The 72,089-nt window shown below is 33.6% G+C and overlaps 2 protein-coding genes across 2 annotated transcripts; both read right to left on the reverse strand.

Annotated features, from left to right (window-relative positions):
• Positions 1 to 21,491: 21,491 nt before the first annotated feature.
• Positions 21,492 to 25,910, reverse strand: LOC115965640 (homeobox-leucine zipper protein HDG11-like). Its single transcript, XM_031084903.1, has 10 exons — positions 25,080 to 25,910; positions 24,776 to 24,893; positions 24,483 to 24,671; positions 23,857 to 24,327; positions 23,639 to 23,740; positions 23,334 to 23,543; positions 23,053 to 23,236; positions 22,699 to 22,967; positions 22,511 to 22,600; positions 21,492 to 22,388 (listed from the first exon to the last, which is right to left on the reverse strand). Exons 1-10 carry the CDS (start codon positions 25,190 to 25,192, stop codon positions 22,002 to 22,004), a joined length of 2,133 nt encoding a protein of 710 aa, XP_030940763.1. The 5' UTR covers positions 25,193 to 25,910; the 3' UTR covers positions 21,492 to 22,001.
• A 27,718-nt stretch (positions 25,911 to 53,628) lies between these two features.
• LOC115964649 lies at positions 53,629 to 54,237 on the reverse strand. The gene has a single exon (XM_031083916.1). It carries the CDS (start codon positions 54,235 to 54,237, stop codon positions 53,629 to 53,631), a length of 609 nt encoding a protein of 202 aa, XP_030939776.1.
• Between the last annotated feature and the right edge of the window lie 17,852 nt (positions 54,238 to 72,089).

Below are 72,089 nucleotides of genomic sequence, written 5' to 3' on the forward strand. Positions count from 1 at the left end.
TCAATTGGTTGCTCCATCAGTGTACACCTCCCAAGTGGGAACAACAGAGACCAAGATTGTCATAGTCTCCACTATTCCCTTTCCCTTATTGTCTACATTTTATGTAAACTCCACCATAAACTCTGCTAAGACCTGTCCTTTTATTACAGTACGAGGCATATATTTGGCATCATAGGCACCCAGCATGGTCCCCCATTTAGCGATTCTACCCGTGTAATCCAATTTTCGTAAGAGTGCTTGCAAAGGAAGCTAGGTGAGCACCGCCACAACATGCACCAAAAAATACTATGGGAGCTTCCTCGTGGCGTGCATAATGGCCAACAACGCCTTCTCCAGGGGTAAATAGCATGTCTCAGCTTCATGCAAGAACTTGCTAACATGGTAAACAGGTCTTTGCACCCCACTCTTATTTCTGACCAAAACTAGACTAACTGCATAATCTGTGACTGCCAAGTACGCATATAAAACTTCCTCTTTCTCGGGTCTAGAAAGGACTGGAGGGCATGACAAATATTTCTTGAGCTCCTCAAAGGCCAACACACACTCGTCAGTCCATTGAAAGTCTTTCAACTTGTGGAGGAGTTGGAAAAATAGACGACACCTATTCGCTGATCGGGAGATAAACCTATTCAAAGCTGTTGCCATCCCTGTTAATTTCTATACCTCCTTAGGATTCCAAGGAGGATGCAAGCTATTAATGGCCTTAATCTGATCAAGATTGACCTCAATTCCTCGGTGTGTAATCATATAGTCTAGAAACTTTCCCGAGCTAACCCCAAAAGAACACTTAGATGCATTTAAGCGCAGCCTATGTTCCCTCAACACTGAGAACACCTCCCCCAAATTTGCTAAGTGCTCTACAACCTACCTCTTCTTTACCACCATATCATCAATATACACCTCCACATTTCTCACAATCTATAACTCAAACATCCATGTCACCATTCTTTGATATGTGGATCCCGCAATCTTAAGGTCGAGGGGCATAACTCGATAATGGTAATTTCCATTAGGTGCACAGAGAGCAGTTTTTTCTTGATCAGCTAATGCTAAAGGTATTTGGTGGTACCCTTGGAAGGCATCCAAGAAACTCTACCCTTACTACCTCAACATGCTCTTTTGATGAACGCCGAGGTCGCTGCCTTCATAGGGTCTCCTCTGGATTCACATTCAACTGATGACATATAAACTCAAGGTCAATCCCAGGTACGTCATAGATACTCCAGGCAAACACATCCATGTTGTCCTCCAAGAACTTCACCAAGGCTGCCTTTTCCAAGGACGGCAACTGAGACCCCACTTGAAAGAACTTTTCTTCATCTTTTCCAATCATATTCTTCTCCAAATCCTCAGACAGCACCTCTAAGACTCGATACCAAGTCCTACGTCGGGACACTTTGATTGCTATAGGATTCACTCCTTTTCCGCCACGGCTTAACCTGTGGGTTGCCGTGTAATGGCTGCTATTAGACATTGCCTAGCCATTGCTTGACTTCCTAGTAATTCCCCAACTCTTCCATGTGTGGGGTACTTAACTTTTAAGTGTAAGGTTGACGAGACTACTCCCATAGCATTAAGTGATGGTCTGGCCAAGATAACTGTGTAAGGGGAATAGGCCTCCACAACAATGAAACTGACTACATTATCATCCTCATCCCCAACCTGCATAGGTAACCTTATCATCCTGCGGGTGACTACCATCCTCCCATCAAAGCCTATCAACAGTAAGTCATACCTCTCCAGGTCCTTGGGCTTTAAATTCAACCTTTTATACAGGTCAGGGTACATGATCTCCGCTCCACTCCCCTGGTCTACTAGGACCCTTTTTACATCATAGCCACCAATCCCTCCTTATCCTTCTCTGAAAAGCCCAAAATGGGTGTGGCCGTCACCTTGGCCTTTTTGAGTGTCTAATCCCTATCTCCTAAATCAGGGCCCACAGCCACAGACATGACCCCTGAACAGGTCCCAGCATCACCCTTGGGCTTAGCAAAAATCACATTAATTATGCTCAATGTTGGCCGAGGAGCTCCATCGCTCTAATACCCAGCTCCTGAATGTCCAAACTAACCTACAGGCCGATGCAAGAACTGACTTAGCTTCCCTACCTTCACCAGTTGACCTAAGTGATCCCGTAAAGTCTTGCTGTCCTCTGTGGTATGCACTTTTTCTTGATGATAATGGCAATAAAGGCTTTGGTTCCTTTTGGAAGGATCCCCACCCATCTTATTGGGCCATCTAAACTATAGTTCATTCTTTATCTTTTCCAATATCTGATAGACTAGCTCTTTAAATAATGAATTAATCATTGAGCCCCCGCAGATGATGTCTGATTGGAGAAGCCTCTCCTAAGGCGATTATTATGATACCCTCCTCCCCAAGGATCTCTTTTCTCTAGGAAAACCTTAGCTTTGCCCTTTCCCTAGGTCTGATCTTCCTCTACTCTCTTATACTTACCAATGCAATCCATAAGCTAGCGCATACTAAGGGCAGGCTTCATTGTCAATGATTTTCGCAATTTATGTTCCGTCAAAAGCCCCACCTTAAATGTTCTCACTGCTACATCTTCAAAATCTCCATCTATTTCATTGTATGTTTCCCAATATCTATTCAAGTAGGTCTTGAGAGTTACACCCTCCCTCATGGCCATGGGCAAAAGAGAGTCCAGGAGCTTAAAGACTCTACTGCACATTACAAATCTTGCTCCAAATGCCTTGTCAGCTCCTCAAAAGAGTTTATTGACCCCTCCTCTAAAGCATTAAACCACCACATAGCCATATGCAAGAGGCTGGAGGGGAAAACCTTGCACATAAGAGCTTCATTGCCAGAATGAACTACCATCTTCTGATTGAAATGGCTCATATGCTCCACAGGGTCAGATCTTCCGTTGTAAATGGTAAAGGTTAGCTGTGAAAACTGGTGGGGAAGTCTGGCCTTATTGATTCTTCTAACAAAGGGTGATTTAGAAATTTGCATAAGTGCTTTACTTATCGCATCATTCCCCGTGCTGTGGTGGGATGACCCTTGCCCGCACATGTACTTGCCCTTTTCCAGTTTATCCTGGCGTGACGATGCTGAGGACTCATTGGATGAAGTTCTTGACCTATGGCAATATGAGCAATCCCTACTTCCCCCTGATCCATCACTTGATAGGGGTGAAGAACTCTTTCTATCAAGCTCCTTTCACCGTAGTTTCCTGCGCAAGCAATCTATCTCAAGCTGCAACTTTTGAGTCTCCTGGTCATGCGAAATATGACTTCTTGTCCTTAAGTGACTCCTTTTTGTATGTTCAGTATGATAAGACTCTACCATGACACTCGGTGTATGGTGCTTGTCTCTCCTTCACTCCAAATTTACAAACTAATTTTCCCTTTGTGAACTAACAGACTCCTCTCTATCTTGCCCCAAGTTTTCCATGACTACTCAGGATAAACCCATGACAACACTTCTTCCCACAGACGGCACCAATTGTAAGGACATAAAAATCAAATAGCCCAGTCCCACTTAGAATAATGAGGATTATGCAACTCAACTAGGCCTAAATCAATAGATATTTGTAAGAGAGTGTGATAAACAAAAAAAGAGAGGGCCTTACCACAAATCAAAGTTTAAGTATATATAAGGCTTATAACAAGCTTGCCCGAAGAGGTAATTCTTACACAGAATGATATACTGTTCACTTTCTTCTCTCAATACTCTTGTTCTGGTTTCTCTCTCTTTCCCTTATTTTTTTCTCGATCTCTTTCACCTGGAAGTTCCTTTACCTTATATACTTCTCAGCCCTTTACATCTTGGCCCTCCATCTCCACCTACCCAGGTTTTCACTATGACACTTATACCCTTAAACTTATGTTGAAGGTGGTAGAAGGAGCTGCTTAGCTATGAACTCCACTATTCAGGTCACTTCCTCATTAATGCAGCTGATAAAGCTGTTGCCAGTCATTTAATTCGGAGGCAATAGGATAAGTCTCAATGGAGACTTCCCCTACTTTCCACGATTATCTCTCTACACCTCATTCTACTCATCTGGACTTCCTAGAAGTCTCTTGTCTCTTCCCCTCCCATTCTTAGGTGGATCCCCTTTTCGGGCTTATGGTGCCTTAATAATGACAATAACAGCTCATCAAACCCTTCCTCGATCCTCGGGCCCCCACAATACCTTTTTTAATTTTATTTTAACATAAACATTCTAGGGGAAAAAACAAATTAAATACTTGGCATTTGATTTTGCATTTTTTTTTTGTACAAACAATATATAACATGTGAAAGAATATACTACATTGCAAAAAAAATAATACATATAGTTTAACATGTGAGTACTTATTTATTATGTATCTTACAAGTGAATATATACATAAAATGGAAAGAGGGGAGAGGAAAGATATCACCTTTTAGCACTTTATTCTCCAAATTTGCATTCTCATGCACAAACACAATGAACCAAAACATTAGTGCAAAGGTGAGGGGGAGTATATTAGCTTGATAGGGGTCTATTGGTTCAATGGAAATGAACCATAGGCACAAACCTCAAAAAAATGCATTTTTAAAAGGTTCAAAAATAATGGGTATGAAAAGAGGCCTGAAATATTACCTTTGGAAAGATGAGCAATTTCTTTTAGGAAAACTCACGACTTTTTAGGGAAAAGGTTATTTTAAAACTAAGGCTTAAACTTTGTTGGAAAAAGACCTAAAAATGTTTATCTTGGTTTTACATGAAAATAGTTTTTCTTTAATGAGAAAACATAAAGAATGTGCTAATTTTAAGAAGGTGAATTTTGGAAAGTAAAATCATTTTTATGAGCAAAACATTAAGGAAATCAAATTTTAAGGTTTAAAAACCTTTTTGGAAACTTGCCTTTTTAAGAAGAAAATTTCTCAAACCTTTTAGAAAGAACATACCCAACACTAGATTTTAGGCCATTTGAAAAAATGGTTGCTTTTGAAAAAGGGCTTTCATAAAAGTGAGAATCCAAACTTATTTTAGGAAAAGAATTTATAGATCCCCAAATTGCAACCAAAGTCATTTATGAAAAAGAGTTTTTTTTTTTTTTTTTTTCCTTTTTAAGAATAGGGTTTCCATGGTTTTAGTGAAAACCATGGTTTTTATTCATTTATGTAAGGTAGAAAAGATTGGTTTTTAGAAAAATATTTTTGAAAGAATTAAAAGTTTTGAGATTGAAGCTACGTTTTTAGAAAAAGGGGATTTCCAAGCGTTTAAAAAATGGAAGCCCAAAACTTGAGTAGAAATCATTTTAAAGCAAAGAATGGTTTTAAGAAAAGGGTTTCCATGGTTTTGAAGAAAAAAAAACCATGGTTTTTCCATCTTTTTAGGGTAGAACACTTAAATTCCTTGGTTTGAATGAGGGAAGGTTTTGAAAATGGTGGGTTTGAAAAATGCCCATTTAGAAGGTTTTTAAGAAATTAAAGAGAAACTTTCTTCAAAAAAAGATTCATTTTTAAAAAAAGTGTTGTCCATTGGAGCCTTTTTTATCTTTTGAAATCACATTTTTTTAGAGGTTTATTTACCCAAACTATTTCTATTTTGGCAATCTAGGGTTTATAGTGCTAGCTAAAAGAGCTAGCACCCTTAAACCCTTTTACACATGAGAAAGGAAATATGGAAAATAAAGCAAGCTCAAAGGTAAAATTCCTAAGTTAAAGCAAAGGAGAACAATATTTAAAAGACTTGAAAGTAAAGGAATATAAAGCAAAGGAACAATTGAAAGACTTGAATATAAAGGAATTTAAGAGAAAGACATATTTTAAAGACTTGAATGTAAAGGAATTTAAAAGCAATGACATAATTGAAAGATTTGAATGTAAAGGAATTTAAAACCAAAGACATAATTTAAAGGGTTGTGTTAAAATTATTTTTTAGGAAATTTCTCTTAAATAAACCCTAACTCTTGTCACATCCAAGCTTATGGATTCTCTTCCATGTTGGAAAAATGGAGTCTTGGGGAACTCTACCATTTTCCCAGAAGCATACCCATATTGTGCTTAGGAATAAGTTTAAGATCCATTTAAGAGAAACCCATCCATGGTAAATCTTCATTTTTCCACTAAGGTTGGCCTTGCATGAGACTACTCCTCCATGAGCCTTCTAGTTAGGAAGATGAAGACTTATCAAAGATGTTGAGTTTTTTTTCTCTTTAAACCCAAGCAATTTAAAGAGAGTAGACAACAAAGAAAAATGGTAGAAAACATTTTTGGAAAATATGAAGTTCTTTAAAGAGTAAGATGCATAAACAATAAATATACACATATAGAGAGATATAGAACAATATGTAAGATAAATAAAGAAGAAAAAGAACAAGATAAAAGAGTATTGCAATATATTAAACAATGTATTTTACACACACACACAGAATGGTGTAGCTATGGAAGAAGTTTCACCATCTCTCTTTTACCTATGAACTTTTGAGGGGTGAAAATGGAGGAAAATGGGTGTAGAGTTTCTGTTTAGGGGGGGGTTTTCCAAGGGGAAAAGAAAGAGAAATTATATCTAAAGAAATTCCTAGAGAGAGAGGGGGGAATATTTGGGATTTTTATGCATGAATTTCCAAGAGGGGGAGGGGGTCTATTTATAGGGATTGGGAGATGATTTGGGAGCATCTCCCCCCTAGCCGCCCCTTTCAATGGGCTGCTGGGGCGAGATGTTTCCGAAACATCTCACAAATCTTGCCCATTTGCTCCCTTAATTTCAATTTTCAGCTTTTTCCTCTTTTCAACCTTATTTTTTGGGCTACTGTTTGGAGGTCTTTAGGAGCTCATATTTCTTCAAACTTGGTGTCCTTAAAAAGGTATGGATGTCTAGTTTCCATTGGTTCTAACCTCACATAATTTGGAGTTATAGTTGTTGAGATATTGTGTCTAAAAGAGAGGTGACACAATGGAGGAAATTTAATAGCACTATTCTCCCAATCCGGAGAATATATTGTCAAGCCCTTTTTATGGAAGGAAGCAAACCCATCATGCTTCAATCTGGTTTAGGAAGCTTACACCATTTGTGGCTGGATTGGTATAGTTTATTGCGTGAAAACGCCCCCAAAAAAACAACTTTTTTACCTGAAAAATAACACATTTAATTAGGGTTTTGGTATTTTATTGATATTTCATCTGTCTTAACTCCAATTTTGACCCACAAAGCGTCATTTTGAAGGGAATTTCTTGATCTTTAAGATTGTTATTGTTAGGATATGTGCCCTTTAAATTCTATTGTATGATGCTATGTATGACATTATATTATGATTAATAAAGTTGTTTTATTATTATCTAAAATAATGGTAACATGAATATTTGGACATTATCATATAGTCTATGAGATGCATAATATGTGATTTACGTGATTTAGTCACAGAAGATACAAATTACAAGTTCTTTGTAAACACAAAATTTTAGTTCGTAATCGGTGATGAAATTTGGCATTTCATCTGTGAAGACTATAACATATCAACTAAGATGATTTGTCTTGATCATGAAAGTGGAGACTTTTAGTTGATATGTTATAAGTGTTAAGACATTGAACAGGACTGCTGTTAGATTTATTATTCTACTAACGACTATCAAATGAATAATAAATCTCACGACTTCTATTTACATCAACTCTTAATCCTAAGAGAATAATGAACCTGAACATGAAGTGTAGGTTGCTTTGATATATCAAGAGTGAGGTCTAAAGTTACAATCAAAATCTCAGTATGTTAAGCAGCCACATTTAGTGTTGAAGGAACATGTATTCTCAAGATGAAATTCATAAACTCTTAACAGAGATATAAAATATTCCCTTGAGATAAATTTAATGGGTTTAGTTATTCAAAGTGTTAGGATTAACCACTTTAGTAAGGAGTTACTAAAGTATATATTTATGAAATTGGATTTCATAAATATATGATGAATAACTTAAAGAATTAAATTGGGTACTCAAGGATTAAGATATAGTAATCTTCAAAGTGGCAGTCAACATTCATGACTTTGTATTACTATGAATATTTTAATGAAGAGGTTGAATGTATAATAAAGTCTTGGGATATAATTTATTAATAAGGTCTAGAGTGCAATTAAATATAATTAATGGTAATAGTTGACAAAAAGGTCCAAAACCCATTGGAGCTAATGTCTTGTTTGTCCCTTTTGGTCCCATTCCATCCCTCATACTAAAGTCCAATTGGAATGGCCCGAAATGCTAGCCTAATTAGATAATCAGTTATATATAAGGAGAGAAACATACAGAATTTTATGATGGATGAAATGGTGTGTATGTGAGTGTAAGCCACTCTTTTATTCTCCCTTGAACACATACATATAAACTAATTGAGAGACTGCACTTCTTGAGCATTAGTGGAATTGAAGTGAAGATTAAATATGTTTTCAAGTACTTTTAATCTTTGGTTTTGAAATTCACTACACCAAGGTACGCTCTCTTATTCTTAAATTGAAATTTACATAGTACATGCTATCAATTGCGAATGAAGTAGATCCATTAATTTTCCACTGTATATGTTTTGTATATGATACAAACATGTGTTTTTGCAACAGTTATAACTTTATCTCAATTGGACTTTTAGATTAAAAGGTCAACATTTTGACCAATTTCGATTAAGGTTTAGTCATCATTGGTCAAACTTTTCCAGAAATAGAAAGTTTGATTTTTGTAAAATCTTGGATGGTTTGTTCCATCATCTAGTCTGGTTAAATAGGATTTTTTTTTTTTTTTTTTTTTAAATCTTGGATAGTTTGTTCCCAACCTTTGGTTTTCAAAACATGATTTTCACCCTTTTTAAGATTTAGATCACTATATTAGGTACGTCAATCGGGGCCAAAAATAATACAATATCAACAGGTTCCACACACAAAACAAATCATTTTGGTAATAAATTGATTTCTTATCATTGAGACTAAGGACCTCGAGTATATGTCGGAAAAAAATGGGGTGTATACATGTGTAGGCCTTATTTTTTGGTTATTTTCCTAGGTTTTGACATATGAGTTGAAGAACTTTGAATGGTTTTGCCTTAGGAGCTTTCTCCCTTGGGCTTTATGTGTGATGTAGCTCCTTTGGGCCTATACACATAAGAAATAAAATAATAATAAATTTAAGTATTAGTAAATAGGATTTTGGTAAAATAGAGTTAATTTTCATGGGTTTTAATGAAATAGGTTTTGATAGTTTTTAGACCCCTTAAACAATTTATTAAACCTAGGTAATTAGCCAAGTTGTTACTTAGTCCAATTAAACAAGTCTAGGTTATCACAATAATAAAGATCAAATCATGCAAAGCAACGGAAAATAAATAACACAAGATATGATCACCCAAGAAACCAAACCAGTAAAAACCTGGGGAGGATTTGACCTAGCTATCCTCAAGGTAAACTTGAATCCACTATCTTGAAAAAATCAAAGTTCATACAATAAGACTTACAAACCCCCACGCTCGACTTCTTATTGCTACCAACTAGTAGAACTTACGAACATGACCATGTGCAAGCTCCGAATTCACGGACTCCTTCTTTCTTGGATTCACCACCAGATACAAGCACACCCGCTTGTGTTTTCTTTAAACTTCAATGGCAGCAACTAAATTGATCATCAAGGCGTAGATAAATCTTCTCCTTGAAAACCCTAATTTTGTGTAAAGGAAAGCTCCTCTAGATCTCACAAGAGATTTACACAAACCGCAATTATAAGCAACACTAAAACGTGGCTAGGGTTTGCCTTTTATACTTAGGACAAATAAGAAACCCTAAAAACGTTTTAAAACACTTAGAGCTGAGTTGGACGAATCTGCAGAAAAATATTCTGCCCGAGCTTCGATCGATAGAGCCTGTCTTTCGATCGATCGAGTTAGGCCGAAAGGCACAATGCTTCCTGCTTTAACTCGATTCCAACTTTACATAAAATCACAACTTTGAGCTTGACTAAAACACTTCTAAAACATTGTTTTGATCATGGTTTGCTAACAATACAAATTAGAGTTCTAAATACATAAAATCTTAAGACTTTAGAACCTAAAAAACTCCCCATTTGGCAATCCATGACAAAACACAACTAGAAGCTCAAAGTTTACAAAATAAAAAGCCTTTTACAAAATAATGCTCATAAAACAAATTCAATCCTAACTACTATCCATCAGTTACAAGTGTAGACAGCAGCTCAATTGAATCAACCTGTATATTTCCTGAAACACTAAACAAAATGCATAACCGCATGTGTGGAAATAATACAAGTAAACAAATTAACTTCTTGATTTCAAACAACACACAAATAAAGACAAATATCAATGAATAACTCATAAATATAAATCAATAAGCAGTTTGAAACAAGAAACATATAAAGTACCAACAAAACATAAAACTCCCCCCTAACATGAATATCCCAATCAAAAACATGGCAAGAGCTAAAAAATGTAAAGTACAAAGTGAAGCTTCTAGATACAATCTAAACTCCACAAGCTCCAACCAAAAACAAATAAACTCCCCCTGAAAGCAACAACTCTACAAAGTAGACACTCTAGAAACAAAGGCATACAAACACACACATCGCTCTAAAGGGATGGTGTGGAAGTGAGAGATAGGCCACAACGAATGACATGCTATCCTAAAGAAGAGATAGGCAATCTCGGTAAGCTCAGCGAACGTGATCCGAGGATCAAAACCCCACTGGATAGATGACCCAATGATGTATGACATGACTACATCTAATGAGGGTGACTCATCATAAGGATAGTCAGGCTCCCGAACAACCAGAACCCCAAGAGCCTCAGCCACTACCCCAGGGGTAATGGTGAACTCAATACCTCGTATCCAACTCCTAACAAGGGTGTTGGAATCATAGATGTGGCAAGAGAGGTTTGAGAAGAACTCTCTAATTAGGACGGTCAGGGGTGGATGATCTATCTCTAAGAGAGGCAACCAACCTCTAAACTCAAAATTGGCCCTAATGGCCGGATTAAGCTCATCTAAGACCACAGCTCGCTCAGCCCAGATCTTACGCTTACGGTTCAAATTCTCAAAGGCCTCTCGACACTTCTCATTCCTAAACTCCTCAACCCTAGAGGGAGACACAGAGGAAGTGAAAGGGGGTCCTATTGGCTCTAGTTTTCCTAGGCATGGTGCTAAGATAAGGACCAAAACACAGAGCAAAAGAAAAAAACACAAAACCAAAACCAAGGGCAGACTGCAAGTTAGCACAAAAAAAATATAGAAATAAAGTCTATATGACGCATGACAAATTTAAATGGTATGATGCATGTTCTAATGCAGTGAATTAAGTCCAAAAGGTTCAAATTCACAAAATTGGCTTGAACATAGAGGTATTAACACAATAACCCCAAAATCAGGAAAACCACTTGATCAATTTGAAAAATATTGACGAATTGATCATCACACATGATAGAATAACAAAATAATGACCAAATACATCAATTTGATAAGCCAATTTCATCAATTTAACCCAATTAGACAAAAATCCCCAATTCGGATCAAATTCAAACCCTAGAATTTCCAATTTTTCAAAACCACAAAATTGATCAAATTAAACTACAAGAATCATCATTATAGCATCATAGGACAAAAACCCATTGATCAATTTCACAAAAACAAATTTGAATCATCAAAAACCCCAATATTTTGAAAGTGCCGAAAATACCCATAATAATGCATGAAAAATGCATGAAATCAAGAAATAAAATGCAAAAGGAAGGGCAAAAGAGACTTATCGGCCTTCAAGGACAAAAAACCATGCAAAAATCTTGGAGGAAAACGACAAAAAATTGATGGTGGAGCCTTTAGCCAAGTCGGAGAGAGAGAAAATTTGAAAAACTATTTGAAAAAGTGACTTTGAAAAGTCCAATCTGTCTTTTTAAAAAACATGTTTCACGAGTTTCAATCGATCGAAAAATAGCCTCGATCGATTGAAACAGACAGAGACTCTATAAAAACAACTTGAAACAAGTTCGATCGATCGAAAAACAGTTTCAATCGATCGAAACAGACAGAGGCCCTCTCTATCAAATTTAAAAATTTTCGATCAATCGAAAAACAGAATGGATCAATCGAAATAGGCAGAGGCTCACCAAATTTTGAGGAAAAAACACAGTTTTTGAAAAACATTTAGAATTAACTCAAAGCATTGAAATTTAAGAACAAAAATGCATGAGTATGTGATGATATGATTTTCAAAACAAGAATTTTAAGCCTAAATTCCCCCAAAACAAAATTTCTTGCATTCTCCACAAATTTTCAAGCAACAAATTAATTTTGCACAAAAGTCAAAGTATCTGCAAAACTTGGTTAGTTAGACCATAAACACACTCAATAACATGTGCAATGTTTAGCAAAGAGTAACTCGTGTAGTGTGTGCAACTAGCAGAAGCTTGAGATACATGTGAGGTGATATGTGAATAGCAATCAATCACAAAGTCTATAAAATTCATCACAAAGAATTTAAAAGAGACTATCACCTAACGAGTTACATCATATAACTCCCATATCTCCTAGATCATAAGCTTGCAATCATGTAAGTTTTTTGTATTTATGCCTCATAATATACATACCAATTTTAAGTTATGTGAATTTGGCATCAAGCCTAATAGTACACACCAATTATGATTTTAAGAATTAAGCAAATTTAACCCGAGACTTCACCTTATGTTCTTTTTGTGCATGTGCTACACTTTCTTGAGTACAAAATCTTATGATATGCACTAAGGTGTTCATGATTGGCTAGTGAATAGTGGTGAGATGGTTATTTATGCCTTTCTCTAAAAGTTCAAGTCAACCATTTAAAAACATGTGACTTCAAGATTAAGACATAGTAATCAAAAACCATAAACATCTTTCTCACACAAAATGCACTACAAAGCTTCAACTAGTAAAGTGCAATAAATAAGTTCATCAAAGCTAAACAAGGTACAAAAGACATGTTATGTGAAAATAAATTGACCAACCTTGTTTTCAAAAACCAAGAAGAATAGTACAAAACAAAATGTGCTTCCTTTTTCTTCCTTTTTTTTATTTAAAATAAACAAAATTAAAAATTAAAAAATTAAAATAAAATAAAAAATAAAAAAAAAAATAAAAAACCTAGAATGAAATGCATGAATGTTATGCTATGCAAATCCTAGAAAAAATAGGAAAAAAAAAAAACACAACAACAAAACCAAAGAACAATAGTCACAAAAGGTAGAGCAATGAAGCACAAGGACCATGTCAGAAAGACTTAGTTAGATCGAGTCTTTTGCATCCAAAACCTTTTAGATGCACCATGAGCATTGGAGTTCTTATTCACATGAGAATGATTACCAACTCCAGGATTGGAATAAAGGTTTAAAGCCTTTACCAAATCACCAATAAGTACCATAAGATCAAGTGCTTGAGGCATAGGTACTTTTGGTTTGTTTGCTCTCTTAGCAGCTTGCAACTTGTAGCAGTTTGGACGAATGTGTCCAGACTTTCCACAAAAGTGACAAACCCATGCAGGCTTATCATGTGTCTTGTCCTTAGATAGGGTAGGCTTCTTAGACTTAGACTCTTTCAGATCAACCCTAATCTTCCTAGATGATGAACCTTCTAAGGGTTTAACAACCTCACTCACAAGGGGTTTGACAGTTTCACCCACTATCTCACTCACGGAAGGTTCAGAAGAAGAAAATGAAGGAACAAACTTTGTGGAATGAGGAGCGGACACAGAAATGCTTTCAACATAACCTAATCTAGTTTTGTCAGAAGAAGACTTTTGAACACTCAGCTTTTGATCAAGTTTAGAACTAGTAGATCTAGCAACAAATAAATCAAGTTTCAAAGATTTAACTTTATCAAGTAAAAGCATATTTTCAGTTTTCACATTGTTTAAAAGTTCATTAGCATCAAATAGTTTAACAAGCAAATTTTTCTTTTCAAGCTCAAGAAATTCAATTTTCTTTAGGCCAAATTCAACATTCATAGCATCCTTTGCAGCAACTTTGCAAATTTTATTATAGGCCTCTTAAAGATCTGCATCTTCAAAGAGTTCCCCATCAGAAGGGTTCTCTTTAACAGATATGCTCTCATCAACTACAGCAGTAGCGGTGAAAGCAATGAAGTTTCCATCCTCATCACAATCAGACTCATTATCAGAAACTTCACCATCACTAAGGGTTACAACCATAGCCTTACCCTTAGACTTTAAATAGGTTGGACATTCAGATTTCATGTGTCCATACCCTTGACATCCAAAGCATTGAGAGCCCAAGGAATTATTGGATGATTGACCTACTTTTTCTCTAGGTTTGTCATTATTGTTAACCTTAGTTGGATCATGCTTCCTAAAATTTCTAGGTTTAACAGTGTTTGTGCCTCTTGCCTTTCTATTACTATTCCTGAGAAAGTTTCTAAACTTCTTGGCAAGGTAGGCAATCTCTATAGCAGATAGCTCATCATCAAATCCACCACCTTCAACATCATCAACTGACTTAAGAACCATTGATTTGGATTTGGTAGTTTTAGGTAAATCCAACTCATAAGATTGAAGAGATCCTACAAGTTCATCAACAGGGATGGAGTCCACATCCTTACTTTCAGTAATGGCAGTCACCTTGGGTCTAAAGTCTTCAGTTAAAGATCTAAGAATCTTCCTAACAATTTTAGGTTGATCATAGATTTCACCCAAGTTAAAAGCAGAATTAACAATATCATTCAATTTAGCATAGAATTCATCAAAAGATTCATCATCAGACATCCTAATGCTTTCAAATTTTGAAGTCAATTGTTGTAATTTATTAATTTTGACAGCCTTTGTGCCTTCATGCACAGTCTGGAGGATATTCCAAGCAATATGAGCAACCTCAACATTAGAGATTCTCTTAAATTCCTCCATAGAAATAGCGTTAAAGATTGCATTCATAGCCTTGCTATTAAATGCAACTGCTTCTTTTTGAGAAGTTTCCCACTCACTAACAGAAGTAGTGGGCTTCTCCCATCCGTATTCAACGGAGTTCCACACCCTCTCATCAATGGATTTCAGGAACGCTTTCATCCTTACTTTCCAATAAGTATAATTATTCCCATCAAAGTGAGGAGGAATAACTAGAGAGTGTCTGTGTTCAATGACAACAGGGGTCAAGGATCAGCTCAGTGATCAAAGGATCAACAACAAAAGAGCTACCCACTCTGATACCACTTGATAGTTTTTAGACCCCTTAAACAATTGATTAAACCTAGATAATTAGCCAAGTTGTTACTTAGTCCAATTAAACAAGTCTAGGTTATCACAATAATAAAGATCAAATCATGCAAAACAATGGAAAATAAATAACACAAGATATGATCACCCAGGAAATCAAACCGATAAAAACCTGGGGAGGATTTGACCTAGCTATCCTCAAGGTAAACTTGAATCCACTATCTTGAAAGAATCGAAATTCATACAATAAGACTTACAAGCCCCCACGCTCAACTTCTTATTACTACCAACTAGTAGAACTTACTAATACGACCACGTGCAAGCTCTGAATCCACGGACTCCTTCTTTCTTGGATTCACCACCAGATATAAGCACACCCGCTTGTGTTTTCTTTAAGCTTCAATGGCAGCAATTGAATTGATCATCAAGGCGTAGATAAATCTTCTCCTTGAAAATCCTAAGTTTGTGTAAAGGAAAGTTCCTCTAAATCTCACAAGAGATTTACACAAACCGCAATTATGAGCAACACTAAAACGTGGCTAAGGTTTGCCTTTTATACTTAGGACAAATAAGAAACCCTAAAAACGTTTTAAAACACTTAGGGCTGAGTTGGACGAATCTGCAGAAAAACATTCTGCCCGAGCTTCAATCGATCGAGCCTGTCTTTCGATCGATCGAACCAGGCCGAAAGGCACAATGCTTCCTGCTTTAACTCGATTCCAACTTTACATAAAATCACAACTTTGAGCTAGACTAAAACACTTCTAAAACATTGTTTTGATCATGGTTTGCCAACGATACAAATTAGAGTTCTAAATACATAAAATCCTAAGACTTTAGAACCTAACAGCTTTCCGTGGGCTTTTTGATAGACAATTTGCCATAAATGATTTTGTCATGGGCTTTATAATAATAGTGCCATGATCTTTGAATCATGGGCTTAATAATAATAGTGAGTCATGATCCTTGAGTTTTGTGTTCTATAGTGTGCCATGATCTTTGAGTCATGGGCTTTATAACAATGTTGTGCCATGATCTTTGAGGGATGGGTCTTATAATAATAATGTGTCATGATTTTTGAGTCATGGGTTTTATAGTAATAGTGTGTCATAATCTTTGAGTCATGGACTTTATAATAATTATGTGCCATAATTTTTGAGTCATGGGCTTTATAATGTGCCATGATCTTTCAGCATGGACTTTGTAACAATAGTGTGCCACGATCTATGAGTCATGGACTTTTAAATGGAATGGTGTATATTGGGCTTGTATGGCCAGTTTCAGGATTTTTATAGTGGATCGATTTTCCTTGTGGCCCAATTTGGTGATGGAATGAGAAATAACTGTAAAGGCCCAAAATAAATTATAAAGGTCATTTGGATATTTTTGGATGAGCAAGTAAGTGAGATTAAGTGGAATTGGGACATGTGGCATGTGGAAAAATTTGTCCCTCAACATGCTCTAATACAACTATTGGTTCCAAATGTGGATGGTAATCACATTAGGGTGGTGATCACAAACTTAGTCTTGTGTTTGTTTAAGAGAGTTAATTTTGTAATGATCCAATGATTAACTAGCGCTCCTTTTGTTTTAAAGTAAAATATTTTCTAAAAACTATTTTCCCATTTTTAGGTGTTTATTTGCAGGTAAAATATAGTTAAACTTGTAAAATCTTTTTTGTTGACTGTAAAATCATTTATAAAAAATTGTCAAATGTTTTACTTTTGAAAATTTGGTAAAATATTTTCAAAATCACACAATAGCTTCCCCTCCCCTATCTAGTCACTAGATCGATGGTCAAAGACACCGCTCCGACGACTAATTTCAATCGTCCGGTGGCCGAAGACTCTGCTTCAATGACTGATGACAGCGGTCCAATAGCTAGGGACTTCACTCCAGCGACCGGTGATGGCGATCTAGTGGCTAGAGACTTTGTTCCAGCAACTGATGCAGTCAGTCCAATGTCTAGAGATTCCACTCTAGGGACTAGTGCCTACGATCTGATGGCTGACGACTCCGCTCGTGATCAGTGCTAGTGGTCTAGTGTTCTAAGACTCCGCTCTAGCGGTCTAGTGCCAAGAGATGCCTAACCAACGATTAGTGTCAGCGGTTTGATCGTCGAAGTTGCTGCACTAGCAACCAATGTCAGAGGTCTGATGGCCAAACTACATTGCAACCGGTGTCAAAGGTTCGGTAAACGAAGACATCGTTTTGACAATCGGTGTTAGTGGTCCAATTACTGGAGATACTGCTCCAAAGGTGATTGTCGGCAATTTAGTCACCAAAGCCACCTCTGATTGCCGCTTTGGCACTAACTGCTTTAGGGTGTGTTTGTTTGGAGATAAAATAGGATGGATGGAAAACTTTGGAGAGAAAATGGGAAGGAAAGTTTTTTTTGAGTGTGTTTGGTTAGGTAGGGAGGAAGGGAAATAAATGGTGAGCCCATGTGTTTTCTCCCCAAGCCCATCAAAAAGTTTTCTCCCCAAAATGGAGAGAAAACTAAGAGGGAGAAGCTCATGAAATGAGCTTCCAAAAATACCCTTCACATTGGACTTCACCTCCAACGTGTTGGCTTTCTTTTCTTTTTTTTCTTTGATTTTTTGTTTCTCTATTAACTTGTTGCCTTTTTTTTTTCTTTTTTCTTTTTTTTTTTCTTTGATTTTTTTCATTCTTTGTTAACGTGTTGCCTTCTTTCTTTCTTTTTTTCTTTTTTTTTTTTGGTTAGATCTTTCTTTCTCTGCTAATGTGTTGGCTTTTTTTTTTTTCTTTGATTTTTTCTGGACATATTGACTTCTTCTTTTTTCCTTTTTTTTTTTTATTAGAAAAGATTTTTGGGTTAATTTCTTATGCTTTTTTTTTTTTAACTTTAATGAAGTGTCCATCTATACATAAATTTTTAAAAAAGTATAATGTGTTACTTTTTGTTTTATTTAATAGGGACATAATGGTAAATTTATACAAATTTTATTGTCAACCAAACAAAAAAGTTTTACATCCCTCCACTTTTCTACCCTCCCATCCAAACACAAATAAGGGAAACTAAAATCTTTTCTATCCTCTCACTTTTCCATCATCTCTCTATTTTCTATCCTCTCACTTTTCTATCCTCCCAACCAAACGAACCGTTAGTATTGAGCCATTAGTTTTGTTTGTTTATTTGCTTGAAAAAATTTAGGCAAAACTACAATGTTGGTCCTGAAGTTTACCTTGTGTGCGCAATTGGTCTCTCAAGTTTGAAGTGAGCACAATTGGTCCCTCAAGTTTTAAAACTGAGTTATATTAGTCTTTTTACTAACTACCATTAGTGGTGTTACTTACATGGCTAACGGAACAATGACTTGGCATTTTTTTATAACGATGTGGCATTTTTTAATTAAAAAAATTACAAATTGTTTGGTACTGATTGGGTCTTAGTATTATATTGGTGCCAACATGTTAAACCTTACAAGTAAGTTAAAGAATTTAAATAATAATAATAATAATAATAATAATAATAATAATAATAATAAAAACTACTTGCAAAGCTGCTCACATTTTTCATACAAGTTTTGAAAAATATTGGTTGACATTTACGGAGGCTTCAGCCTTCAGCGAGTGTCCCACCCTTGTGGCTTTTAAAAAATATTTACTGGTTTAGTTTTTTTTTTAAAATGTTTTTTGAAATCCAATTTATGTAGCATCTGTGTCTTCCTTTTACTTGATTTGATTTCCTTAATGAATTTTTCTTGTTGATGTATATGGAATGACCCCTCTTCATGAACTGCGGTAATTAATCTGACATTTTAAACAAATTTCCAATGTCTAGGAAGTGAAGAGGATGGAAGTAAACTACCTGCAGTATCATCCAATCCAGATTGCCTACCGTGTTACTCAACAGCTTATATGTTTGAAGTACTCCAGCCAAGATGAGGATTCAATTCGACAAGCATTGCAGGATCTAAAAGAGCAATATATTGTCGGAAGGATCTAGAGTTTGGTGTAAAGCACAATTCTGTATTTTGGTACCTACTTGAACTGAAAGAACAATGTAACAGGTTCGCTATCTAGACCGGCGAAGTATTGCCAAACTTTTGTAGAATAATCATTATGTCTGTGTTAACAGAGAGCCAGAATGTGCAGGTTCAAGTTTTAATTAAAAAAATTTGTAATTTTTTTAATGATGCGGCTAGGGTTTGGGTTTCTCCACTCTCTCCCCATTTCTCTCTTGTTTGGTACTAGGTTTTGAATCAAATTGTTTATTACATTTTTTTGATGTGGAGATTATTTCTTACGTGTAAATTTATGTTATAATTAAAAAATACCACATCATTTAAAAAAAAATGCCAAGTCATTGTTCCGTTAGTCACGTAAGTAACACCACTAACGTTAGTTAGTAAAAAGACTAATACAAGTCAGTTTTAAAACTTAAGAGACCAATTGTGCTCGCTTCAAACTTGAGGGACCAATTGTGCACACAGAGTGAACTTGAGGGATCAACATTGTAGTTTCGCCAAAAATTTACTTATTATATCAAATATTTGAAAATATTTTACTTCAAAACAAAGAAATCGTAAGTGCTTATATGCAAGCATTTAACCATTGGGAAGAGATGCAATTGTATGAACAGATATAACAACCCCAAGAGTCACAAGCTTACTCAAAATACTAGTTATTCTCTACTGCCATGATCTTTGGATGATCACCCATCACAAGCAGAAACTAGCATGTGGATATTTTGGGTGGTAGATGTAATGTTTTGAATAGTGAAAATGAGAAAATGAGAATGAATATTTTAATAGAATGGAGAGGATATAGAACAGGATGTAGAGTATTTTAAAAGTGTGTAAAATCTCTTATCAGTATTGTGGGGCCAATAATTCGTGGGCTAGGCCCATTTACTCGTTGGGGTCCAAAGGCCTAAGCCGAGGAAGGTAATGGTCCGGGCTCGGCAATACAAGTACGAAATAGCCTTGGGACACGGCCGAGGACGATTCAGTCCTCGGCATGTCCAAGATCTCACAAAAAGAAAGGCCAAAAATGGTATAAAAACAACTTGGGAAAAAATCTAAAATATCTGTGCCAATAAAAAAGGGTATGCTGGAAAGTGTAACGACCAGGGAAAGCTGCCCTTACTGCCATTTAATACTCTGCACCTGACAGAGCCATACTCTCCAGCTTTTTCAACCACCCCCAACCACTCCGGGTATGGGCTGATGGGACAAGTATCAGTCTTGGAATGTCGATCCTACACGTGGACGAAGGATAAAAAAACACAGGCTAATATAAAAGGAAAAGTAAGCAATTCATAGCAGAGGCTAGGAAAAATGGCCAAAAACCAGAGCCTCCTAGCCCGCCTCTAGGAGAAAGACTCCAGGGGCGAAGACGACTTAACCATGTATGGATATCACAAAAAACCCACCGCCTGGTGACCGAGGCCTAGCCTTTCAAACCCATGCTCTACAAATGATATTGTTTGGGCATTTTTACGTGCGAACCCAACACTGTTACGGTTCGTTACGAATCGTGTCCTTACAAGTATCTTAGTCTGATTTTATATATATATATACACACATACATTTTACCTCTCAATTTGGTTTTTTTTTTTTTTTTTTTTTTTTGGGATTAGATGTGAGCATACCAATAAAAATGTCTCACGTCGGATTCTCAAATTGTTGCAAAACGCCGTAGTGTTCAACAAATTTGGAGAGCGTTGTGTTTTGTATAGTTTTTTTTTCTTCTATTATTCAAACTTTCTATCTCTCCTCTCTGTATTAAAAAAATAAAAAATAAAAATAAAAATAATTATGATGAATATTTTTTAATGGATACAGCTTGTGTCCAGTGCATTTTTGCACTGGACACAAGCTTTATCCTTTTTTTTAATTAAATGTATTAACAAATAAATTTGGATGCTGGTATATTTGAAAGTAGTTAGATGGAAATTGTAGTTTTGAAAATGTGGTTTTTTAGTATAAACAAATAAATTTGGGTGAGGGCTTGGGTTTGGGTGTCCGTAGTCGGATTGTTTGTAAATCCAGAAATGGATGCTCTAACAACCGCTACGGGTTTTGTCAGGTATGTCGTTGTAGCATTATTATGAATTTAATAATTAAAAATAAAGAATAAAAAAAGGCATTTCCCTATAAAATGTGAAAGACAAATGCAAAAAATAAAAAATAATATTTATTTATTTATCTTTTTAATTTCGTTTGGAGTACTTTTGTCTAAGAAAAGAGCACGGAGCCCACTACACGTTAACCTTCAAACTTCAATGTTTGACCCCAACCTTTCTTATTGGAGAGATAGAGAGAGATAGAGAGAGAGAGAGAGAGAGAGAGTTTTGTAACAAGAATAGATAAAAGACAAGAATAATATTAATTCATACATGAATTAAGAGAAGTCCATGAACAGAAGTCAATACCCGAACCATACTTTTTTCTTGAGGTGTTGTACAGTGACAAAAAAGAGAGATGGGGAATGCAAAGGAAAAAAAGGGTAAAAGGTGAGAGAAAAACCAACAGGAAATACAAGTATGGTGCGTTCTTGACTCCCTCTTTTAAGACTACTCTTCCAAGGTAAATATAGCAAAACAACAACCGAAAAAAAGAAGCAAAAAGCCTCGCCCAAAAAACTAAAAATTGTAGTTGGTGTAAAATGTAATGCACCTTGGCAGCAAAACACAGCAGCAGTAAATAATCAGCTTCAGCTCTTGATGAGAGGGCATTCAAATTCCCAACTAACCCCATATACTTTTTCCAGCATTGAATACCCTCCAGCACAAAGAGACTGAGAACCTGACTGATCAGTATATTTAAGGATGGTCGAGCCAAAAACAGTTGGTGTAGCAGATGAAGCAGAGTCATTAGGAACTAGGACAATTCAAGGCAGCCTTAATTTGCTGGACAGTGGTGCCGATAAGGTTATTAACAGTTGTCACCGACTCCAAGTTAAGCTTAGCTGATGGCAGGCTGCTCACAAGTATCTGAAATGCTACTGTAATTAGTGAACCACCTGACCTACCGTGCCCGTGCGTGCTAGAGCTCGTGGATGCACCATCTCCCTGCTCGGCTCGACCGTCTGGTGATATGGTGAACCCTGATGGTAGTAGAGGAATGTAGGAAGGATCTTCACCGCTCATTGCTATGTTTATAGCTGGTAGATCAACCGGGCAGTACACAATAAGTGAACCTGACGAATCCATGCAGCTCTCTTGAAGTATCAACATATTGTTCTGGCTATTGTTTAAAGCCTGCTCATGGAATTTCATAGCGTAACAAAATTAATGGACTACATTTTAATTCCTCCCAAAAACAAAAACAAAAACAAAATGAGAAATGAAACCAAAACCCAATTCAAAGTTCAAACACCTACTCTAAGAACAGATATGCAGTTTCCAGGATGTGACCCGTTTGCTATATGAGCAACCTCCTGCACCGCATTGCCATTGGAGAGAACATCCCACTATATGGAAAGGAAATTAATTTCATCGATATGCTTAATAAATTCACACTTAATGATCATATAACAGATTGACATCCAACATTTAATTATACACATACCTGTGGTCTAGTTCTTTCATCCTTGAAGAAATTGAAGACATTTTGGGGGGAAATTGGAAGCCAAATAGTAGTAGCTGCACTAAGAACCACACCATTGGGTTGGCCAGGATCCGTGCTCTTATGGACAGTCACTCGAACTCCTACCTCATTCAACCCAGAAAGTGTGGTCCACCGGTGGCCGTTTGATGTGCTAATGCTTGTACAGAAATTGTTTACCATTCTTTGGGCAAGTTTCATCATGCTTCTTTTGCCATCGGCTGATGGAATTACTGGAAGTAGAGCATACACGATGTAACAGGTTCAAAACAAGGCTACAAAATTAAGCATTTATTCAGAATATGTTGCTGAAATTACCTCCTTCAAGATCCCGAGTAGTAGAAGTGCCCGTCACCATAAGACAAGCAAACCTTTCACACATCCTCTTAAGAGTAGCAAGCCATCTTTGAGCTCCAAATGCCAATCCACTATGAATAAGATCTCTGTGGAGCCGATGAGTTGGAGTTTTGTCTTCAATTTCCACATGTTCCACCCAAGTAACCTATATTCCCACATTTGAGATGAGGGTATGAGTAAATTACACTAATGCTTATGGAACTACCTGAGGAGTAAACACATTTAATGACTAATTTGACAACCTTGGAATACCCATTGGGCATGTCCTGAATCAAGCATCCAGAGGGAAGCCGGTGAGATCGATATTGAGAAGCAAATTGGTTATCACGAGAGATATCATAAGAGACATCTACAATTGCCCACGACCCTTGCTCAATTTGCTGACAGTAACGGAGGAAATAGAACTCCCTAGTAGGTACAAGCGGTGAAAGCACCTGCAACTCTTCATACATCTGCAATTAATAATAACTTTCATGTGAGTAAATCTTCAAACATGATTGTACCGTATATAATTAGGATTGAAACCAGGAAAGAAAGTTCCCAGTACCAGTTGCAAAGAGCCACTATGACTACCCATCATTCCGGATGATATCACTTCTAAAGTCCTTGCCATTGAGACAATTGTGGGGAATAGCTCCACCCACTTGTTCTGCAAACTCAAACAAGTTATAACTTATTAGATACAGTCTTAAAAGGTTAAAGCTTTGGGGATTCCAATTAATACTTACTAGTTTGTGTGTACTGACAAGGATAGAAGGAACTTACTGAGTCCATAAACATATCAACCAATGCTAAACCATTCATGATAACAACGCATGAATCCCTGGAAGCCTCAATCCGCACGTGGGGGTTTTTCAAGTTAGCATTACCCCTTGGAAAAATCCTTTCATAGCTTTCAAGATCAAGAACATCCCTCCCATCAGTCGGGGACTTCATCCACAAGGGATCGTTGGTTTGAAGAAGCCTTAGTAATTCGTTCATGGCAGTGGCAGCAATATCTGTCATGAGGGACTTGTCCATGTCCGAAAGGCAAGCGGGCTGAAAAGGCGGCAAACTTGGTAGAGTCGATGAACTCCCCGGAAGAAGATCAAGATCAAGAGAAGGTCCACTAATCCCTTGCCCTCCAAAACTTCCCATTGATAAGTCCAATGAAGAAATAGGGATGGGCTGTACTGGTGGGAGTTGAGAAATTGGCCTTCCTATGTACTTGGCCGCAATGCTTGATACTCTATCAAGCTGCAAAATAATATACCAAAGAAAAAACTAAGACACAATCGAGTAGATGAACAAAATAATTGAAATAAATACCGTAAAAATAAAAATTAAAGAGAGAGAGAGAGAGAGAGAGAGAGAGAAAGTAATGAAATAATACACAAGTTGAAGTAGATTACCTCTTCTTTCAATTGGGCATTCTCTATTCGGAGTTTTTGTTCATCAAAGTAGGAATCTTCGGTAACCGGAGGGCCCCCGCAAGAGGGGCAGATGACATTTCTAAGTGCCTCTCGGATTGCTATGTTCTCACAACGGATCTTATCGTTTTCTGCCCGAAGGGCACAGTTATCAGCTCTCTCATGTTGAGCCTGAATAGCAATGGCAGCCAATAAGGCATGCATATACTACATAAAAAAAAAATACTAAAATCTATTGGAAAGTGAGAAAGAGAGGGAGTATTAGCAATATATACCTTCATCTGGGTCCTCCTGTTTTGGAACCAAAATTTGATCTGGCGAGGAGCCAAGCCTAACTCCCTACTTAACTGTAACCTTTGCTTCTCATCTGGGTGAGGGCACTCCTTGAACATCCTTCATTCCAAAAATCACAAAGATAGACTCAGAAAGTAGCAAGAAACCCCATCATCATTCATAAACCAAAAACAAAAACAAACAAAGCCAAGGCAACCAAAAAAAAAAAAAAAAAGCAATCAAACAAAGAAAGTTATAGAAAGCTATAATGCAAGAGCGCTATGAAATAAGAACTTCAAGGTTTACCCTTCGAGTCTCTGAATCTGGTGGGCAGTGTGGCGATGGTAGCGCTTCTTCCTCCTACCTTCGGAGGAGGCATCGTGGTGGTCCCCACCGCCACCTCCTCCGCCGAACTCCATATCTATATCTATATACGTATATATATGTATAGTATAGATATAGACTTGGCTAGGGCTAATAAGCTCTCTCACTACAAGTACAACAACAACACACTCCCACTCTCAAAGTGTGTGTGAATCAGCTATTCTCCCCCATTAAACAAAAAAGACAGCAAGCAAACAAAGAAAGAAAGACAAGAATTTTGGGCGATGCTTCGTTTATAAGGAAATGAAGACACAGAGACAGCATATAATAAGAGAAGTCAAATAATACTAAAAAACACTTTCAAAAATCACAAACCCCATGAACCGTTTTGTTTTTTTTATATTTATAATTTGATGATGAAAACTTGAAAAAGAGAAACGGCTAAAAGGAATATATAATAGTATCAAAGATTATATATCGGCATGATTTTGGAGAGTGAGTTAAGGTGCACTCTCTCTCTCTCTCTCACAAATAACACAACAGACGAAATCTTGGGGGCGTAATTAAGTAAGAAAAAAGCAAAGAAAGAGAAAGAGAAAGAGAGAGAGAGAGAGAGATAGTGTATAGACCCAGTAGTAGTGTAGTAGAGTGTAGACCTGACCAGCCACCCTCTCTCTCTCTCTCACCTCTCCTTACTCCTTACGCAGTAGCACCAACTATAAGTCTATATAAGTAGTATCTATCTATCTCAAAAATAAATAAATAAATAAATAAAAATGTAACTGATGGATTTTAAAAGCATTGCCTCTGATAACACGGAGTCTGGGCTTTTAAATTCTCACACAAACAGTCTTTCTCTCTCTCTCTCGGCCAGGTGTGCACCAATACATCATTTATTATGAGGACGATGTCGCCGGCGACCGTTTCTGACATTACCCGGCGGGATTTCGTGTTATGACAAAACTATCCTTTTTTTTTTTTTTTTTCTCCGTTTGGTTTCCTCATAATATTTCCTTGTCTCACTCCCTCTGGCCCCTGCTTTCCTTTTATTTTATTTTTATTTTTAAGTTTCTCTCTCATCATTTTACTCTTGTCTTGGTTTGGTTCCTTTACACACTCTACAAGGTAAAGATTTGCCCAAAAGTCAAACTTAAGCTCTACCATTTCAAGTGGGACCCCGATCTTCTGAATTTAGCTACTTATCCTGCACACCCACAATGACTATTTAGCTTTTGATTATAACATCGGGACCCACATTCTTAATCAGATATTTTTACATGTGCAAACAAATATTAATTATTAAAACCTATTAAAATTTAATGTACTAGAATCATATTTAGATCCTTTATTTTTTTTTTTTCTTTTTTCAAAGAGAGTAATCATTCTCCCTCATTAAAAAATATATATATACACATATATATAAATACATAAAAATAATTTTTTTTAAATCGTTTTTTGAGACCATTTGTAAAGGAAAATAATTTTACATTGCTAATTGAGAAGATGAATTTTGATAGTTATAGTTTGAGTAAAACATGAATCTTAATTTTATGGAATTTGATTTTTTTCTCACTTTTAAATTTTTATTATTTGATATTTTATTTTGAAAATGAAGTGTCTTTATATTTAATTTATCTTATCATTAAATCAATTTTAATTTGACAACAAGATTAGTTTTATAAATACAAAAATTGAAAATAATAAGTCCTCTATATAATTTTTTTTTTATTGATACAATAAAATTTTAACTTATGATGTTTTAATTTATGATAATTTATATTTATCAATGCAAGGCATCAATCAGTATTTCATATAAATAGATTCTGAATCATAGATATAATATCTCTTATTCGATGATAAAAAAATTTACAAATCGAATTAACTGGAATCCACAATATTTTTTAAATAAATATACATGAAATTCGACATCACAAATAATCCAATAACCACTAGATTATCACTTACCCCTAATTATATGTAAAATAAAATTTATAAAAAGAAAAAAAGAGAGATTAATAATTATGGTTAACTTTTGTCCAAGTCAACTTGAACTTTGGTCAGGCTCATAATCTTTCGATTTGTCATACTATATCATATTATATTGTATCAAAAAAGTTGTGATTAGAAGTCGTGACTAAGCTAAGTGGCTTCATCAAAATGTAGTAAAGACTTAGAAGCTATGGTTACACCAAATGACTTCACCAAATTATAGTAACTTTTTATGTATATAGAAACAACAATTCATCAATTCTTATCAACTTCTCAATTACTGCTTTATCGGTTTTTTGGATAAACATAAAACTTAATTGTTGATAAAAAGAAGTCATTTTTCTGTTAGAAGAACATCATTATTTTCTTTTCCTAGTTGTACAACGTGATTTTGCATAAATAAAGTCTACTATCATTTCTATCTTAAAAAAAAATTATTAATATAAAAAATAATTCCCCCTTAACGTATAAATACAATTTTTTATGGCATAGCTTTGTAACCATCATAAGCTACTTTTAAATAAATAAATAAATTCTTTTGTTTCCTTTTTTAGTTTTTGAGCCTAAACTTTGTGTGTTTTCTTTTATATATTCCTACGCATAGCTTCTTCTTTTTTTTTTTTATATAGAAACATTATATATTGTTCTAATCAATTTTTTCTCTTCCCCATTATCAATAATTCTCTTTCTCTTATAATTTCTATGTTAATTATAAATCTAACTCTCTTTTTTTCTTTTTTTTTTTCTTATTACTTATGTAATTCGAATTTTGTGAAATACATGGTAGAATGCTTTATCAAACCCACTCTACCATCCACGCCGTTACAAGTATGTATTTCTCATAAAAGGAAATTTTAAATTCATGAAATTCATTATATAAACCTCTATAATTTTTATGCTTTATCTATTCATTATTTAAGAATTATCAAATTTTGTATTCCATCCTACAACAAGGGTTTCATCTTTTTTATTTCTAGGTTGTATTTGTGTTATGTTTATATGTACGTTATTAGATTAAATTAATTTTATTGAATAGTAAAATTTAATCTCTTATAATATTTGATAGGTATTCCTTTCCCGGGCATGCCAACAAATAGTAGTTCAAATCATTTTCAACTATCAAATCCAGGTAGAAGTAAAAGTAAATAAATAAAAATGATTTGTGCAATTGAATGTTTTTTTTTTTATTTAAATATCTAACATTTGAGCTTGAGTTAATTTGAATGTAGAACCCCTTTTCCTATTGAATCAATGTTTCTCCAAATATTTTATTTTTGTTGTTAGTAATATTATATGTGTGTGGAAGAGATTGTCTAACATTATGAGCATGTAATTTTTTTTTTTTTAATTCCACTGTAATTAATTTATTTATATGGGTTTTACAAATATCAATATTTATACCTATATTAAGCACCCACAAGACGTTTGAATAATATTCATGGCTCCGATGACTAGACCACCATCACCGGTTGCTGGAGTGGAAACTTTGGCCACCAAATTGCCAGCTTTGGCTATCCAGCCCACCAGATTGGTGACCTAGTTGCTAAACGAGGTGAGGGGAAGTCACTGTGTATTTTTGTAAAAATATTTACCAAAATTTTAAAGGTAAAACATTTTTCAACTTTTTATATAAAAAAATTAAAAAAAATAAATTATAGTCAACGGAAAATATTTTATAAGTTTGACCATATTTTAAATGCAATTAAATACCTACAAATGGGAAAAAAAATTCAAAAAAAAAAATTACTTCAAAACAAACAAAACGTTGTTGTTGTTGTTATTATTATTGGAAGAGGAGTGAGTAAAAAAATAAAATAAAAATAAGTGACAAATAGATTTTGAGGTTGAAAAGCACTCCAAAAACTATTTTTAAGAGCAAATTCTCAAAACAACTAAGAAACAAGTTTGGAATTTTTTTTTTTTTTTTTTCAATGCATCTATCGTTTTTTTTTTTTTTTCTTTAAAACTCTTAGATCCCTTGATCATGTTTCCAGCAAAAATATTTAATTAAAAAAAAAAAAAAACAAACAAACAACAACAACAACAAAAGAAAGAGAAACCTTTATTATTATTATTATTATTTTTGCTAGGAAAATGAAAGACCTATACCTGATTATCTATATCTGTTTTTTTAATTGACTAAGACTTAGCTTAATTAGCACATATTCTTCTTCGTTGAGCAAACCTTTATGCTATGTTAGGTTGGGGTGAAAAGGGGAATGATGAAATTGGGGGGAGGAAAATAGGTGTTTTTCGTTGTTTGGTGGATAAGAGAAAACGGAGGAGATGAAAAATCGGTGGGTAATTTTCCACCTAGTCCCACAAAATGGAGAGAAAAGAGAGAGAAAAAGTAGATGTAAAGTTATAAAGACATTACTACCCTTATTAGGGCATCTTCAATAGTTTCTCCAAATTGTTGTACTGTTTGGACAGTGAACAATGACCTACTTTTTCAAATATATCTTCCAACAGATTCTCTATCATTTCTCTATCTCATTTAAATATTATTTATTCTTTCATTATTTATTCATTATTTTTTATTTTTTTAACAACTATATTTTTCAATGAGAAGTATTACGTCCACAATATTTTTCGCAATACTTTTATAGCAAAATTTATGTGGAAAGTTGTTACTAATTCTAATTTGAACCCACCATTAAAATTATTTTTTTACTCACCAATATTAACTAATAACAATATATTACTTAAAATTTATTGTGAAAATATTGTAAAAATATTATGGTAACATTTCTCAATTAGGATTTTTTATTCTTTATATTATTTTTCCTTTCTTTTATTTCATTTCCATCCATACGTTTCATTTCTTTTTTTTTCTTGTTTGTCTCCTCCACACACGTGTCCAGTGTCCTATCTCTATCCCACACCCCCCCCCCTTTCTTTTATTTTCTTTTTCTCCCTCATTCAAGAACATTCTAGCAAATCCAGCTCTCATTCTCTCTTTCTTTCTCCGGCTCTCTCTTTTTTCTTTTTCTTTTTTTCCTTTTTTTTTTTAACTTGATTCCAGAACATTCACTAGCTCTCTATGCGATAAGAAAAGAAAGAAAAAAGGCATAGAGAGAAAGAACAAGAGAGATGGGTCACTGTGTCATCGCTCATCTTTATCCCCAACGCAATCTAGATAGGTCAAATGGCTTTTGTCTTCTATCTTCTTCTTATTTATTTTATTTTTTTTAATGATTTGATTAATTTTAAAATTGTGTTTTTGAGTTTGTATTATGATAATCTGATTATGCTTGAGTTTAGAGATGTTTGAGAGAAAGATTGTTGTGTTTGTATCCATTGTGTTTGTAGTTGTGAAAGGAGAGAGAGAGAATTGTTTTATGTATTTATTGAGATGTATGAATTTTTTAAGTAGAAAAATTCATTTAGAGTTGCTACAGTGTTCTCTAGATCAAGAGAACAACTGTAGCAACTTCAAAAAAAAATTGGAAAAGTTTTGCATGTGGAGAATCGGTTGGAGCTAGTTTTTTGGGCTTACTCTCCAAAATATAGATTTAGCTAATCTATTGGAGATGCTCTTACCCTATTATTTTAAACTATAATAAGGGTATATTAGTAATTTAATTTCTATCATACAACTTCTCATATCTTCTATGTGCCAAACCCACATGGTGGAAGATTTTAAAAAATTTATATCCTTCCATTTTTCTATCATCTCACTTTTCTGTCATTCCAACCAAATAGAACCTTAATTCCCTCTTAGTTTTGCTTCAGAGGCACACTCCTTTTTGCATGAAACTTTTACTCATATATATATATATATATATATATTTGTTTAAATAGAAAATTCAATAAAACAAAGGAGGACAACAAAGATCTACATTGAGATAATGGAGGGTCATGGTCCCTAACCCCACCAAATTTTTAGTTATTTGTTTTGTGGGGGCCAGTTAGCCAGAATGTACTATTAAAACTGTACATATTGGGCCTATGGCTCAGTCTGAGGATATTTACTTATCCGAGGATGGTCAAATAATGTTATTATGGGAACGGTAGAAGAGGAAGAGATAATGATTGTACATGATAGTCCAAAATATGTCCAAAGAGAAAAGTTATATCGGAAATGTGGATCCGAGGTTAGTAGGAATGTCCTGTCGTCCTGAACATCCTTCAACGTTGCATCACAGTTAGAAATCAGACATTGGATCAGAGAGGAGTAGAGGAAGGCAACAAATATCTACAAAAGCTGCTACCTCCACATTAAATGTGTCCCAACTAACTCTCTAGCCGCATTAATGTGAAGGTGATACCTGAATAGTGGTGAAGCAGCCTTACAGTTGCTAGTTGAAGGTTCTGGGAGGTGTTGGATGGGACAAGAAGGAGTTCCTAGAATCTAACCTACACGTGTACGGTGGGGATGATACCAAAAATTATAGTATATAGCATGGAAAGGTGGCCAAAAAGAGGGGATCGAAAAAAAAAGAAATCCTTGTAATAATCCTTTTAACTCTTGTAACCTTGATCATAAACTTGACATTATAACAAAGCTCTTTGGACTGTACCGAGGACAAATTTTCTTACCTTACTTGTGTTTGATTCTCTTAAAAAACAACTGTTACTGTTTTTCTTACTCAATAGAACTAGTTCTTTCACCCACGCTCTATAAATTCATTGTTTGGGCTCATTGGGCCAAAACCCAATCCTATATTGGGTCAAATCCAAATTCAGTCCTTATAGTTTTATTTTTCAAAACAATTTTTTTTTTTAAATTATGATTAGCCCCCTAAAAAAATAAACTAGGCTTAAAAAAAAAAAAAAAAAAAAAAAAAAAAAAAAAAAAAAAAACTTTGAAACATTGTAGTATCTCATAAAAGGAGTTCCTAGAATCTAACCTACACGTGTACGGTGGGGATGATACCAAAAATTATAGTATATAGCATGGAAAGGTGGCCAAAAAGAGGGGATCGAAAAAAAAAGAAATCCTTGTAATAATCCTTTTAACTCTTGTAACCTTGATTATAAACTTGACATTATAACAGAGCTCCTTGGACTGTACCGAGGACAAATTTTCTTACCTTACTTGTGTTTGATTCTCTTAAAAAACAACTGTTACTGTTTTTCTTACTCAATAGAACTAGTTCTTTCACCCACGCTCTATAAATTTATTGTTTGGGCTCATTGGGCCAAAACCCAATCCTATATTGGGTCAAATCCAAATTCAGTTCTTATAGTTTTATTTTTCAAAACAATTTTTTTTTTTAATTATGATTAGCCCCCTAAAAAAAAACTAGGCTTAAAAAAAAAAAAAAACTTTGAAACATTGTAGTATCTCATAAAAAAAAAAATGGCAACATTACAAATAGATTATACAAGTTTAATAAAAGTCCCGCTCAAATTCAAATTTTTTTTTTGGGTAAAAATAATAAATGAAAACTCTTTAGTAGTTCTAACAAAATTATATTTAAGACATGTAGCTAAAGAAATTTCCTCCAAACAGTTTTAGGTTTTGTCAACCTAGTTCCAAAATGCACTTTTTGGACTATGTGTTCAATATTCTGATTTTTTGTAATTTTCTTAAATACTCAATTTTTTTTCAATTTCTTGTTATTTTGATTTTTTTTGTGAGACAAGAAAGAGTGCAAGTCACATAAGATGCCAATTGCAAAAGAAAGTTGAGCTTTTTTTTTTAATTAGAGATTAATTAGAACGATGGTTTCCAAAAAAGAGAGAATTTATTTTGTTATTTGGGTTACAAATAATTGTTATATATGCTCAGAATTTGATATATTCCACAAGTTTGTTAGCATTGTGAATGGTAAGTAAAGTTATTTTTCGAAATAAAATTTCAAAAGTTTATTTTAAGAAGTTAAAAGTTTCAATAGAGTACAAATTATTTCATAGCACGTGAATAAAGCTAAGAATGCATTAGACTTTTCTATATAATTACTTGATTTAAATTCAATTCTTTATATAAAACTTATAGATCTTCTAATTAATCAATATTGTATGATATATTTAATTTTATAGAAAAGACAATATCTAACCAAGATGCATGATATCAGAAAATCTAAAAAGAAGTCGAAAATTTTACTACTATTTTATAGTTTAGTTATCTCTAACAAAATAAGAAAAAATTCACTCACAATTTCAAGTTAATAGCAAATATATACATAACTCCGTATGAGCTTGCATGTATGTGAATGTGAGTATGTCTATATATCTTTATAATGGAAAATTCTTGTATGAGACAGTCTCATGATACCTATGTCTCAATGACATATGGGTCCTCGCGGGACCCAAATGTCATTGAGACATAGGTCTCATAAAACCATCTCATACAATACTTAGAGTGTGTTTGGATACCGCTTATAAACTGAAAAATTATTACTGAAAGTACTGTAGATAAAGGTAAAAGTTAGTTGAATAATACAGTGGGATCTATGAATAGTGCCAAAAAGTGTAGTGGAACCCATGAATAGTAATAAAAATAAGATAAATAGTGAAATAATTTTCATTTTTCATTCTAACCCAAATGCACACTTACTCCTTTATAATTTGGGTTTTGTAAAGTTTTACTTTGGTAGGGACCCTTGGGCAAGGCAACATAGGCCATTGCCTAGGGCCCCAATAGAAAATGGGTCCAAAATTTTAAATTAATAATTAATTTTTTATAATAATAATAATAATAGATGAGCTCCCTCACTTAAGGCTTAATTTGTGAGATAACAAAAATCTAACTCATTTGAAATCTGAAATTGTTTAATAAAAAAAATTATATGATCGAATTATTAGTCATCCAATTTCACATGGTCACATACCAAATAATACTTCTCTCTCTTTACACAAAAATCAAATTTGAAAATTAGATTTCAATTTTCTTTCACCATGTATTACATTACTCAAGGTTAATGAAAACTCATTTTATTATATAAATAAATAATTTTTTTTTCTATTTTTGTTAAATTTTATACAAGAACTATGATACTTGACTCTCTACGTAAATTTAATCTTGATTTGGTTAGTATTAATTCCTCAAGTTTTGTATTAAATTGGTGGTCTTCTTGCTAAATTGAGATTGTTAGATGATTAAGTTATTAAATGAATTTGTAATGGTGTCTTTGATAATTTTGATTATATACTAGAAATATATTCTAGAACTATTCTCCCCCACCCCACACACACACACACACACACACACACACATATATATATATATGAAAGAAAAACCTCACAAATTAACAAGAATTTATCAAAACAGAATTAGAATATAATGAAATAATACAATGAAAAAATAACAATGAGAATAATCATAGTGATATTCGAACTTGTAATACAATTAATATTGATTATATAAAATTCCTAAATTCTTTTTCAAATGCATGTATTATAGAATTTATTACCAATACTTGTTAATTTTTTTTTTTTCAGCAAAAGAAGTTTTTTAAAACTAAAATTGAAAAAATAGTATTAAGTGTAAATTTATAATACATTCATTCATATTTCTAGTCTACAAAACATGTCATTTTATTTATATAACATGTATTTTTTTTTTCTCTTTTCTCTTTTGGTAGGACCATTAAACATATCACCAGAGTAAAATTGGATTGGTGGACACTGGACCCCTAAAAAATTATTGTTCTCCCAAAATTCCAGCCAGTTCTCTCTCTCACTCTCTCTCAGCACATTAATTATCGGTTGGCCTGTTAATAAACCGTGCAACGGCAGCAGCCATATAATACAGTGGTGTAAGGCTGAACAGCTTTAGCTAGTAGGTAAGGTTTATGTACAATACAATTGCCTAGCCGTATTTTAGGTGGGAAGTCAATGATGGTCGTTGTTAGAGAAATAGTGATGCTTTGGCCAGCAATACTATCCACGTACCATGTAGCCGTGTTGGTTAAGATAATGTCAAAATACTTAATTTTCCCTCTTCTTTTATTTCAAATTAAAAATTTACTTACAATATTTGTGAAAATTTTATTTTATGGCATATTTAGATCAATATAGTATATTTATACCATTTTACACTATTCGTAAATAAATTTTGATGGTTACAAGGGACGTCAAGACTTATAACAATATATAACAATATAAGACTCTTTTAATAAGAGAAATACATTTTCTTCTTATACTCTCGATATTTGCAAAATTTTAAGATGATTTAGGATCAATAACTATCTCATCTATAAAAAGTGTAAATTTCAAGTTTTTGTATTTTAAAATTATGTATAAAATATGAGTTATGGATTGAATAGTAAACAGTATTTGATTCGTACAGAATTTGACATGAGTGTTAAGAACATAGAGAACATATAATTTAATATTGCGATTTTTAAAATATTAAAATAAATACAAAATTATTAAGTGATATACCATTGCTTAGAGTTATACTAAACTTAACTTGGTCATACATATATCTGATTACTTTAAAATGGATCAAAATTTTAAGAATCTCACTGTTGGAATATATGTTTTCTATGTTCTTAAAATGCATACCAAATTTTGTACCAATTGGATACTTCTTTACTATTTGATTTAGAAATTTATCTTTTATGCACAATTTTAAATTACAAAAACTTAAAGTGGTAAACATTTGATTGATGACATAGTTATTGATCTTAGATCATTTTGAAATTTTGCAAGTATTTAAAGTATGAGAAAAAAATATAATCTAACGGTAGAATTCGGTAGAATTCTCAAAATTCACATTCAATAAAATAAAAACTCTCTCTCTCTCTCTCTCTCTCTCTCTCTCTCTTCAATTGTAATACTTGATGGTATTTGAACTCTTGTATGTTATAAAGGAAATAACTTTGGGCCAAACGAGACTAGTAAGGATCAGTTGATGGGTTTGAGACAACTTTAATGAGCTACATCGTGCAATTTAAAACGCTAGCTATTCATGCATTTTCGTGTAAGCAATAAAAGGAGGGAAATGTGACCCTTATTTTGATGCAGGTTTTATTATATAGGTAAACAATCCTCTCCAGATTTTTGGTGAAGAAAAAAAGAAGCTCATACTCTTGTTTAATTTTTTTTTTCCTTATAATTTTTTTTATTTTTTTTTATTTGAAGTTTGTACAAACATTTCAAAATAAATCTCCCCTATTGGTATAGAGTAAGAGACTCCCTTCTGTAATTCCTTTTCGCGTTTTGGTATGGTGGCGAGTGGCGACCACAATTTGGTGAAATCAATACCAGCTTGGTTGTTCACTTGTCGTTTTGTTATACATGAGTTAGTGTACTCCAAAAATTAATTTTCAAATAAAGAGTATTAACTTTGTCAAAAACGGGATTTTCTTTTGGAATCAAAATTAAAGAACCTGTGACCAATTGGACACTGATAGCATATTAATTCCATGAAATTAGTGTCCGCATTAAGAACATTAAGAACCAAACCATATATAGCACCCTTGAGCTTAACTTTCATACAATATACTAGCTTGTTGTAATAAGTTCTCAATGATTTGATTGAGGGTTGACACTTGACATCCAGTTTTTAATGTGCTTCATTTAGTAGACCAATAGGACTAAAAATCAATTTTATTTCACGAAAGGAGACCCATGAAAGCAAATTTAGCGTACAAAAGCAAATTTAGCGTACAATGAAATTGCACGCAATTGCTTTGAATGAAAGACATCGGTGGTATCATAATTATACTGTTAATATTTTATAATGAACTCTAATATGCTCAATTAGAAGGAAACTCAAATCTTTCCAAATGTTGAAATGCATATTTTGATTACCCACTTAAAAGTCATTTCAAAATGCTAATGAAAACCTTCTACGACTACCTAGAACCGTAGGCTTGATTAACATGTAAGCTCATCTATAATTAAAAAAAAAAATCATCTAAGCTACATCCTATAGTATTTAATACTAGACCCGCATCCTTGATCTCCTCATGGAAGGTTATTAATCAAATTAAGAAGAAACTTAAGTCCTATCGATGGATTGGTATTGATGTTAAATCTATAAGGAAAAAAAAAATTGTCTGCCGAATCTGCATGTGTTCCAAGGAAGGAGGCTTAGGATTAAAGAAATTTGAAGGATGGAACAAAACTACAATCATAAGGCATCTTTGGAATTTTTTTATTTTTTATTTTTGTTTTATTTGTTTTGATTTAATTTGGATGGATAGCTTGGTGAAAATACGTCTTAATTAAGGAGTAGAGCTTTTTAGACTATTTCAAGTCGTAATAAGGTCTCGATTTAATATCAATTCCATGATCTTTCTTAAAGCATAATATGAGACAAATAAATGAAGAATACTATTTTAATTTGACATAGCATTTAGCAACCTAAGGAGCCAGCCATTAATTCAGAAATTTGGTTATAGAATAGTGTACAATTTTGTAAATATAGGAGTTGCTAGGGTTTCTAATATTTTGAACATTGGTGAATAACAACTCTGATAAGTATTGGGGTCCAAATAATATTATCACCAAAATTACCAATCAAAAGCAATCACACATAAGAACACAAATATTTATGTAAAAAACCCTTTCTCTTTCAAGGGAAAAACTATGAGACAAATTTCAAATTATTTTATTATCATCAAATCAATTATAATAATAATTCTCAAGTTTATGCCTAACTTGAAATTTACCAAATACAATAATAAATCATCTTGTATATGTCTCATAGCTAAAGAAAATCACATTGTTTTCTTTTCTCTTACATGCACTAATTATTTCTCTTAAATATGACAATACTTTGCTCTCTCCTCTCTAGATTTATTTTCCTCTCTTTTTCACGTAGCTTTCCTTGGTTCTTTCCCACTCTATGCAACACACCCACTCCTTGCTTTTACAAGCAAGTCAACTGCCTCACACTTCTTTTCCCAGTAGCATATGGATTCCTAATACAACTTGAGTTAGGACTCTTCTTAAGCTTGGACAACAAGCTCATTGATTGAGCTTTCACATGGGCTAGACTTTGTGCATGTGGTGCACCCAAAAATCTCCCCCTCTAGCCCACCGATGGGAGGAGATCTTTAATCTAACTCTTCAATTCTAATCCATGTCAATCAAGCCACACCAAACATGACCTTCTTCATTATCTTCACCAGCACTAAGAATACATCGTCAATGTCAATACCTTTCATTCTTAAATAAATAATCTCATCTTGGATTTTCGTAATCCAATCCTTTGGCTCCCTCTCATCAGAAACTCAAATATTTTAAAAGCTAACAATTCGATGTTCTCTAGTAGTCCTCTTCTCACGAGGTTCAACAATTTCTAGTGAAGGATATTGCTCCTCCTGCTCAAGACCTCTAAGATCCATCACTTCAAGCAATTAACTAAATTTATTAAAAAAAGAAAAATCATGCCCAGAAACCAAAATAATAATAATAAATAAATAAATCACATCTAGTTAAACCCAAAAAAAGAAAAAAGAAAAGAAAAGGCAAAACAAAAGACCTGTATACATGCTGAGGATGCACAAGAAAATATTGCAAAACAAAAAAGATCTAGCACGTAAAATAGGAGCAAAAATAAATAAATAAATACTAGCGAGTCTAGCATGTAAAATGAAGGAAGGGTAGTTCAATTATTGACCGCAACTATTCCTTACTTTTCAATTTTCTCTTCAAATTAGGGAGATAGAATTTTGGTGGACTTGAGGAGAAAATACCTGGACTCTACCAATTTTCTATCCTCCCCTCCTCTCTAACCAAACATTTATAAAATCAGTTTTCTCTCTACTTTTCTTTATTCTATTTTCTATCCTCACAATTCACCCTAACCACACGAACCCTTGCTGAGATACTCTAAAGGCTAATCTAGTTTGGTTCAAAAAAGTGGTGCATTCACTCTTAATTTTCTCTTTTTTGTATTTAAATCTTGAAATAAAATATAGAAAAAGGGATCCATTTTCTTTATTCTATTTTCTATCCTCACAATTTCACCCCAACCACACGAACCCTTGTTGAGATGCTCTAAAGGCTAATTCTGTTTGGTTCCAAAAAGTAGTGTATTCACTTTTCATTTTCTCTTTTTTATATTTAAATTCTGAAATTGAATATAGAAAAAATGACTCATTTTCACATTTGAGGGTGTTAGTTGTTTTGAATACATTATTTGGGTATAAAATACATCATAATCGAGTTTGACATTGTTTTCTATTTCAAAAAAAAAGTTACTTTTTTCACTTACACACATTCGCATCAAGTTGATATTTACAAAATTGTCACTGTATTCATTTTCTATGAAAATGAAAACGTTGAAAAGATATTTTCATTTTTTGTATCCAAATCCAACTTTTAGGATACTAAAAATAAAAATTGAGTACAAATTAAGTCAAACAAATTTTTTTGTGAAAAGTCCCACTAAAAATTGAAAATAAATTTTAAAAAAATATCAATTTTTTTAGCTAACCAAATAGCCTCTAATCTTCATCATCTTCATTAGAGCATCTCCAATGGTGTAAAATACTCTCTATTATAGAGAGTGAGAGCCAAAAAAGGGGCTCCAACAGGCTCTCTATACCTCAATTTTTTTTTTTGCTAATGAACAGTAGCTCATCAAGTCTGATGAGCTACTGTTCATTCTTCAAATCTTTTTGTTTCTATTATAATAATTAGGTGTTGAATAAAAAAATGTTGGAAGACGTGTAGTTGTTAAAAAAATAATAAACAATGAATAAAAAAAATAATAAACAATGAATAAAAAAAATAATATTTAAATGAGATAGAGAATGAGATATAAAATCTATTGAAAAGTGTATTTGAAAAAGTGAATAGATAAAAGTAAAAGCCACTATCCATTTTTCAAATAATATAAAAATTTGCTGATTCTGCTGAAGATCTCTTGGTACATATGCCTCCGCCAAATTCAAAGGTGTACGGTGCCACTGCCAAGTGCCAGCTGCCAACCAATGATATGACTCAACATGAAATGACGTGTTTTGGGTTTACTATCCCAGTCCATCCTACAACAGTCGAACTTTTGTTGCTTCTGATCTGAGCTTCATTAGTCTAATTATCGTGAGAATCACTGCTCTCAATTGTTTCATTTACTAACCCTTTTAGGAGCAAAGTTTGTTAATTACAATAGAAAGTCAAACTTTTGGCAAAAAGGGGAAAAAATTGCAAGTTACTCTATTTAGATCAAAAAATATTATTCGATGAGATTTTTTCCCCTGAGATATGTTCTCTCTCTCTCTCTCTCTCGGTTGAATTCTGCGATATGTTAAAGCCCCTTTTGGATGGAGCGATATATTAAATTATTAAGTCGTACACGGGATACAGTAATCAACTAATTCTATGATAAGATCGGTTCAGGAATGCCAAGCTTTACAATCACGTTCAAGATGTAGTATATGCTTCCACCTTGATGATCATCTGAAATTCATGTTGAAATTTAAGACAAGTGGATCCTAAGTTTCAAGATTCCTACCTGAGCAAAATGACACTCTTCTTGATGCTTATAGACAAATGACTCTCTGTTTTGCTATTTGTATAAATGAGTAAAATTTTGTATATAATGGGATATACAAAGTTTGTTCTACGTAAATTTTATTGAAAAACTGGAAAATGAACACTTAAAACATGAAATATATTTGGAGGAACAAATTCCATTCATCAAAGGGAAAAGAAAGTCTAACTCTTCTAATTAAGGTATGTGCTACAGCATTACCTTGTCTATCAAAACATTAAGAATGTTTGTCATTTTATGAAATTTGGAAATGAGGGTCATTTTACCAAATCTCAAGGATTTTTTTTTTTTTTTTTTGAATTCAAGGAGATTTGATATACTTTACCCTTAAAAGTTTCCATATGAATAAAAAAGTAATGCTAAAGACATAACATATTTCACAATATGTTATTTGTGTGGCTAATTGTGATCGATGAAACCATCACTACCATACCATCTAAGGCATTTTGTTAGCTGGTGCTCATAAACACCCGTTAAGACTGTACTAAATATACTTAAATACCTTTTCTTTTTACGTGATCGAGCAAAAAAGAGTTGCAAGTTCATTTCTATGTCATAAAAGTATAGAAAAGAGATTGAAACAAGATTGCAACAAATAGCATTAAATGCTTCCTTATTGAATGGCCTAAGGCGTCTATTAATCAGACTCAACTTGTAAATCTCAATCACAACTTACCACTATAAGCAAAGTCAAGTGATTGAGGGTGGGCGTAGCATGAAAATCAAAGCTAATAGTTTGAGTTTCAACTATGCACACCCCCCCCCCCCCCCCCCAAAAAAAAAAAAAAACTACAACTAATTATACTTTTGTTTTATTTTGTGAATTTCTTTTTTATATATTTCTTGGTAATATACTTCTTTTATACCCTTTTACAAATGATACACTATTAATTCTTTTATATATTGAAATTCATTCAAAAAATAGAAAGAAAATATTTCCTATTTATTAATATCTTTTAAGGTTCAAAATTTATACAAGGAAAATGAAGGTAAAGAAAAGGAAAAGGAAATTGCTTCAAAAAAAGAAAAAAAGAAAGAAAAAGGAAATAAATAAGTTAGGGAGGAGGGAAAAAAAGAACATTATTTTTTACATTTCAAAAGAATATTTGAAAGATGCTATAGCAACCCTAGCAAAATATTTAGACCCTTTATTCAAAATATTACTGCTTAAACACTTAAAACTAAACTAACAACTTAGTCCAATATACATGTTTAGCCAAGTTTCATATTGCAAGAATGTTCAAGAATAAACTAAAGCATGCAAATTGCAATATGTAAATGTGGAAAATAAATCAAACCACACGAAAACAACAAGACGTGTTTTCAAAGAGGAAAACCCAATCACCTAGGTGGAAAAACCTCTCCATCGACCATCTGTCGGAAAACTCCACTAGCATGAATAGTTGTAGTACATGGCCGGATGACTATTAAACCTCCAAGCTTATATCTCCATGTGTACATGAGCCCTATAAGCTCCTGGTAGCAACCAACTTCTCCAAAAACAAGTTGCCTGAGGTCGCTTGAGGTCGGCAGATGACTCTAAATGCAGCTTTCACAAAATGCAAAGGGGTTCAAGTACTTTCTACCCCAAATACAATTAAGCCCATAAAGATACATTATGAAAGCTTGGATTTGTGTGAAACACTAGAACTTGTTTAGACCCTAATTTTAAAATTATGGCTTAATTGCTTTTACTCTAACTTATTTAAGTGTAGAACAAGAGTAAAAGAAGTGCAATCATCGGATTTACTCTCTAAGCCATAAGCAAGCAAGCAACAATAAATATAAAGCTTAAAGAGTAAGGGAAGAGAGATGCAAATACAAGATAACACCAAGATGTGTTATTAAAGAGGAAATCGAAGAACTCAACGAAAAATCTCTCCGCGACCCTCCAAGTCAAAATCGATCTACTAGTAAATAAGTTGGAGTACACGAATAACAAAAGATCCTCCAAACTTAGTCTACCCAATGTACTTGAACCTTCCAAGCTCCTGCTCTTAACGAACTTCTCGGAGTCTTGTTTTCACTAACTTTCTGGATCCCACAATACTGCTCGATTGTATCCGCCAAGCCTCACCGGCTTCTTTTGGCAAATCCCCAAAGCTTCCCAAGCTCCAAAACACTCTCTACACTCTGAATAGGTGTGAGTTGTATTTAAATACAAATCTCCTCTCAAGGTATGATAATGGGAGAGGGAAAGGAAAAGAAACTACAATGATTTCTCTCTAAAGGATGAGTAGCTCTCTCTCTAAAAGGTGGGTGTGTTGTGTTGTAGAAACCTATCTAGGGTTTTCTCTCTGAATAGCCTCTTTTACTTTGTAGGTAATGAGGGTATATATAGTATGAGTAAATGGTAAGAAAGTCAAACTTAAAATTCTCCAAGTAAAGAGTTTCGCAGGTGCCTTGCAAGATGGCCTGTCTTGTGAAGTACTCGCAAAATACAACTGGACACTTGACTCTTCAGCTTTCAACATGTGCTTCTCAGGTGGCCTTTTCATGGAAACCTTTACTCACGAACTTCTTGCGAGCTAGTCACGAAATTGCACTGATTTTCATTGTATGTTTGATTCTTCACTAACTTAATACTAAACCCAATACAATAAAATCTCACAAAATACAGGGAAATAAATTAATGAAATTACAACACTTTTTGTCATGAAATAAAGCTAACATAAAATGTAGTTGTAAATCACAACTTTACACATTAAAATGAGAGAATAATTATAAAAAAATTTAGCACGGAATTAAGCCAACAAAAACATGGATTTTATAATATTTAAAAATAATAATATGACCTCAAGTTCTTTATGTAATAATTTATTCTCATTCATAATAAAATTGTGTATAAGCACTAAATTTGGGAATAATTACATAAACTATAAATTTATGTATGTTTTACATAGTTTTTATGTAATTATTAAAGACCCTTTCATTTATTAAGTGAAATTTCAACTTTGAAAAAAAAAATTGAAAAATGCTTATTAATGCAGAAACACTGTTAGATATCACTAAAAAATTCGTATGAATGACTTTTTTATATTTTATATTTGTTTAATGTTTAACACATGAGAGTAATATGAAATCAAATTATGGTCATAAGCATTCAGATCTAGGTTTGTATAGCAATTGCTATTTTACTATCTAAAAAGTTATATTTTATCTATTATACAAACTAACTTTATAATACACCCAACATTTCAAATTTATTTTTTTACTACTTTATTTAAATATTATTTTTTTAATTCTTTATTTACTCTTTCTTTATTCATTCTTTATTAATTGATTCCAATTGTTATGATTGAAGAGAGAGAGAGAGAGAGGGGGAGATATTTGTTAATAAAATACTAATATATTTGGTTTGATGTACATGTCTACAGTGGTTGGTATATACGAGAATTCATTATTTACAATTTCTAGAAAAATTTAACAATACATACCCGAATAAGCTCATTTTGAGCGTACGTGGGTAAAATAGCCATTTGGATAATGATTTATCTCTTTTTACAATCACTAGTTGTACACCAAACAAAAGAATTTAATTGTTCCCATCCAAGTCCCACTTGTTTTTCTTTTTCCTTGTCTCCTTCCAATCCTGCCAAAACGGTACCCCACTGCTCTAACAGTATCTAATTATTTTGCACACGTTTGATTCCATCTCTGTTAAAACATTGAACTTGCACAAAACCACAAACATGTTTTTATAATCCGACAAGAGTTTTGAAAATGTCCTTTTTTTTTTTTTTTTTGTTTGATAGTTCGAAAAAAGAAGAAGAAGAACGATTAACTCATATTTTTGATAATTGAGTGTCAGAAGTTAGTAATATTTCTTATTTTGATGCATCATTTTTAGTTTGATATTTCTCTTAATTTGAGAGTTCGATTGCATTGGAGCTTTATTGTTCATGAGCCATGCATGATGAATCACCAATATTTTACTTGGAACTCCATATGCTCATTATGGGTCAGTTTGGATTAAGCTTATTTTTGCTGAAATTGAAAACACTGTAGCAAAATAATTTTTAAATAAGTGAATAGTATCATGGGACCCATGAACAGTACAATTCACAGGAAAAGTCAACATTAACGGCTAAAAAAAAAAAAAAAAGAAGAAAAAAACGTTTATTGCGTGCAACTGTAGCGTGGGTCCCATGCCCAAAACGCAAACGCTGAAATGTAGTAAACGCCGAAACCAAACGGGTTAAATATATTTTCAACAAAATATTAAAACATATGGTTCTCATGAAAGCCACAAGTCATTATATTTGCATTTGCATGGTACTAAAATTGCCCATCATTTGTGCTCAATAGTAACATTTTGGTTTTGCATGTCTACTTAAGTGTATGTTTGGATTGCACTGAAAACAGGCGACTTGCGCGTCTGTATTTTTTTATGTGGGTCCCGTGCACTGTTCACGAAACCTGTAAGTACGGATTTTAGCAATTTTTTTTTTAAACTGGGTCCCACACTATTCACACATTTAAAAATTATTTTGCTATAGTATTTTCAATTTTCAGCAATAAGTGGTATCCAAATAGAGCCTTAGTGAACGTTTGGATAGCGACAAGCGTCCAGCGTTTGCATGTCTAGGATTTTGTGCATGTCTTGTTCACTGTTCATAAGACCCACAAACCTTTTTTTTTTTTAACAAAACTTTCATTAAAAATAGGTCCCACGGTACTATTCACACATTTAAAAATTATTTTGTTATAGTGTTTTCAGTTTTCAGTATTCAGCAATAAAATCTGATTCTCCATGTGTACTGACGGGATGGAACTTGACTGAACTAATATTGTCAAAATTGGTAGAAAACCAATTAATACTCGGACCAATGATTACTATATATGGACAGGAAAGCCTGACTTCTTGAACCGGATCCTCTTGGGTTGTATCTGATGTAACTCTTACCTTTTTTTTGGAGATACAATGTAACACTTACCTCATAAATGAAACATGTATCATTATATATATATATATATATATATATAAAGATATTAATTGTTTAAATTAAATCTTGAGGGACCAGATGTATAACAATATGGAAGTTAGAGGAACTAAAAAAAATTGGACAAATCAAAAATAATGTAGCAAATCTACTGCAACTTTACATATTCTAAAAAAAAAAAAAAAAAAAGCTACCAGCAAAACAGTGAAAATTGAACAAACCAAAACTACTATAACAAACCTTCTATAGCTTTTCCGTATTTTATATATAGATTTACCTTTTTTTTTTGGGGGTAAATATGTATAATATTTGTCACTTTTTACATGTCTACAACATAAGCTTACAAAGTAAACATACAAAGATAAAAAAAAAAAAAATAAAAAATAAAAAAAAAAGAAGCAAAAACAAAGCTCAAAAATTTGGCGATCATAAAGGAAAAAAAAAAAAAGCTGAACGATTGAATAAACCAAAGACACTATTCATGAGCAATTGGCTCTTTTTATATAGTAATAGAAATAGATATCAATGCAATCAAATCATTTTTAAATTAAAGCTTAAACTTTAGGCATTCATCTAGCGTGCGCCGTTAGATGATATCGGTTTACTTGCTGTGTTACGAGAATCATATATCCACTTGAAAATCGTTACTACACAATGCAGAATGCCCCCATTTTGGAAAGAGAGGTGTTATGCTCAAAATATTTTCATAATATTTTTACAACAAATTATAAGTGGTTGGTTGTTATTTGTTCAAATTTGAACCTAACACTAAGATTACTTTTTTGCTATAATAATAACAACCAGTAACAACATGTCACTTATAATTTGTTGTAAAAATATTATGAAAATATTGTATACATATCATTTCTCTTTTGGAAAATCATTAGGTAATTTTATCACTTAGTGTTAGTTTGGATAGCAACGTGTTTGCGTTTGCGCTGGCGTCTGCATTTTTTGGCTAGGTCCCATGCACTATTCACAGGACCTGTAAGTATGAAAAAATGTAAATCTAACCTTAAAACTGGATCCTACAATATTATTTACACATTTAAAAATTTATTTGTTATAGTGTTTTCAGTTTTTAGTTTTCAGCAATAAGCAATATCCAAAGAGAGTATGAGCAATACATTTCGTGGCCCATGCCGAGGTTGACATAATGGCGGTGTAGATCTTTTGGGAAGTGGATCTCAAAAATGTTAGTTCCATAACGAAATAGTATACACAACCACAACTTTTTCTCAGGATTGACCACCAACATCAAACAATAGTTCTCTACATCTACACTAGATCTATGTCGATCAATATAGTAAAATGAACACTGCACTAAAGTGAAGAGTCTAAAGAAATGCCAAAGACCGTATATCCTAGAAGGAAGGAGATTATGAGAACCTCATGAAAGTTTTGAAAAGAGGCTACATCTCACTATCTATGTTTGACTTTGGCCATATTGCAAATGATGCACAGTACTTTGCCTCTGGTTTTACAACTTCACCTTTTTTTCTTATGGATCTATTGTAATTCTGTTGCTCATTTACTTGCAAGGCGAACAGCTTTTTTCATTTTTTGTTAGTTTGGATGGTAGATGTGCCAATAGACGTTTAATTTGTATTTCAGGCTAATTTGAACAACCCTCTTAATAATATGGACTAAACTTCTTCTCAAAAACTAAATAAAGACATGCCAAGCCAAACGAGAAAGCCACAGAATTTTGCTAGTCTAGCTGACCTTAATTGGTTCGCAATACGGCAACAATTTCGGATTGAAGCCAATGTGAAAACTACAAACCAATTGGAAGGTTTTCTTTTTCTTTAAATATATGTGAAATAAATAGAATATTTTAATGCTAATATTTTATTTATCACTAATAATATACACATATGATGTATGGATTAAGTAAAATTATAAGTTATTATAAAATAAAAAAAGAAAAGTAAAATTATATGTTATTAGCAACAATAAAATAAAATTATATGTAAAATAAAAAATACTAATTATAAATAAATAAATAAATAAAAATGCTAAATCATAAATTGCACTTTCTCACTTTGACTAAAATTTAATTTAGTTCTCTAGCTTTACTTTCGTTCAATTAAGTCATTTAACTTTCAAATTTATTCAATTCAGATCATCTGTTAGTCTTCATAAAAAAAAATAAAAATAAAAATAAAAAAGCTCTGTTAGGGATCGGACCTTATAAACAACGATGTTTTGTTCTGCCAAATTTATGCTTTAGAGTATATTTTAATATTTAAAATAAAAATAAATAGTATATTATAATGTTTTTTATTTTAATGATAGAATATTTTATTTATTTCTAATATAATATACCAGCACGATGTATGGATTCAGTAAAATTATATGTAAATAAAAATACATTAATCATATATATATATGAAATATTTTATAAACATTGTCAAAATTATTTTAATAATTAGTGAGTATTCATATGTAAAAAAATATATTAATTTTACAACATGTAATACATACATATATTGGGGAACAAAATTTAGATGCAGTACCTTAGGTATTGTTCCTTAAGTTCCTCTCTTAATTAAAAAAATATATACTTCCATCTCATACGAAAAAATTCACATGATAGAATCTTAAGACGGAAATCTAAGGAACAACACCTAAGTACTATACCTAAGTCTTGCCCTATATTGGGTTACTTGGTAAAAGCATAGTAAGTAAATTTTAATATTTTAAAACATAAATTATGATTATAATTAAAGTAATTAAAGTGAAATTGAAATATTAGTTAATAGAGTTTGAAATATGCTAAACTCACCCTAGCAAATGTTTAGAACCTTAAAGCAAGCTTTTTGTGGCTAAATCAATTTTAACCTAAACTAATCAAGTTAGTCCAAGTGTAAGTGACTTAACCAATTTCCAAACAAACAAACTACACTACACAAGACATGGCAATATAGTAGAGTAGAGGAATAAAAGGAAAAGCAAGCAAACCACACTAAACACCAAAACATGTTTAGGAAGAGGAAAACTTGAGCCCCGAGCGTAAAAACCTCCCCCCTAACCACCCATCGGAAATCTCCACTAGAATGAATAATTACAGTACATGGATGAACATAAACTCTCCAAGCCTATTTCTCTTAGTGTACTTGAGCCCTCCAAGCTCTAGCTAGCTAGCAACTAACTTCACCAAGTCTTTTCTTCATTCAGCTTACCAAAAAACCTCCATTGAAGCACCAATGGAAACACCGCCAATAGAGATTGGATTTGAATGTGGCTTCTCAAGTTTCGATTAGCTTTCTCTCACTCACAAGGTCTGTGATTATGGGTAAGGAAAGGGTTTACAAAATCTCAATCAATACAATGAAAAAGATGGAAAAGAGAGGATGGATTGTGTTTTTCTCAAAAAAAAAGGTTCTCTCTTTTCATACGCTTAATGTGGCTTCTCTTGGATATCTCTCTTATAATTTCTAAGGTTTGTACACCCTTATCCGAAGCCTTTACCATGCCTCACAGTTGTGTGTGTGTGTGTGCTGGCAATTGTGCATTGGATAGGTGCAGTCCAGAATACAAAGTATAGAGATTGTGCAACTCGCAACTTGGTTGCACCCTAAGGTCGCGTGGTGGTTGCAAGGTGCATGTTAGCACTCTCATCCAGACCACCTGCCACGTGGATTTCACGAGCTAGCTTGGTTGCCTCCTAGTCGCCTCTAGGTGGCGAAATCTCTATCCATGTAGATTTCCAAAGTTGAGGAAGAGGTTCAAATACATCTACCCCAAATTATATTAAAACCTCGGAAAGATACCTTAAAAAGAAAATGCAATTCAAACAACTTTTTTTATTGAATTAAGCCAACAATAAAATGACTTCTCAAAGTTTAAGTTGATGTAAATTTTTATATTTTTTAAAACTTAGGTAATAGAGTTTGAAGGAGGAAGCAAAGATGATTGTCTAATCAAATCAATGCAAAAGATAGCCATTTATCGCAAAAAAAGAAGATAGTCATTTGACACAATCAAGATTTCTAGAATCCAAATTTTATTATAAAGCATATGATATTAAATAGAGATGAGTTCAAGTTACAATTAGTGTAACTTTGCAAGAGTTAAACTTTTTTTTTAATGATAGATTTTATAAAAATTTTAAAAAGTTGTACCAAATTGTCTAAATATTTTTTATATACCAAACCCTATTAAATTTTAGAAATTGCATCCTAAGTTCAACCAATTTATATATGAAAGATCTACACCCATCCATATATCTTACCATGAGTAAAGTCAAATGGGTTAGATCAAGATGGATTAACCTAAAATTGAGCATTTAAAATTATATTTAACAAAATTGAAGTAAGTACTTTTACACTAAGGCTGTGTTTGTTTCAGCATTTATGGGTGTTTGAGGCAATTCAAATTGTTGGTTATCTGGATTTTTTTTTTCAATTGACTGTAAAATAAAGGCACTTCTAGAAATAAAGGTACTTTTGGTGGAAAATGTTTTACACTTTTATTAGTGATCCTTTCATTTTTGGCCTTACCCAAAACTCATCAACTGAACTTCCAACTGCTTTCCTCATTATTAGCCAGTCAACTATTACCCTCCATTAACGTCCGACCTTCAGTTGCCAAATACTACTAACAATCGTCGATTACAATTTTTTTTTTTTTTATCTAAAATTATCAGTTTTTATTATATATGTTCTTGGGAGGTGAGAAAATATAGGAAAGTAGTAAAAAATATATATATTTTTTATAACATTAACAAGAACGCAACCAAATACATTGAAAATATTTTCTTTTCACCCCAAACACAGTCTAAATCAAATAATATTTTAAGAGAGAGAAAATCCCCCACTTTCATTCATTTTGATGAGCTCAATTTTTTCTTAAAACGGAATATACAACTTGTTAAAGTCATTTTTCAACACAATATCATACTTTTGCACAATAGACAAAATAAGTTAATAAAAGATAAGCTCACCCAATCACATTAAAACCCCAAATTTTGTGTGTAAATAAAATTAATAATAAAGGTATTTTAGTAATTTAGAGACATATTGAGTCAGATTCACATACTTTAATGTATAAAACTAAATCCTTCCTATGCCCTAGCAGCTTTAAAATAAATGTAAACCCAAACTCATTTAAAAAATCTTAAACCCTAAATATATCGATTTGGGTTAGAAAAGCCACAAAACCTAATCCATTGCAATCCTTGCAATCTCTATTTTTAGGGGCGGCTCTGCTTGAAGCTTAGGTGTTCAAATGAACCCCCTGAAATGGCCATAAAAAATATTGTATATAATATATATATATATATATATATATATATTTTTTTTTGTTTTGACCTCTGTAAAATAAAATTTTGAATGCCTTAACCCTAATCCTTTATAAGCCTAGCTGAAATAAGCGTGAATATGATCATTTTAACAATATCTTATAATAAACCAATTTGATCTAAAATCTAGAAAATAAAATAAAACAAAAAACTAACAACAAAAGTAATTTCTCAAAAAAAAATAATAATAATAACAACAAAAGTAGAAATTTGTTAATATTAAACCTTAGAAAAAGTCCATTTTGATCTCAAAAATATGAAATAAGTCAATCAAATGGGAGATATATTCAAGTTCTCTTTTTTGTGCCGATATATTCAAGTCCATTTTTTGTGCCGATATATTCAAGTTCTCTTTTATTTTTTATTTTATATAATTTATGTTTCTTATTAACCCCCTAGAAAATAATTCTGGAGTCGCCACTATTTATTTTGTTCTTTGACCTAATCCATTACCATCCCTACAATCTCTTTTTTTTTTTTTTTTTCTTATACTTTCGATTCACAGCATTATTCGTTAGTAACACACACTAAACCACCCAATCTTATTGATAGAATTAACCAGTTTTAAGGCTGAGTTATTAATTAGATCTATTATGAAAGCCTTAGGTTAATCAAATAAACATCAATATTGAATGTTCAAATAGTGTGTAAAACACCTATGAACGTTTAGACCCTCAATTTACAAATTACCAACACAAACTTATAATCAAACAATATATGTGCGAAATATGAAAATAAGCTAAAACAGAATTGGTAAAACAATCCAAACTGAAATTAATCACAACCACAGCAGTAATTAAAAGGCAAAGATTAAGGGAAGAGAGATGCAAACACAAAGACAACACAGCGATGTGTTATTGAAGAGGAAATCGAAGTCCTCAGCGAAAAACCTTTCCGCCGCCCTCCAAGCAGTCAATAATCCACTAGAGAATATAGTTGGGATGCATGAATAGCAGAAGACCCTCCAAGTTTAATCTACCCAGTGCACCTAAGCCCTCCATGCTTCTTGCTCCAACAGGGTTATGCCGAACCTTGTCTTCTCTAGCTTACCGGATCCCACAATAGCCTATTGCATCAACCAAAATGAATTGGTCCCTTCTGAACTGCTTCCTAAGCACCAAATAACCTCCTTACAAATATGGGTATGGTGAGATAAGGATTTGACTAGTGTACCTCTCAAAGATGTATCAATGGAGAGGATGAGAGTTGAGGAATTTTGGAGAATTAAAGGATGAAGATTGTGGATGAGTCAATCTTGTTTTTCTCTAGGGTTTCTCTCTCAAAATTCTCTCTAGAAGTTCTCTATATTTCGTGGGTAAAAGGGTATTTATAGTAGGGTGTGTATGGAATGCGAAGAGTCAGTTACAACCAAATAGGGTGTTCTAGCGACTCAGCCTCGCGACTGGAATGAGTCACGAGTTTGAGTCATGAGCTAACTGCCTAGCCAGACTTGAAGTTTTGTCCTGTAATGCAACAGCTGGTATGACTTTTCAGCTCCCCTGCATGCATCACACGTGTGCCACCTTTGGCGACTTGCCAGTCGCGAGATCCAGTTATGAGGCCCTTCTTGAGTGCACACTCTTGAACTTTTCTTCACACTTTCTCACACACTACCCTTACATGATTCCCACCTAAATACAGGGTTTCTAAATGCTGAATTACAAGCAAATTTGGTACGGAATAAAGCCAACAAAATGATTGAATAAATTCAACCTTATAAATATCATGCATAATAGAATAGTAACATAGACAAGATATGATAACCCAAGAAAACCAATGAAACAAACTAATTTCATAGTAAAGACCTAGGGGAAACCTTCCCAAAAGACAATTCACATAGTAAAGGAACTTTAAGATCTAGTGCAAAACTTGTCATTAGACTTTACAATCCCAGTAGATGAACATACAGTAAAGACCTTCTACAGTTTCAGAATCTTTGAATTCTTCAATATATGAACACCTTCACAAATGACGCCCTCGCAATCACAATTGAAACTTCCAACTGACTCTAAGAACTTCTTGAAGGTTTTCTTCAAACAGCGTTTGTGGTGGTTGCTATGGCTTCAGCTTCTTCACCAATCAAACTTCAAATTTACTTGAAACTCTCCGATATGGTGAAATTAAGAGAATTTGGTTAAAAAAATCCTAACCGCACAAACCAAGTTTTTCTCTCCCTAAAAAGCCTTCTAATATATGGCTTATAATGTCTTTTAAATTCCAATTTAAACGGATCTAGAATTAGGCTTGAAATATATAAGTTATGGATTTTTGGCTTTGCTGATTTTTGCTGAAATGTGAAGCTTGATCTATTGAGAGGAATCAAGGAGGTATTGAGATTGCTATCAGTATTGAGCCTGCTATCGTGGAGATAGAAATTGGCCTAGAAGGGACTTGAGGTATTGAGAAGGTATCAAGACACATGCTTAAAATGCACTTTTCTTGAGCTGTCCGTAAACAAATTTTGTATTTTCAACTTGATCTTCAATTATCACTTCAAAACATATTAAAATTCAATAAGAGACACATAATTTGACATGGTTTGACAATAACAAAATATATGGACCTTACATTTGCTTTGGTACGATAAGACAATGAAGCCAATCTCTTCTCACTTTGACCAATTTAGTTTACTTCTAAACTTAGCAAAAAAACCTTAAGTGTTTTTTTTTTTGGGTAACATTTAGATATAGTTTCTTAAATGATATTTGATTCTCTAATTAAATTCAACATGGAGTTGTATTAGGATATTGCCAACAAGTAACTTAGTTAAATTTGATTATCCTTTTGAAAGATAATATTGCATGTTTACATTACATTGGTTAATAATAGTCACATAAACTAATTTTTTTTTTTTTTTTTTAGAAACCGACCCCAAACAGGGGAGGGGAGAAACTATTCATTAATGATTTCTGCTAAGTAATCAGCAGTAGAAATTACAGAAATTTCCTCAATCCAAGTACATAGAGGTTGAAAGTTATAAGCTGCTCTAGCTAAGTTGTGGGCGACTTTGTTTCCCTGCCTGCGAGTGTGTCTAAAAACCACCTGCCTGAAGTGAGAAGCCGGGGCCTTAATGTCTGAAAGGATATGGCCGAAACTTGCAGTAGAGAAAACATCGCTCGACATCGCACGGATGGCAATGTCCGAGTCACCTTCCAGGATGATGTGATCAAAGGAGAGTTCCCAAGCATAGATGAGAGCCCTCCTTGCTGCCAACACTTCCACCATCTCCACCGAAGTGGGTAGCAGAATAATTTGTGTTAGTGCAGCCATAACTAGACCATGGTCGTTGCGGATAATGACACCTAAGCCTGCTTCATTCCTATCCTGGAATACAGCGCCATCAAAATTGATTTTGAGCCAGTCCATGGGGGGAGGCTCCCATTTGGTTTGGGGACGGGTAGAAAGAGGAGATGAAGCCACCGGGTGAGCTTGCTGAAATTCCAAAAGAGCATTCCTCGCCAAAGAGTCAAGTAGGCACAGGTCGGCCACTGCTTCACCCATCCTAAGCTTGTTTCTTCTATGCTAGATTTGAGAGGTTAACATAGCAAACAAATCCGCTGGATGGTCATTCTCCAAGCACAAATGAAAAACCTCCATGAAAGACACACACCCAATCGCATCATCTCTAAGCAATCTGAAATGCATTTCCCACACCCCATTCAGTTTCGGGCATGACCAAAGGGCATGAATTGAAGACTCCTGAACCAGACCACAAAGCTGACAGGTAGCATCATTAAGGACTTTTCTCTTTACCAGGTTGAGCCGGGTTGGAAAAGCATCCGAGATAGCACGCCACAGTAGTGTTTTTATTCGGTTTGGTACTTTCAGCTTCCACAATCCTTTCCAGAAGCTCTTCTGGTGTGAGGGAGGCAGAGGACTAACATTTGGGACTTGTTCAGCATCAACCAGAAATCTGTAGCCAGCCTTGACCGAGTAAGCCCCATCCACCATACTCGGCCAAAACAACTTGTCATCTCCATCCGTGAGACACAAGGGAATGGATTTGATCATCCTAGCTTCATGCGGATTGAAGTTGTTGTCCACTGCATCATCAATCCAGCAGCGATTTTCCTTATCAATAAGCATAGACACCTATGCATCACAGCCAAAGAAGTTTGGGGGAGATTGAATGTTAGTGTGCTGGGGGGCTGGCAGCCATCTATCCTGATAGATGAGGATGTTTTCGCCATTCCCGACTCTCCAAATGGCTCCTTTTTTTATGACCTCTCTGCCAATGAGGATGCTTTTCCACACAAAGGATCCACAACCTTCCTTTGCAGTAAAAATGTTCCCATTTGGAAAGAATTTTTCCTTGAAAAACCGATGAAACAGAGAGTTTTTGTTCTCGAGTAACCTCCACACTTGCTTTGCCAACATGGCATCGTTAAATTTCTATAATTCCTTGAACCCCATCCCACCGCGGTCCTTTGGGAGGCAAAGCGTGCTCCATTTTGACCAATGAATTTTCCTTTGGTTCCCTCGGTGGCCCCACCAGAATTTACGAATTAGTTGCTCAATGTCGTTGCAAAGAGTGACCGGGAGTTTGAAGCAACTCATGGCGAAGGTAGGAATAGCCTGCACTACCGCCTTTAACAAAACCTCCCTCCCCGCTTGAGATAGAAGTTGCTCCTTCCACCCTTGCAACTTGGCCCAGACTCGTTCTTTGATGAACATAAGGCTGGCCTTTTTGTTTCTACCCACTAGGGTCAACAAGCCGAGATATTTTTCGTACTGTTTGACCTCTTGAACCCCAAGGGAATTAGTGATCTGAGCAATGGATTCCGGAGAGGTTGATTTTCTGAAGAAGAGGGAGGTTTTTGACCTGTTTAATTGCTGCCCCGAAGCTCTTTCATAGCTACATAAGAGAGCATGAATCTTGTGACATTCTGCTATAGAAGCTCTACAAAAAAGCAAGCTGTCGTCAGCGAAGAAAAGGTGGGTCAGTCGAGGACCTTTCTTGCAGATAGAGACACCCCTAATTTGTCCCGAGGCTGCAGCGTGTTGAATAAGACTATGGAGGCCTTCCATACAAAAAAGAAACAGGAAAGGGGAGAGTGGGTCCCCTTGCCTGAGACCTCTGGCTGGGTGAATGATCGAGGAGGGTTCGCCATTAATAAGGATTGAGTAACTGACCGTGGAGATACACTCCATCATTAAGGCAACCCAATTATCTGCAAAACCCATTCTCTTCATCATAAGTTCCAAAAATTTCCATTCAATACAGTCGTATGCCTTGCTCATGTCGAGCTTCAAGGCTAGTGAAGTGTTTCGAAAGCCATTAGGATGTTATCTGTGATTACTCTCCCAGCCTGGAAAGCACTTTGGTTTTCTAAAATTACTGAAGGGAGAATACTTTTAAGCCAGTTAGCTAAAACTTTAGATACCAATTTGTAAATCACAGAACACAAGCTTATAGGGCGATATTCAATAATTCTTTCTGGAGATTTAATTTTTGGAATTAAAACAATATGAGTACGGTTTATATCAGTTGGAATCTTACAATTTTGCAAGCAGTCAAGGACGGCAGAACAGACATCCACATCCACAGTGCTCCAGAAGGATTGGAAGAATAGGGGGGCATGCCATCCGGTCCCAGGGCTATGATGGGCGCCATCTGCTTCATAGCTGCTTCTACTTCCTTTTTGTCGAATTGCCGAAGTCACATTGAGTTCATATCCTCGGTCACTGAAGGCTGGACCTTGGAGAGGACTTCATCAAAGTCGGAAGGGGCCGAGGAAGAGAACAGGGCTTGGTAGTACTCAAAGGCAATGTTTCTAATCTGAGACTCCTCTGTACACCAAACGTTCATGTTATTTTTTAGACCAAGTATTCGAATTCTTAGAAACCGTTGGGAGGCTTTGCTGTGAAAGTAGGAGGTATTCCTGTCTCCACACTTCAGAAAAAGCGCCCTAGAGCGTTGTTCCACATCTGGCTTTCCTTGTCGAGCAGTGAATTAATTTCCATTTGAAGGGATTTTACTGCTAATTGATCCCCCCCCCCTTTGCTGCTGCCATTTCAGCCTTGTCCAAGAGCTTCTTCTTTTCTTCAAGCAACTTCCTAATGCTTCCAAAACTATTTTTACTCCACTCAAAGAGCTTTTCCCCATATGTATGAATTTTCCTTGCAACCTTTGGCATTGTAGCCCCCGTTAGAGACAGACCCCAAGCACTGATGACCATGTCGCTACATCCCCTGTCACGTAACCACATTTGTTCAAATTTGAAAGGCCGGTTTTGTCTAGGGACGATGCCTTCAGGTTTTACAATAATGGCTAGATGGTCAGAGGAGTAAGAGTGGAGATGTTGGACTTTCGTACCTAGGTTTTGGGAGAGCCAATGTTTATTGGCAACAGCGCAGTCCAGCCTCTCAAGCACCAAACCGCCGCGGCGTTGGCCTTTCCACGTGAATTTCTTCCCAACAAAACCCAGGTCCTTCAACCTAGCTTCATCCAACACTTCACGGAAGTCTCTCATTTGGTTTTCGCATCTCGGGCCAAGGCCGCACTTCTCATGGGACCAGAGGATTTCGTTGAAATCCCCTGCGCAAAGCCATGGCATCGAGGGGCTTGTATGGAGCTGACGGAGGAGAGCCCAAGTGTCCCGCTTTTTGGCTGGATCGGCGAAGCCGTATATCCCTGTGAGAGGCCAACTCTCTTCCGTCGCAACCCCAACCACAACATCTATATGATTCGCCAATGAGGACATTACCTCAATTGTTATTGTGTTCTTCCAGTACAGAACTAGGCAGCCCAAGCGATTTACTTGCAGAGTAACCCAGTAATGATCAAATCCCAACTTAGAGCATAAATCAATCAGCCTAGCTTCACCCACCCACGTCTCGGCCAGGAAGAGGGCAATGGGATCTTGTGCCCGAATGTACTTCTCGAGCTCCCGAACGGTGCGCCGATTCCCAAGCCCACGCACGTTCCAGAACAACAAACTCATCGGGGTCGGCGGGGCTGTCTGCCAACCGCCGCCATTTCAAGTGAGGGGGTTGAGGAGACATCTCCTTGCGTTGTTCTTCATTTCTGGGTTCTGGAATATTCTAAGGTAGGGGATGGACCACGTTTTCCTAAAGAAACCACAGCATTCTCCTCAACTGGTATGTGAATGGGACGTTGCATCCGCACCCATTTTTTGTCATTTGCTGGATTCATCAGGTTTTGGGCCGGGGTGGTACTATTGGTATCCTGGGTGGGGTTTGAGTCCCTGGGCTTGGTTAGGGGGCCTTTAGTTGGTGAACCATTGAGGGATTCTTGCTCATTGACCAACAATGGGCTTCGGCCCAGGTGGGAGTTATTTGCGTTGTAGCATGTTGGGTCCGCGTTGTCAAAGCAACGGATATCCACGTCAACCTCTTCAGTGAGTTGGCCAAAATCTAATGGTTGAGTGGGCTTCAGAGTGGAACCCAAAAAAGGAGGCCCTGTGCAATCTGTGTCAGTTGATGGCTGACCTTGGGGACTGATCGAGACGGTGTTTGCGTCTTGTTCCACAATTTTCGGTGACAAGGAGTGCTCCTGGTTTTTCGGCGACAGAGCAGGTGGGGTTTCGCTTGCTGTCGTATTTGGGGAGTCCCGTTTATGGGAATGAGTTCCAGCTTGCTTCTGGCCAGGTTTATCGGTTTTCATACTGGCGTAGAAGCTCGAGATGGAGAGAAAGGATTTTCTGGAAGCCATGAACGGAGCCGCCTTGAGCCATGGCCCATAATGTTGCTCCTCTTTGTTCAGCGAGCCCTTGCTTTCTATCCAACGTTCACAGTCCTTATCGGGGTGGGTGAGGCAGCCGCACCAGTAACATAGATTAGGGAGGCGTTCGTACTTAAAGGAGACTCAATGGACTTCATTGTTGTCCAGGGTGATGAGCCGACCGCGACATAGAGGAAGGGAGATGTTCACGACAACACGGACTCGTATAAATGTACCTACGTCACAGTCGTTTAGGTTCTCCAGTTTGGTAACCGGACCAATGACCTCACAAATCTATTCTGCCACCTCCTTATTTCGAAAACTTAATGGGATATCGTGTACTTGTATCCAAAAGGATACTGAGGTCATGTCCGAGGCATTAATCGGAACCGAGTGTTCATATCTTGAGAGTACCATGATGCATTTGTCAAAGCTCCAGGGTTCAGCTACTAGGATTCTGTCAAACTCTTCTTTGGAGTCAAAGGAGAAGAGGATAAGGTGGTCTCCGATGAACTTCATTCGAAAACCATTTCTTGTTCGCCAGAGGGGGTTGAAGGTATTTGCAATGGCATCAAGGTTTATAGGTCTTTTCGTAAGGAACCTGGCTATGATGGAGAATGAAGTTGTTGCTTGGTCGGACTTCAGGGACAGTCCAGTTCCTTCCTTCTCAGATAGCGAGAGGGATTTCCAACGATTGGACAAGTCGTCCATTGCTAAGCTTGAAGGGCAATAAGGATACAAGAGAGAGGAAAGGAAGAAAGTGTTTCCCCGAGACCCCTGAAAAAACAACCCAGCTAGCCTGCGAATAACTGTGTTATTAACAAGGACTCGGACTCCTCTGAAAAGGAACGACAATGCTACACTGCTAGAGAAGGTACTTGGAAAGAACCGACCCAAGGAGAGAGCAACTCTACTTTGTGGTGGTTTTTAATAAGTAGTTCTTGATGTAATGCCGAGTTTCAGTGATGAGGAGGGTCACATAAACTAATTTAATTGTTGGATGTGGAAGTCCTTATAAGAACTATACTTAAGATTTATCATTTTGGGAGTTCTGTTATATATACACGTATTTGCTTTAAGTAAAAGTGGCCTGCAGCACGAAACATTCACATTAAGCAACTTTTTTGATCAGGTTGTACTTGTATTTGGCATCGCCTTAAATTGAATTCTAATTGGTGTCTAATTTTGAGTTACATGTCCTATTTAAGTTTTTTTTTTTAATTTTTTTTTTTTTTGTTCTAGGTGAGTTAATGTTATGCAAAAATCAAGAGTTTAATATAAATAAACCATACAAAAAAACCCAATTTTTTAAGCTATATATATATAACTCTAAAAAATGTGTAATTTTTATACTAGATATAATTTAAACCCATATATATATATATATATATATATGTGTAATTGTGATTATTTATAATTGTACTATGCATATATATATATATATATATATATATATATGGGTTATTCCCTAGTTGGTACTAATATATATGAAATATGAGCTTCTGGATACTTAAAATAGACGCTCTTAATATTTCAATGTATATAGTATCTATTTTAGGAACTCTATATCACTATTTCACATCAAGGACTTGCGGTGGAATTGGTTAATGCATCATCAACACCAAGGTCTGCCGCAGTAAATTAATTAATGCTTGGGATAACAAATTGGTTCAAGCGAAAATTAATTAGTTTCTTTTCTTCTCATTCATTCAAACGTCTGAAAGAATTACCCGAATGTTTTTTATGTGATTCATGAATATGGTATTGGTGGGCTTAATCACTTATATTGTCTGATTTGATTGCGGTCAACTTCTCAACGCCAATAGCTTCCACACTTCTAAATTCTGAATATTATTCACTTATCATTAAAACAACAATGTAGGTTCTACTACTTGTATTTATACCCCCGTTCCATTAAAGTGGTTTTTCGATTACATTTACATCTTAGTTTTGAAGAAACAGGTTGGTCACAAGTCTACTATTTGCTCTGTACACTTTGATGTGGAAGATTTTATTACAATTTACGCAGAGAAATTAAAGTACTACAATGTCCAATAACTTTTTAAATCTTTGATCAAATTAAATTCTTTAAATATTTGGGTTAATAATATCTATTCTCTCTTGAACAGTTTCCAGCATTCAAAAAATATCCATTGATTAGCAAGCAATGCTTGGTTCTTCGAGAAACTCTAGTTATGATATCAATTTTATCGGTGGATGGCTTTTGTCCTTTACATTTTCTTTACAGTACTTTAGGATCTTTTCGCTTTTTGTGAATAGAACCAAATGAACCAAAAAAAAAATTTATCACATCATGCTAACTTTCGATTACTTACTTCTTAAATAAAGACTAATATTAAGTATTAAAACTTTATCATATTACAGACAATATGTGTCAATATAATGGCAGAAGAAAGTGTGGTCAATAAATAGTAAAGATCACTTGTGTTATCCAATATGATCACTTGTTGCTATTAGTCATGGTTAATAAATTATGCAGGTTTATTTATTTATTTATAGGACAATGACGAATAATTGTGTAAGTGAAGAGAGTGAGAGAATCTTTTTGTGTGTGTGTGTGAAAGAGAAGTACGTAATTGTTCGTTAAATAGCTTCAAACATTAGGGTTAATGCACCCTATGCTCTTTCCTCAACAGTCCTTCACCTGAATTCAAGACATATGCATTAATTATTGATAATCAAACAATGCTTGGTTCTCTGGGAAACTTTTAAGATATCACACGATATCTCTAGCTATGAGATCAATTTTATCAATGGATGTCTTTTATCCTTTATATTCCCATACAAATTTTCACAATAGTTTAGAACCATTTCACTATTTTTATAGAATAAAACCGAACGAGGAAATTAACAAACCATGTTGACTTTTGACTTCTTACACTTCTTTAATAAAATCATTAATTATAGGAACTTAATCACAAGCTACATCTCAATATAATAGCAGAAGAAAATGGTTAATAAATAGTAAAGATTGATTGATAAATCCTTTCAAAATGACTTCTTATATATACTTAGTCATAGTGATTAAATTATGTAAGTTTTGTCTATATGATAGTGATGAATAACTCTGAGAGAGAGAGAGAGAGAGAACCAAAAAATATAATGGGCCAAAAATGACATAAATGCTTCACTTTGTAGTGAAAAGCTATTTAATAGTTGTTGTAAACCTAATTGATTGGAATTTTATCTAGTAAAATGGAAGAATTACATTTTTCAAAATAATAAATTGGAATATTGCAAATAGATTCATTGTAATAGCCATTATTAAAGTAGTCATTTCCTTAATGTGGACTTAATGCTTTCGTTTGTTTCAATAGAAATCCGTATGTACATAGAGAGAGATATGAAGTTTAAAAATTTTAAATGAAAAAAAGAAACAAAAAGTTTCTGAATACATAAAGAGATCCGAGATATGAGTTTAAAAATTGTAAATGACAAAACAAAATATAGTGGCTAGAGTCATAGACTCATAGCCTTCATGATACTTATATTAATTGACCATTAAGTATAACCAATGACATATATATTTTAATAAAAATAAAAACCCATGATAACTTACCTACAATTTGTTAGGTTTTGAGTTTGTAGTATTGGTAAACCATGACAAAAACTACGTCTCATTGAGTTAGAATGGTGTACTTTCAAGTCCAAAACAAAATAACTCAAGTTCCGAGTGAAAAAAGTGAGATACAATCTGGTTCTCTTGATTGTTGTTCGATTGCTGTTCGATTCCCGTCTTGATCAATCGAAAGTCGCATATCAGCAAAAAAACAACAAATGTAAAAAGCCCATAACTTGTCCGTTTGAAACCCAAATCAAGATCCCTTTTTTCCAGTATTTAAAGGACATTATAAGCTAACCCTAGGAGTGGTTTTTAGAGAGAAAATAGTGCATCTTGTGCCTCCAATTGTAGATCTAGGGTCTTTGTACCCAAAGCTCTCTAAAGTCTTCTATGGGCAATATTCTTTGAAGAAACGCAAGATCCGATAATGTAGAAGTTGCTGCTACAAGATCAACTACTGATGGTGAACTAAAACCTTTGAGTGGGATCTCAAAGTCACAAACATGGGTGTTTGTGTGCAACAGATTCAAGATAAAAGAGTCCGTGGATTCGGAGTTGCATGTGGTCGTGTGAGTAAGTTCTACAAGAAGTAACTTTAGATTTTAGGGAGAAAATCTATTGTAAACTTTCTTTCTATCATAGTGGATTTGTTAGCCTTGAGAATAGGTCAGGTTAAATCATCCCCAGGTTTTTTACCTTGAAACTATTAGTTTCATTGGTTTTCCTGGATAGTCATATCGTTGTCTTATTTATTTTTCCGCACTGAATGATATGATTTATTACTGTTTAACCTAGATATAAATAATAAACCTAAGTGCTAACTTGGTTAATTAATTAGGTTAAATAGTCTAAGTGTTTAGGGGTCTAAACAAACAAACACAATTAACTCAACTAATAGCATGCAAAGAAATGTGTTGGTGGAGGTCAAATGCTAATTGAAAATTGTATTTTTTTTTTAAAAAAGATTATTAATAACATCTATGATTGTAAATTTGAATAAGTAACTAGTTATTGCCCCATGCATTGCACGTAATTTATTTATAAATTTATAAATAGTAGTCTTTAGACACCCAAAGTATATTTTTTTATATATATATATATATATATATATATACATATATTTACTAAGAAATATAATAAGTATTATCAAATTGTTAAATTTTATTACACTTTTTTTTACCAATGCTACTCCCTTTTTCCCACATATATACTATGCGCATAGTTCTAGTGTAATATGTGCGATTATTATTACTAAGCAAATTAGATCATATAATAAAATGTAAAATTTAATGTCGTTTTTATTGGTTAATTAAATTGAATGATACGTAACATTATATACTCTATTTGTTCCATATTTTGAAACCAAATGGGTTGAAAAGAACCACTCAATTTTTCTCTGTATTAAATTTGAGTTCTATTTATTAAATAAAAAAAATTCTATCAACATAATTTTGAAAATTTCACAACCTTTATGTGACAATGGATTTTATCAATGCTACAATGCTTGAATTTGCAAAAGGTGCCCTTAAAAATGAGAGAGAGAGAGAGAGAAATCCTAGCAATAACTAATAATTGCATCAACTAATAAACAACTTTAGTGAATTTTATTGGAAATAATTACCAATAAATCAAAAAGAAATACTATTAGGAAATTTCGTGTATACATCACAACCTGAACAATTTATATAATTTTCATAATTCTTTTTCTATTTTAACAATTCTATGATATACATTAAAAACCAAATGTTTTTTGTTCGTATCAAAAAAAAAAAAAAAAATTATGGTATTCTTAAGCACCATTTTCAATATTTGTTGATAAAATAAGCAAGTACACCGATAGTTAGAGAAAGATATGGTGTAATAAAATAAATGGTGGATTATCTAATTTACAATTTTAACATATTTTGGAAATACATGCAACTGATGGTTGTTTAATAAAAAATCATACGAGTATTTCTTTGTTCATTAATACGTAGCAATTTTGGACATAAAACTTAATTTGAAAGTGTATAATAAAATTGTGAGGTCCAAACCACTAGAGGCCTCTACCAACCATAACATAATCAATAGAAACATCTATATTTTTTTTGCATAATAATATATAAAATTAATTGATGTGAAATTACATATCAATTCATTATCTTGATCTATCAAAAGTTATAACAAAAAATATTTAAATCATTCTTAACATATAACTTTAATTGTAATCATCAGAAACGGATGTCATAGGTTGAAACTGTCTAAAAAAAAACTTCAATTGTAATATTTGATCACAGTAATGGTATCTTCATATATCATTTATGATTTACCACAATAAATTTGAGAATATGAAACACCAAAATTGCTTAACTCATTAATTAATTGCAATTCTTTCCCCATAAACGATGTATATATCACATTATATAGCCTATTTTGCAATTTTATTGAGGCAGAGTATGTGATGGGTCTTAGACTCTTAGTTGGAGAAGTGAAATGGATAAAATACCCACATTCATATAAACGGATCCTATTATGGTAATAGGAAATGGAATGAAGAGATAAGAAGAAGAGATACATGTCATTATTTATTAACTAATCACAATTAAATTTGGAATTGAAGAGAGAATACTAAAAAGATTCTACCTTGAAATGAGAAAGTTGTGGTTCCTCATTATATAACTCTTTATCCTCAGACTAAGATACCAATCAGTTTTTAGTGTAAGCAGGAATTGAACCCTAGATCTCTTATTCAACAATTAGAAACTTTACCAATTGAGGTAATTGGAACCCACATCCCTCATTCTCAAGTGATGATGAATTCAAACCTAAAAAAATAGCATGCAAATCAAATGTGAATCTTAAGGAAAAGAATTACTAAAAAATTTGAAGAGAGAATGCTAATCAATAAAAAACTAATATAATAGATTACCTTAGGTAGATTGTTAAAACGTTTTTGTTAATAGAAAATGTAATTTAGTTAATAATGAATAAAAAATAGTACTACTATAACCGAAAGAAATTTATTTTAGGAAGATTGATATAAACTTCTTTGTAAAGAATGTTTTTTTGTGTACCCTTACCATAGTTTTTTGAACTTATTTTGAGATGATGGAGATGCCCTACCCAATTTGGATCTGTAAAATTATGAAGATAAGTTAATAGGTAATTGAGTTTAGTAAAGAATAATTCAAAAATAATATAATTGATGACCTTAGGAAGATTAATAAAAACTTTTTTGTTAATAGCAAATGCAATTTAGTTAAGAATGAATAAAAATTATTAAAATTGAAAGAAATTCACCTTCGGAAGAATGCTATAAAGTGTACTCTTGTGGTTCTCCATCTTTATGCTGTATCAACTCGTTTAGTCCTTCAGTAGTTGTTACTTGTGATAAAGCTACATAGAACTCTATCAACACTTTCTTAGATTATTTTCTGCTGAAAATGGAATCCAATGTGTAATTGGTAATATATATGTGCAAGTATTATTTGCTAATCAAAGAAAGTTCTTATTTATTAATATTATTTAATTAGTTATGTTTTTTTAAGAAAATGAAGAGACATGGATCACAAGAGATGTATTAAGTGTGTAAGACCATAGGATGTTTAAGTGTCACAATTACTAAATCGAAAAAGATAAAAAGATTGGAGAATACGTGAGTCAAATTGTGGCTTTTTAGTGGAGTTGCGGTATGTGGTGTGCGGTGTTAGAACCTCTTTTCCTCTTCCTTGTATGTGTGTTTGTTTCTAAAAAAAAAAATTATGGTTATTAATTGAAGAATATAAAAGAATGAAACTGCAGATTGTGGGGAAGTTACGGCTAGGATGAAAAAAAAAATTAAAAAGCAATTAATGGACATCAAAACAATTAAGAAGATGATGAGTTATTGTTTTAGAGTAATGCTAGAGATATAAACTTTTTTACAAAAAAATTCTACCTAATGTGGTGAGTGGATATTAGTAAATGAAAAAGTTATGTTAATGATGGATTTAGATGAAACTAATAAGAAGTTGGACACGTCAACCGTTTATAAAAATATTGTAAAATAGTTTGTGGTTATAGAATTACTCATTATTTTATGCATTAGCAAAGTGACACATGTCACATTTTTGTGCATCCACCAGTTTTAGAGATCCAACTTTTATAATATATTATAGATAGGAAGTTCACAAAATTCGACAACTAATTTTGATAGTATCTAGTTTATTAATAACTTAAAATTTGCAAATTATTGCAGTATTTGAATTTAGAACAACAAGTCTTTTATTTATTTATATTTAAATTTTAGTTGGAAAACCAAATTCATATTTATTTTTTCAATTGATATTGATTACATTAGTTGGCTTACACAATATACATGTTATATATGTTTTTGAATTATACACGAATTGTTAATAAGTTTTTGTACATACCAAACATCAAAAAATATTTTCCAACTCATTTTCAAGGTCTTACCAAACACACACACACACACAAAACACAATAGTTTTTCAAAAAATATTTTTTGAAAAAAGTCTCATTTTCTATAAAACATTAATATCGAAACAGACGAAACGTTAATTTACCATATATTGAGTCATTGATTCAATAAATATCATAAACATGTTCGTCTTGGAATTGATCTAGAACTACTCTTAATGGTGCGTGTAGTCATACATCCTATTTAAGAACAATTTTTGTTGTTTTTAGTGAATAAAATCAAACAAGAACATTATCAAATCATGCTGACTTTTGATTACTTCACTTCTTAAACAAAAATTTTAGCACCACAAACTAATCCACAACTATTTATGTGTCTGATTGTAAATGGTGAAAAAAAAAGTGTTGAGTTCATAAGAAAGTGATAGGCTCTCAATTACAGTCTTCTACATAGATATATAATTGTGTAAAAAATTGTGGGTTAGTTTGTGGTCTTATACCTACTTTTTAATTTTTTTTTTTTTTTTTTTTGGAGGTAAAAGACAGAAAACTACTTCTTAAATAATAAACCTTAAGTATGGAATTTTATCTTTTGAAAGATAAACTACGTGTCAACACAATGACCTGAAAAAATGGTTAATAAATGGCAAAGACCGCTTGAGCTACCAAGTGATGAATCCTTCTCAGGATGACTTGTAGTTAGTCATGGTTATTAAGTTATGAAAGTTATGTCCAAGAGAGAGAGAGAGAGAGTAGAGTTGTACTGAATCTAATTTATAGAAAATTTTTCTAGTAAAATTGAAAGAATTATAAAATTTTCAAAATAATAATTGGAACATCACAAATGGAGCCTTTGCAATTCCCTTCAAAGGAGCAATATTTTCCCAGCTTGGAGTTACTTTAGTATGTTCCCAATCAATGGGTCAATAAACACTCTACACCATTTTGACTTGGACTAGATTAAGAACTATTTTTAATGGTTTGTGCTCATAAATCCTATTTAATAACCATTTTGTTGTTTTTAGAGAATAAAATCAAACGAGAAAATTATCAAGTCATGATTACTTCACTTCTTAAATAAAGACAAATAAGTATCGGAGCTTTATCTTTTAACAGACAAACTAGGTGTCCATAGATGAGCTAAAAAAATGGTTAATATCAATGGAAAATGTTAACGGATATCTTTAGGACATTTGTTAATCAACTATTTTAAGCAAATTTTTATGAGAAAAGAAAAAAAGTAATTAATATTTTGACAATTTTTTTAATTTTCTATAAAAGTGATATAAAAACTTTTTTTAAATGATTTATTAATAATTGTTTTAAGTACACCCATTAACATGACTCAATAATAATAGCAATGAAAGGATTACTTCAACTATTGAGTGAAGATGAAACTTTTGTACATGACTTTGCAGTTAGTCATGCATGGCTATTAATAAATTGTACAATGCTTAGTTTGATAAGGAAGAATCATTGGTGTAGCAGTACGGGTCTCGGGTTATTTAAAGATATTATTAAACATCTCTACTTAAAGTTTTGACAAAAGCAACCAAATTAATATATTTTCACTATATAGACATTACAACTTGCACTTAGAATAGATTAGCTTATATAAGGATGAACCATGCATGTCCCATGATATCTTATGAGTTATGACGATCCTAGCTACCCAGAAATGACTGATGAGTTGGTAGAGGAGATTTTCAACATAAAAGGTATGCGTTGTCGATCGATTTAGAAAGGTAGTGCTTATCTATACACTAGTAATTTAGGTAGCGGTTAAATTATTTAGACTTGTTCTTTATTATTATGTCTCTTTATCTTCTCTTTCTACCTATTTTTTCCTTTACTCTTAAAAGCTATTCATTGTTAACAACTTAACATTAACTTGTATGTCCTTTTGCATCATCATGAACCATTTAGTTTGGAGAATTGGTTTCGAAAGTTGTGAATAACCAAACACATTTTCTCAAATTTTTAGCCAAGCTTCTACTGACTAAAGCCACTGCCCTTTTGTTTTGTTTTGTTTTTTATTTTTTGTTTTTTGTTTTTTTTTTTGGTTTTTTTTACTAGTTATTGACCCATGGGTTACACAATTTTTTTTAATAAACTTTTTGTAATAACTAAAACAAATTATAGTGTCTATTAAAAAAATATTATAATAAAACAAAGCAAAACGGTTGTTTCTTTTTACGTCAAAGATAGTCAATTCCTTTTATATTTCTTTTTCATATTTTATTTTAATAAAATCTTTCCCAATTAATCATAGATTTGTTATCAATCTAATATAGGAAGTTTTGATTTGAAAGAAAAATGACAATGAAAATAGAGTTACGTCTTTATTATAAAAATAAAAATAAAAATAAAAAAAAATAAAAAGGTTAATGATGCTTATTTTTAAAGAAAAAAAAAATTCTTTCTAAAAAAATGGAAAGCAAAAAAAATATAATACACCACCACCGATTATACTACTTGATATACCACCACCGAATATAATGCTTATGGATATATTGATACTTAAAGATAAAGGTAAACAAAAATTTAACAATTATTGTCACTCTTCTAATACATCACCACTGATTATATTGCTTTTTGATAATAAACAAAAACCCATGAACCAAAAATCATAACCATCAATTGGAATAATTTGGATGCACTCTTTAGATGAACTTTCTTTCCTAATGTCAGAGTTGATGATGTCAATCTTATTTAAAGGTATAATAATTCATCTACAAACAAAACATAAAACATGTTATGAGAAGATAACCATGTGGCTGTAATATTTGAACTAACTATAGAAAAGTCAATGATTCCTTAATACATATACACACAAAAGTCATGGTAGAAATTGCGTTACAAACTAAATTGAAAGGAGACTGGTCTATTGCATTTGCCTTCAAGTTTTTTTTTTTTTGCTAAACGCCTTCAAGTTTGCTATGCACGTCACAAATAAGTAATTTAGAAAAAGAAAAGTCCACGTCTAAAGTTAAGTGTGCAAAAAAAAAAAAAAAAGTAAAAAAAAAAGGATCAATATAATTTTGAGAGCGGGTAAAAGTTTATTTATAAGATAATTTGGATTTGAGCTACTACAATCTTAGAAAAACAAAGACTTTTGGATTTCTTTACATTAAATAATTGAAGAAATTGATTTACATTTAAATATTAGAAGAAGTTAATTGTAATACATTAATAATTGAATAGTTGGAAGGAGAATAGTTAGGAAAATTATTCAGCAAATGAAAAATTAATAATTAAATGTCATAAATAAGAATTAAAACATGAACATAAATAGTATGGAAAATTATTAGGTACTCCCGGAATATCATAAATGTGTACTCCCCTTCTCACATGAATGATGGGTCCTACCATGAATTTAATTAGTGAGACTCATCATTCATGTGAGAGGAGGGAGTAAACATTTATGGTATTCCGGGAGTACACAACAATTTCCCAAATAGCATAGTAAAGAAATGCATTTACTTAATTCAAAACCTTTAGTTATATGCCGCGTGTCTAGTATTATGACATGTATGAAATGTTCAAATAATTTTATGACACATTCCATTGTCTGGCCATATTATACTAATTAAATTTAGGAACTTGTCACATGTCATTGTAGTATTCTTTGCAAACAAATAAGTGTCATCACAACATGCATTCACCAGTTTTAGGATCCAACTTTTATATTATATTATAAATAGATAGATAAGGTGAAAGCTTATTTTTGAAAATTAGTTAAAGGGCATACCCTAAGGACATTGATTTAGAAAGGATTTTTAGAATTTTTTTTTATTGGATAATAAAAAAGTAATTGATTTTTTAAATAACTTTTTATATTTTCTCATAAAAGTTATATTAAAACTTTCATAAAATGGTTCATTAATAAATGCTCTAAGGTTATTCTTAGAACTTAGAAGAAGTAAGATTTTTAAAAAGACGTAATAGTGTGAATGGTAACCCTGTTCAGGTGGGAATCACCAATGTAACAATAGGGAGTAATATCTAATGTATAAAATGAACGAGGAATCTTAGTATTTATGGACTCCTACTAGGGATGACAATTTTTCCCCGCCAACCTTAAGCCACCCCTCCCCACTTCGCCCCGCGTGGGTTTTCCCTGCCCTACAAAGATGGTGGGGCGAGGATGGGGCAAGATGGATGGGTTTAAACTTTTTAGACCCACCTCGCCTCGCGTTGCTAAGGGTTATAATTGTAAATTTTTCATACCCTAAAACCCTACCATTTAAACAAACATATCAATATTGGCTTATTTTATTCTATCCGTTCTCTACCTTTATTTTGTTATGTGTAATTTTTAAATTTTTTTTTTATGATTGTCTTGTTAAACACTTAGATATATTATTCAATTTTTTCTAAAAATTGATTTGATTTGATGGGATAAATTTAGTTGTAATTTCAAATATATTTTTATTAATGAAATAGTTTTCATTAAAAAAATTGTACTAATTATAGGGAAAATTAACAAAAAGTAGAGTTTTACGGGGTGGGGTGGGGCGGGACTTCGCAGGGCCCCAAGGGGCGAAAATGGGGTGAGAAAGTTTTCTCCGTTATGCGGGATAGGGCAGGGCAGGGATGTGGCAAGACAAAACCATGTGGGATGGGGACGAAGACCCCATCCTTTGACCCCGCCCCGCCCTATTGCCTTCCCTATCCTACACGTCCTTTGATAAAAGACATCTCTCTTTGTGAACATGTTAGTTTATCCAAAATGTACTAATATTATTGGGTGATCACCCATCACTTTTATATACTAATAATAGATAATCAAATAAAGTAAAAAATTAAAAGAAAAATATGTTACCAAACAAACACCAATACACACAAATACACATACACACACACACACACACACACACATATATATATATATATATATATATAGGTTAAAAGTAAGATCTTTAAGAATTAACAAGATAGCAAGTTAAAATCCAAAGTTGAGAGAATGAAAATAAAGTAGGGGGTGTCCATGTCTCATTGCTTAACCTAGCTAGCCATATCAACCTAAGTAGGAAAAGGAGGATGAGGCAGGTGGCGGTAACCGTGTGGTTTTAACAAGGTTACTTAAAAGCCAAAACAAGTTTTGATGGTCCAACTATATGGTATAGCAGTTTTAAATGCCTCAGTTGGTAACCATATATATATTTGCGGTTGACTTAGATTAATTCTGCCACATTGCCTTACCTAAGTACACAAATATTAATTTTCTTGCTACCTCTTTGGCAGTCACGTTTAGCATGCACTTATGTGAAGTTGCATTACTTCTTACCCACCAGGTGAACCTACATACATATATATATAATAATTTAGTTAGCTAGGGATATGAATATTCACAGTTAGCTAGGGATATGAATATTCACACCAAGTGAATTCAATTTTTAACAATGGCGTATGTGAATTGAGAGAATACTAACACATTGAGTTATTACACATAGAAGAAGTAGAAGTACTAGTACAATTTTGAGCGTTTCTTTAGGTTATAGGTAGGAGTAGGACCATTTTGCAAAATTTGTATTCTACATGCTCGGCTGGCTACCTCTGTAGCTTTTAGCTGGGGGAATATGTTAAAAGGAAGGATCATTTTGCGTGTTGCTTGTTTTATTATTATATTGAATTATTGGTGATGAAAGAAAATGTATTTGGAATTGGAAATATAAATAAATAAAA

The sequence above is a fragment of the Quercus lobata genome, chromosome 10 (assembly GCF_001633185.2).
Source record: "Quercus lobata isolate SW786 chromosome 10, ValleyOak3.0 Primary Assembly, whole genome shotgun sequence".
NCBI lineage: Eukaryota > Viridiplantae > Streptophyta > Magnoliopsida > Fagales > Fagaceae > Quercus > Quercus lobata.

Coding starts and splice junctions, on each gene's coding strand:
- LOC115964649 (XM_031083916.1), bottom strand. CDS start 54,237: ATGGGTGAAGCAGTGGCCGACCTGTGCCTACTTGACTCTTTGGCGAGG.
- LOC115965640 (XM_031084903.1), bottom strand. CDS start 25,192: ATGGAGTTCGGCGGAGGAGGTGGCGGTGGGGACCACCACGATGCCTCC. Junction 23,237..23,333: donor TGCCCAATGGGTATTCCAAG/GTTGTCAAATTA, acceptor GTGGGAATATAG/GTTACTTGGGTGGAACATGT. Junction 22,389..22,510: donor ACTGCATATCTGTTCTTAGA/GTAGGTGTTTGA, acceptor TTCCATGAGCAG/GCTTTAAACAATAGCCAGAA.